The 70590-nt window shown below is 45.1% G+C and overlaps 4 protein-coding genes and 3 pseudogenes across 5 annotated transcripts; 5 read left to right on the plus strand and 2 right to left on the minus strand.

Annotated features, from left to right (window-relative positions):
• Positions 1 to 1603: 1603 nt before the first annotated feature.
• Positions 1604 to 11335, minus strand: LOC136527097 (probable isoprenylcysteine alpha-carbonyl methylesterase ICMEL1; annotated as a pseudogene).
• A 1348-nt stretch (positions 11336 to 12683) lies between these two features.
• LOC136528639 (uncharacterized) lies at positions 12684 to 16002 on the minus strand. The gene is made up of 4 exons (XM_066521596.1): positions 15773 to 16002; positions 15375 to 15465; positions 15011 to 15278; positions 12684 to 13249 (listed from the first exon to the last, which is right to left on the minus strand). Exons 2-4 carry the CDS (start codon positions 15456 to 15458, stop codon positions 13062 to 13064), a joined length of 540 nt encoding a protein of 179 aa, XP_066377693.1. The 5' UTR covers positions 15459 to 15465; positions 15773 to 16002; the 3' UTR covers positions 12684 to 13061.
• Positions 16003 to 16195: 193 nt separating this feature from the next.
• Positions 16196 to 23099, plus strand: LOC136529502 (type 2 DNA topoisomerase 6 subunit B-like). Of its 2 annotated transcripts, none has more exons than XM_066522573.1 (12): positions 16196 to 16346; positions 16428 to 16539; positions 16651 to 16734; positions 17293 to 17319; positions 17927 to 18035; positions 18111 to 18192; positions 19230 to 19250; positions 20280 to 20473; positions 20795 to 20936; positions 21232 to 21425; positions 21561 to 21684; positions 22433 to 23099. In XM_066522573.1, exons 1-12 carry the CDS (start codon positions 16305 to 16307, stop codon positions 22679 to 22681), a joined length of 1380 nt encoding a protein of 459 aa, XP_066378670.1. In that variant the 5' UTR covers positions 16196 to 16304; the 3' UTR covers positions 22682 to 23099. The 2 variants fall into 2 exon arrangements, with proteins under 2 accessions (XP_066378670.1, XP_066378671.1); XM_066522574.1 differs by having other exon boundaries at positions 20795 to 20915.
• A 616-nt stretch (positions 23100 to 23715) lies between these two features.
• On the plus strand, positions 23716 to 26401 carry LOC136528320 (protein RER1A-like). The gene is made up of 3 exons (XM_066521268.1): positions 23716 to 24159; positions 25341 to 25521; positions 26037 to 26401. The coding sequence occupies exons 1-3, from the start codon at positions 23816 to 23818 to the stop codon at positions 26082 to 26084; spliced, it is 573 nt and encodes a 190-aa protein (XP_066377365.1). The 5' UTR covers positions 23716 to 23815; the 3' UTR covers positions 26085 to 26401.
• A 1061-nt stretch (positions 26402 to 27462) lies between these two features.
• Positions 27463 to 29450, plus strand: LOC136528170 (peptidyl-prolyl cis-trans isomerase CYP19-4-like). Its single transcript, XM_066521096.1, has 7 exons — positions 27463 to 27789; positions 27967 to 28051; positions 28197 to 28244; positions 28324 to 28347; positions 28599 to 28784; positions 28861 to 28936; positions 29093 to 29450. The coding sequence occupies exons 1-7, from the start codon at positions 27706 to 27708 to the stop codon at positions 29253 to 29255; spliced, it is 666 nt and encodes a 221-aa protein (XP_066377193.1). The 5' UTR covers positions 27463 to 27705; the 3' UTR covers positions 29256 to 29450.
• Positions 29451 to 31218: 1768 nt separating this feature from the next.
• Positions 31219 to 32928, plus strand: LOC136526590 (peptidyl-prolyl cis-trans isomerase CYP19-4-like; annotated as a pseudogene).
• A 7170-nt stretch (positions 32929 to 40098) lies between these two features.
• Positions 40099 to 41445, plus strand: LOC136526591 (peptidyl-prolyl cis-trans isomerase CYP19-4-like; annotated as a pseudogene).
• Positions 41446 to 70590: the final 29145 nt, after the last annotated feature.

Below are 70590 nucleotides of genomic sequence, written 5' to 3' on the forward strand. Positions count from 1 at the left end.
TTGCTCAAGGTGGTGTCTAATTCTTAGGATAGAAGACCAGAAAGTAGATTTTGGAGAATAGGAAGGAGAAGTCCAAAGAGAGCGATAAGGGAAATATTTTGCTTTAATGATTTTGGACACACTTGAATTAGGATGATGGGCTAGCCTCCATGCCGTATTGATAAGCATACCTGGTTGACTAATTCCAACTTTATTTCTAATTCCCAAACCACCCTCATTTTTTGGCTTGCAAATTGTCTCCCTCTGTAGTGGATGGGCTTCCTTTGTTGCTCTTTCTGTACCCTTTGCCACCAAAAGTTGCTGTGAGCTTGGCTAAAAAAATCTTAGAGAACAAGATATTAGCCATATAAAAATTGGAATAGAAGCAAAAGCTGATTGTATCAAAGTTAAACGCCCAGCATAGCTCAAAGTGTTTACTTAAGAAGCGTGTTTACTTTAGTTTGCTAGGAAGGTCCAGTCAAACTGTAAGACCTCCTAGGGCGCTCATTAGAAGCGTGTCGTGTGTATAATTAAACCCCTCTTCTTCTTAATTACAATGATACGCAAATATTTTGCGTATTCGAGAAAAAAATGTTTACTTTAGTGAGAGTGAGCCTAGATCTGAAATTTTGATAAATAAAATCATAGACTTTGTTTGTCTCATGGCTAATAAGCAAAGGATGTCCTAGGTGCATAGTATTGTGGTTGAAATAAGCACCAGGAAAAAAAAACAACCTTGATCTGAGCTCTAACAGTGTGACTCACCTTTTGCTAACAAGAATAGATGATTTGGACCAGTTTGGAGTTTGCCCTGACATAGCACAAAGTTCTAAAGGATACTATTTATTTCATGTATTTCCTGCAAATCAGCCTTGCCACAAATGATGAGATCGTCAACAAAGAGAACAGAGTGGATAGGGGGCATCCTGGTCCTAACGTGACAACTGTAAGATTCGCATTGTCCAATGCTTCCTGCGAAACAAGTATGGTGACAGTGGGCAACCCTATCTAATTCCTCTTGCCGCTTTGAAATTCCCATACGTTTCTCCATTGACATTGACTGAAAAGCAAGTGGAAGAGATGCATGCATGTACAAATTTGATGAAGTGACCATGAAAATATTTTTATGAAATGAATTGCGAGTAGCCCTCTCGTTACTCAGTTCGGCACGTATTAATCGTACCATGTGAGCTCCGGAACCTTCGGCTAGTTATCTGTATTATCTCGAGGAACTGCGTGAATATAAATAGTTGGGCAAAATTGTTACACAAGCTTCCTTTTGCACGGAATGGAAAATAGAGGTTCGAAATATATTTTTTGAATCCCACAAAAAATGAAGGAAAACATTTTGGATGACAGAAGATAACATCGGTAAACATTCCTTTTGCACAGAAAGGAAAACGGAGGTTCAAAATATTTTTTTGAATCCCACAAAAATGAGGAAAACATTTTGAATGATAGAAGAGAACGTTGGTAAACAAAAAGAACAAGTGTCACCATAGACTTCTTTACATCGAATCCTGCTAAACATACTTATAAGGCAAACAGTTAAACTAAACATGAGCCAGACAGAAGCTATCAGCGCAAGCCAGGTAACTGTTGCAGTAGCTGTAGCGGCGACGAGGAGGCTGCGGCTACAACAGCGAAGGTGAAGCCACCCTCTTAGAACTTCAGTAGACTGCTGAGGCTTGTGGAGTGGGGATGACCGGTGCTTCTAGAGCGGCAACCACCGATGTTTCCGGAGTAGGGACGATCGGTGGTGCAGCGACCACCGGGTGATAGGGGCCAGTTTATACCCAAGAAAGTCAGGGCCTCGCGATGAGCTTCAGGAAATGTAAAAGACAAAATCATTTGAGCAGTACTCTTGTCATCAATTCAGCTTTACGATTGAGAGAGTACCAACATCAATAGAGTCATAGTTCATGTTAATTTAAAAAAGATAAACAATACTCAACTCAATAGCTCATATATACTTAAAATAGATAAAACTACTGGAACCGTAATTATAAGAAAAAAAAATTTACCCTAAACGCATCGAACTTGGTCAACAACGATACAAACATCACACATGTATTGCTCTCGAACACGAAAAAGGAAATGAGAGGTAATACTAATGACTAGATCCCGTACAATATATATGGCTTTGTACCTATCTACCGATGTGAATAACTAAAGACTAGGGTACTAAAGACCGGGTCCGTATAGGAAAAAGGAAATGGGATGAGATACTAAAGACTAGGGTTTGAAGAATGAGAGGAACCCCTTGTTCCTTGGGCTTTATAAAGAGGGGAGGTGGGAGGAGGCAATTATTTTCCTACCCCATCGGTTTACAAATTACATGGAGATCCATGGACCTCTTGGGCCTTGGGCCTTTTTACATGGAAGGGGGTAAGGCGTAGCCGCACCTACCCCCAATAGTAGCCCCTTAGCCACTGGGCTTTGGCAGGTATAACAAAACCTAGTTACTACAATAAAAGGAAAAAAAGGCCCAAGAGTACAATTCCGATGTCTGTCTCAAGCTTCGGTAGGTGCAGTAGGAAGTGTTTTGGCGGTGAAGGTCGGAGGCCATGATATGATGATGACGACTTTTCGTTTGTGAAGGTCGACACCTATCTCAGCTGCTGTGAGGGTCTACACCTCTCTAGGGGTAGCTCTCTGTAGCCAAAGTAGTCATAGTAGTGGAAGCATTAAGGATGAAAGGGAGCATCTCTTAGTGAAGGAGGATGAGATCCAACATCGATGGCAAAAGTATCTTGACAAATTATTCAATGGTGAGAATACGGACACAACCTTTCAGTTGGATGACTCTTTTGATGACACCAATAGGCGCTTTGTGCGAAGAATCCAATAATCTGAGGTCAGAGAGGCGTTGAAAAGGATGAAAGGAGGTAAGGCGATGGGACCGGATGGTATCCCAATCGAGGTGTGGAGATGCCTTGGGGACATAGCTATAGTATGGCTAACCAAGCTGTTTTACCATATTTTTCGATCGAACAAGATGTCTGACGAGTGGAGGAGAAGTATATTGGTACTGATATACAAGAATAAAGGGGATATTCAAAGTTGTACTAATTACCGGAGAATTAAGTTGATGAGCCATACTATGAAGCTATGGGAGAGAGTTATCGAGCATCGCTTGAGAGCAATAACGTGGGTCTCTATGAACCAATTTGGTTTCATGCCCGGAAGGTCAACCATGGAAGCCATTTCCTTAATAAGACAAGTTATGGAGCGATATAGAGAGAAGAAGAAGGACCTACACATGATTTTTATTGACTTGGAGAAGGCTTATGATAAAATACCAATGAATGTTATGTGGTGGGCTTTGGACAAACATAAAGTCCCAACGAAGTACGTCGGGCTCATTAAGGACATGTACAACAATGTTGTGACTAGTGTTCGAACAAGTAATGAAGACACGAATGACTTTTTGATTAGGATAGGACTACATCAAGGGTCAGCTTTGAGCCATTATTTGTTTGCCTTAGTGATGAATGAGGTCATAAGGGACATACAAGGGGACATCCCTTGGTGTATGCTTTTCGCGGACGATGTAGTGCTAGTTGATGAAAGTCGGACAGGAGTAAATCAGAAACTGAAGTTATGGCGGGAGACTTTGGAGTCTAAAGGTTTTAGACTCAGTAGAACTAAAACTGAGTATATGAGATGTGACTTCGGCACTACTACTCGGGAGGAGGAGGATATTAGTTTGGAAGGTCAAGTAGTGCCTAGGAAGGATACCTTTCGATATTTAGGATCAATGCTACAGAGAGACGGGGATATTGATGAAGATGTTAGCCATAGAATCAAAGCAGGGTGGATGAAGTGGCACCAAGCATCTGGTGTCCTATGTGACAAAAGGTATCACAGAAGCTAAAAGGCAAGTTTTATAGGACGGCGATTAGACCTACTATGTTGTATGGTGCAGAATGTTGGCCTACGAAAAGACGACATGTTCAACAGATAAGTGTCGCGAAAATGCGTATGTTGCGTTGGATTTGCGGTCATACAAGAAGGGATCGAGTTCGGAACGATGATATACGTGATAGATTAGGGGTAGCACCAATTGAAGAAAAGCTTGTCCAACACCAGTTGAGATGGTTTGGACATGTCCAACGGAGACCTCCAGAGGCACCGGTGCATAGTAGAATCCTAAACCAGGATAGTAACGTGAAGAGAGGTAGAGGAAGACCAAAGTTGACTTGGGTAGAGGCAATAAAAAGAGACTTGAAAGGATGGAATATACCCAAAGACTTAGCCTTAGATAGGAGCGCTTGAAAAATACTATTCACATGCCTGAACCTTGATTGCTTCTGCTGGGTTTCAACTCTAGCCTACCCCAACTTGTTTGGGACTTAAAGACTTTGTTGTTGTTGTTGTATAGTCGTCAAACGTAGACAGATGTTGGACTTGTCACCGAAGGTTGATGATGACACATTTGTCAAGGTGGGAATAGATGGAGTAGTTTTGTAGCTGTCAGGGCTTTGCTTCCTTCGGCTCATGAGCACCGGGCAAGACATGTCCTCTAGGTTGAATTGGGTCTCCGATGCACCCCTAGCCCCTCTTAACTGGTTCTTATGAGCTGACGAAGGTCTTGTGCCTAGTTGACATAGTGATAATGAACTTGGGATGAGGTTCTTCTGGTTTGTAGATGTTGCTAAAGTTGGAGGTACATCCGGGAAAAGTCATAGGCATCACCAAAGTGGTCGATGTACCACTCGAGCCAAAGGTAATGGCAGGGCAAAGTTGAAGTCATCGTTGAAGATGGTTGTGAGCCCTGGGAGAAGGTTTGGTTAAGCAAAGCTATAGTGAATGCTAGTGATGACGACGAGCCCCAAGGACAAAGGTAGCCGAGGAAAGCTGAAGTTGATGCCAAAGTAGACGGGCAAGTCGGTGATGATGCCGATGGTGCTGAAGCTGTCGGTGAATTCTCGAGCAAAAAGTGATGTTGAGGCATTGACGGAGTCACCACCAAAGTAGACAGGTGAGCCCCTTGCACCGAGCAAGATGGTGAGGCAGTGTGTTGATGGTGCCAAAGCGACAATGAATCCTCGATTTGAACATGATGTCGAGGTGATGGTGAAGTCTCGACGAAGTAGACCGGTGAGCCCCTTGCGTCAAGCGAGATGGTGACGCAATGTTGTCGATGATGCCGGAGGCAACTATGGACCTTTTGATCCGAACGTGAGGTCAAGGCATTGATGAAGTCACCGATGAAGTAGATCAACGAGCCCCTTGCGTGCAAGTAAGATTGTGACACGATGTTGTCGATGATGCTAGAGGCGACTACGAACCCTCGATCCGAACATGAGGACGAGGCATTGATGAAGTCATGGCCGAAGTACACTGGTGAGCCCCTTGCGTCGAGCGAGATGGTGATGCGATGTTGTCAACAATACCAAAGGTGCTGGCAAATCCTCGACCGAGTGTGATGTTAAGGCGTTGACATAGTCATCACCACAGTAGACTGGCGAGCCCCTTGCACCGAGCAAGATGACGAGGCAGTGATGTCGATGTCGCTAACATCGATGGCAGCTCACCGAAGTGTTGGCGAAGGTGAAGTTGATGTCGCCGAGGTCGGTGGCGGAGGCCCTAGTTGAAGGGTTGGCGAAGGTGAAGTTGATGTCGCCGAGGTCAGTAGCAAAGCCCCTCGCCGAAGTGTTGGCGGAGGTGAAGTTGATGTTGCTGAGGTCGATGGAGGAGCCCCTCGCCGAAGTGATGGCAAAGGTGAGGTTGATGTCGCCGAGGTCGGTGGCGAAGCCCCTTGCCGAAGTGTTGACGAAAGTGAAGTCAATGTCGCCGAGGTCAATGGTGGAGCCCCTTGGAAAAGTGTTGGCAAAGGTGAAGTCGATGTCGCCGAGGTCGGTGGTGATTGGTGAAGCCTCTCGCTGAAGTGTTGGCGAAGGTGAAATAGATGTCACCAAGGTCGGTGGCGAAGTCCCGCACCGAAGTGTTGGCGAAGATGAAGTCGATGTCGTCGAGGTCGATGGTGGAGCCCCTTGCCGAAGTGTTGGTGAAGGTGAAGTTGACGCATTGGGCAAGCCCCTTGAGCCGAAAGTGATGGTGGTGTTACGGATGTAGTTGAAGCTTGTGTTTTCTTTTGTTTTCGCTAGGCGAGGAGTTTCCCTTGTAGTCGTGGCGAAGACCTACAAGGGAATCTTATATTGTGGTGATGAACCATTCTGAAGTGGTGAAAGGTCCTTGTTTAGTTTTGGTAATTGAGTGACAACCTAGGTAGACTAATAAGTGTTTATGTGAGATACACATGTGATTAGTCCATAGGTACATTAGTGTGAGCAACCTATGCCATGGAGGTGAAAATGGCTTGGATATGTTGCAATGCTCACACATATGATAAAAGAGCTCTTGCATATGAGACATAACATGGAGTCATGTGACTCGGTGGAGAAGATCAAGACAAACCTTAGCGTCGATGGACCGGTTGCAAGTGTGAAGCACAAGTCAGAGGCTTTGGAGCGACACACCGCACGTGGTGGAGAAGCTTGGACAATGATTTGGCACCAATGGACAAGGGCAACGGTGAAGAGTAAGTGATGTTGAGATCGATGGACAATGTCACATGATGATATGAAGTAGATCATATCATTCAGGGCATGTTTGGATTGGGATAGGGATTGGGAAATAGATTGGGATAGCAGGAAGGGGTATGAAATGGGTATGCTACTCTTTATTTCCCTATCCCATTCACCCAACTGGCCTCTCCCACCGCCCCGCGGGTGGTGCTCAGCAGCCCCGCCCTCCGCCTTCGTCTTGACCACCGCCGCCGCTGGTCTTGCATCCTCTCCAGAAGCTTCCTTCTAAGCCAAACCTGAAACCCCAAACGCTAACGGTGCAACCTTCTCTTGCAGCGGCGATAGTAGGTGAGTTCGTCTGCAATTTTTTTGGCTTCTAGTGCATGCACGCCGAAACGTCTCCGCACAAGCACAAGCGTGCGGAAAGAAGCATTTGGGTAGATATGATTCAATGGACGAGGGGTTATAAAATTACGAGTGGATGAGAAAGATGGCTGAAGAATTTAATAAACCTGCAATAACATGGTAATTATATACTCGCAATCAAAGGTGTTAGTGCATAGATGTCATAAGCTAAATTTGGCTTATGCTTATGCTTATGCTAATTTGTTGTGAGAAGAAAACACTGTTCGTTCGCTGACAAGTTTTTAAAAGCAGTGAGTGTAAACAAGGGTCCCAAGGTGTTTAAAACCTGTAGACAAGTGAACGACCTGAGTAGCTAATCAGGGAGCGACACAATTTCCATGACCCTTTTCTCAGAAGAAAGAATACTCCCGATCGCAGGATCCATTTAGCGTCAGATTCCATTCCCCTAATGTACATAATCTTACAGTTCCATCTGGTTACTATCGCAATCAAACTAGCAGCTTCAGAAAGGGCTTACTTTCCCAGCAAGCTTCAGCATGAACTCAGGAACAAGACGCCTTGCAACAGCCACGTCGAGGTGCTGGGCAGATACGTCTGGATCTTCACTGTGTATCACACCGGCGATCTCTTCGAGCATTTTATCTCTGCCACCCCGAAGAGGATCCTGTGCATAAAATTAATTAGTTACTGAAAAACAATTTTATGTTTGATGAATTGATTTATCACTTGGGATAAGAAAAAGGAGGGGTCTTCCACAAGACTGAGCTTTGTTCAAAATTGTTATTGAGTCAGAAAATAAAGAAAACCCGAATAGCACTTTTGGTACAATGACTACCTGAAGGAACAAATCAGTATGTGTCTTCCCTTCATACAGAAATAAATCTGCTTTTGCACCTTGCTGTTGTAAAGCATCAGTGAACGCTTGGCTGCATTTTTAGATTAGTCATCAAATAAGTATAGTGTTTCTACAACCTTGTGAAGAAGGTTTACATATTAAAGTAATTCCAAACAATAAATTGAAAAGCACATTAAAGTGGGCCAAACATAACAAGAGGTAACCAGTAAATTGTCCTCTGTATCTACTGCTCGAGCACACAGATATTGTCTTTTTTATTTTCTTTAATATCCTAACAGTACCGGGAATCATATAAAACAGCAAGAATATGGATTTACAATGCACCCTATGTTAAATATAAAATTTGTGACGCACCTTTCAACTGAAGGTATTGAATAATCACTTGTCCCATGGAAAAGGATGATACGAGGCAATAAAGAAACTGCAGACCTAGCAGATGATTGCATAATCATCACTTGTGGAGAGAATTTCTGGAGTGATTCTTCACCTTCCATAATACTGGAAAAATATTATCAAAATAAAGTCACAATACACTCACAGGATCACGATTTTATATAGAAGACATGAATAAACACTAACAGTGAACCTGAGAAAGATGGACCGGTAAAGGCCACGTCTATGGAAATGATCAACCAAGTTAAGGAGGTTGTACCTGTAGAGATCATACACAAAAGTTCAAGCCCATCCCAATCGATCCATTTCCCCCACAAATAAATGCTAAAGTACAGTGCAACTCCCTCTGTCCCCTTTTAACTGTCGTTCTTATTTCCCGACAAGTCAAACGTACTCGACTTTGACCAAATATACACAATAAAATATTAATATTTATGGTACATAATTAGTATCATTAGATAGATCGTTGGATATATTTTCATAATAAACTTATTTAGAGATACAAATGTTGCTAAGCTTTTCTACAAACCTAGTCAAACTTAAGAAAGTTTGATCAGCACGAATACCATAGCGACACTTAAAAAAGGGACAGATGGTGTAAAAGGGTCCATAATTTATGCTATCTTTGGAAACTTGATTGATACCTAAACATAGTATAGAAGGTTCTTATAAGTTGCCATCCCACTCACTACTGCAAAGGCTAAATTCATCAATTGAATCTAGAATAGTCATATAATCTCTCCACTCGGCAACGACATATATATTGCAGCCAGAAACCTACTCTCAGGAAAAGGCGATGACGTGGCTGCGTAGGAGAAGAGAAAATGGTGTACAGAAATAAGGGTAATGGTCCCCTAAAAAAAAAAGGAAATAAGGGTAATGGTAGATTGGCAGAGCTGCGAATATTAGAGAAAAAAAAAGTAGTGACACTATGCATAAATTCAAATAGAAAACCATATAGTTTATTTTTCTGTAATATATATACTATTCAAAGAGACATGAATGTTTTACCCGCCAGAAATACCAAAGTAGGCTTTTAGCTGTGATACACTCCAAGAGGAAGTATCTCCTTCACCACATTCTCTAATGGCCTGATTTAAGAGAGCACAAGCAGCAATATGTGCACCAGCTGATTGTCCAACAAGATATATCCTGCATATGTAAGAACAGAAGTACTTCAAATATGTCATCTCAGGACAGAGGTCTATACTTTTTCATTCAGTTTTTTCAATACACTGCACATTTTTTTTTAGGAAGATAAATACTTTGGAAAAAAACAAGTAAGAACTATTTCATTTTTGTGATAGTAAGCAAATATGTACACAAGGGTAGGTTATAAACCTGCTAGGTTCACCTCCATAACTTGTTATATTCTTGCAGACAAAAGCTATTCCTTGAGAAGCATCTTCTACCATGTCACCAATAGTCCCCTGAGGAAAGTTTCTGAAAACAAAGCATTTACATCCTCAGTGACTATGGCCTGAATGATTATGCTGCTTTGCATAGGAAATACATTCAGAGTACCTGTAATCAATGCATGCAACTATGATGCCTCTTTCTGCTAAGCGTCTGCCTAAAAGGGCTCCCCACCCTTTGTACCTGAGAAATATATAATTTGATATGCAGTCATTGAATCAAGACAGAATCAAAGTTTGCAATAGCAAGAATATCAAAAAATGGTTTGGGGGGTTCAAGATAGTACATACTTCCACTCACCCTATGATCCACGCTCCACCAGTCACAAATGCCACAACTGGCTTTAACCCTGTCGTACTAGTGGGCATATACAGGTCCAGTCTGCAATGAAACTTACCAAATGATTTATCAAGTAGAAATATTAGTTACATGGTAGTAGAATCAAATGAAGTACCTGTTTCTTGGCTGATCTCCATATACAACACTTCTATGGACTTGGCTAGAGAAGAAATAATAATATACAACTGGAGTAGAGCAAAATCCATTAAGGTAGTAGCACAGTCAGTTGCATTGTGTGAGTTCAATTGAACAAGCTATATCACCCACGCTTTTTCAAGAACAAAAATGAACCAGATACACAGATAATAAAACAATGACAAATCTCGAGCAACACCAACCTTGAATAAAACCTGGCATCAGCAAGAGGGTATAACAGCAGAGGGCTAGGAACTGCCGGATCCATCTGTAGTCTATCCTGCATAAACTTAACATGTTATTAACCGAACAAAAGTATGTAGTCTCTCTCATAAAAGGCCGTCTGAACACACTTCCAATCAAATTATCTAGAAAATATCACTTAAATTGATGCTAAATATGGCATGTCACACAAATTGTCCATTTTTCCAACAAAGACATTCTTTCCGCGCAGACAAATTTGCAAATGTCATCGAGCACGTAGGTGTACCAGGAGAGAGCAAAGCACAAGTGAAACTGTGCAAGTCCAACTAGAGGTCGCAGTAAACAAGCAAATGGCACATCGCACAACAAAGCAAAGCGCAATTAGCAGCCAGAGAAGCGGAGTTCATGCCTACCCGAGGTAGCGGAGGAGGATCAGGGTGAGCCTCGTGAGGAGGAAGGTCTCGGCGGCGGCCCGGCCGACTTCGCGGCGGAAGGAGCCGCTTCGCTCCGCGAACCGCCCGCACGCCGGCCGGCGCCGCACGCCCGCATCGGGGAGGAGCGGCGCATCCTCCACCGGGGGCGACGCAGCAGCGGCTGACGGAGACGGCGGCGGGGTATCCTCCCCCGCCTTTCTCGTCTGAGAGGTCCGCGCGGCGAGCTCCACCTTCATCGCGGCGACGAGAGACTCCTGAGGCGGGGGCTCCTTCGTGGTGCGGATATTCTGATCGGAACCGGTACAAAGCTGGGAGAGCGACGGCTTCTTGTGGCCAGGGAGCAGCTCCGCCGGCCACCGAGGTGGAACCGCGCTGCGGCCCGTGGCAACGCCTCCGCGAGCGAGGGCACGGAGGCTTACGACGGTTCCGGTGCGGCGGTGCTCCGGCGGACGGCGGACAGCGGACAGGAAGAGGCGATTCTGCGACCAGAACGCTGACACGTGGGCCCTGCATGTCCTACACCCACATGTCAGGGAGATAAATCTTTTTCCGAAAGATACCTCCCAGTAAGTCGACCTGGTCGGTACTTTTTGATTCACCGGCCCATATGACGTCCGGCCTTGCATCCTTGCACTATTTGGGGAGTTGGACCTGCTATGGCATCTCTGTAACTTTGTTTTCAATTTCTAGTGAAATTTCTATACGGCTCCTGTAAAAATACTGTTGGGCCTGCTATTTCATATCTTAACTAGCAATATGATTTTTTTTAATTCCTGCAAATTTCCATACAATGATTCCTATAACAGTAATGCTCTCTGCTGAACGTCCTGCCGACCGGACGCGTGCCTTCATTGGGTCGGCGGACCAGGTCTGACCAGCCCATTATTATTAAAAAAATAAAGATGCTTTCCACCCGGATGGAACCGCCTCATGCCGCGTGCCCCTGTGCCTAGTGCCAGACCCGCATTCCGCCGCGCACCATGTGCCTCACGGTAGACCCGCCTCGTGCCGTGCACCCCCGCCCCGTGCCTTGCGCCACGCACCGTGCGCCGCTTGCGCCTCATGCCTTGTGCCTCGCGTCGCGCGCGCCTCGTGATGCGCGCACCCACTTCAACCTTCGTTAGACGACAACAAGTAGATGAGCACATATTGCAACCGTATGTTTCATGCGTTTCAGATGTATGTTGCATATGTTTTCATCTAGACGTTGCAAAAGTAGATCTGGTGTTACATATGTTGCAATAGCTATACACTTATGTTGCAAGTGTATGTTTCAAATGTTTTAGCTATTTCAAACGTATGTTGTAAGTGTTTCATCTGGATGTTGCATATGTTGCAGTGGCTATACACGTATGTTGCAAGTGTGTTTTTCAAATGTTTCACCTGGATGTTGCATGTTTTCATCTTAGATGTTGCATATATTGCAGTGGCTATACACGTATGTTGCAGGTGTATGTTCCAAATGTTTCACCTATTTTCAGACGTATGTTGTAAGTGTGTTTATCTATATGTTGCATATGTTGCAGTGGTTATACACATACGTTGCAAACGTATGTTTGCATTGTTTCACCTGATTTCAGTATGTTGCGGCACGTGCAGCTCCCCACGCGCTCTTACTGTGCACCACCAGGCTTGGTCTCTCACGGTGGAGCATGTAGCCGAGGTCACAGGGTATGCATGCTGTGCTCCCAATTGACCACCAGGCTTGGTCTCCCACGATGGAGCATGTAACCGGGGTCACACGGGTACACGTGCTGTGCTCCCACCCTCTCTCGCGCATGCGGCTGGGAGCGTGGGGCACGAAGCACGTGGGTAGGCGCAGCAGCACACGAGCATCCAGACGCTAACATGGCCCTTCCTGTAAAATTACTATGTTCCAAACAAGCCCTAGACGAACACTCCCGCGGAGACATGCTGCATTTCTATTTCTACGATTTTCAGTGAATGGATAAATTTGCACCCACTAAGACTCAAATTGCAAGATTTTTTTATCAGATAGACATTGAAGAAGGCTTGCCTCGGTTTTTTCCTTCCCTAGGCCCCACTCATGTAGGAGCCTCCGGCACTAGGTCTGTCTTTTTTTAGATAGACATTGAAGTCTTGCCTACACCCAGCCCATCATTAAGGATTCCCCATCAGGAGCTACACACTGACTGCGCTACAATCTCACAGCAAATAAGAATACACAACCCAACATCAATTCGGAACAAATTTTCTCTAGTGCTAACAACCATGCAAAATTTTGTTTCACACAAAAGCAAAGAAAATATATACATATAGCCTTGTTCAGTTCGGTGTGGACTGAAGATAATTGAGTCAGAACACCCCCAATCCCTTTTGGGGAGGGGATTAACTGAACAAACACCGGATATCCAAGAAAGCTATCGTGGTTGAACAATTGACGACTCAACCCAACTGGTACTTCACCTCCCCTCCCTCCCGTGTCGATTTAGTTGTGTCCGTAAGGCTGACCAAAGATTTCACGGTGTCAACACCGAATTTGCCTGCTAGGGCACCTTTTTCGGCAATCACAAGTGATTTCTCCTTGACAAAGCTTTGCAGTTTCTTGGTATCCAGATCCAGGCGTTCTTGGTCTACACCAATCACAAAATGAAATATGCAATTGTTAGGTAGTCATCTGTATTATCTTGAGGAACTGCTTGAATATAAATGGGGCTATTGCGTTCTTGCCCCTATTTTGAACTCCAATTGTGATTTTACCCCCATTTTCTTCCACTTTGTGTTTTTACCCCTACTCCGTGAACAGCAGGTAACGGTGTTAAAAAAGTTGAAAGATGACGAGTTTGCCCTTCCGACTATTGTGTTTTTGCCCCTATTTCAAACCCCAATTGTGATTTTACCCCACTTTCTTTCACTTTGTGTTTTTACCCCTACTTTTCCAAAACGAAGGCTCCGTTTACCCCAATTCTTAACTCAGTTATCTACATCCGGATCAAAGCAATTAAAAATTAACAAAAGCCTTGTGAAAAAACAAACTTACCCCTTATCTCTCGGTCGTCTCTCTCAGGGTCGTCCCTCTCAACGCTAGCAGGCAGCGGGCGGCTGGGTGCGGCGGCGGTGGCGGCGGAAGAGCAGCGTCGGGCCGTCAGGCGGGCGCGTGCGGCCAGGCGGAGGAAGCGGCGCGGGCGCGCGTGGCTTAGCCTGACGTGGGCGCGCAGCCAAGCATGCGGCTCTGCTTGGCGCGGGGGCGCGTGGCTTGACCGACGTCGCGAGCGCGTGTCTCGTGAAAGCAGACGACCATGGAGTGTGCTGAGTGATAGAGGCTCTCGCGAGCGACGGGACGACCTCGGCGATGGACCAGAGCAGCTAGAGGCTCTCGCCCACAAATGGGAGGCCCATGTGGCCCAGCAGGAGCCTCGCACGACGGCGCCAACGCTTCAGCGCGAAGAAGGCGCAGTGGCAGACGTCGTTGCTGTGCCACACAGCGAGCGCGAGCAGCGGAACGGCGCCGAGGAGGAGGCTGATCCACCACACTCAGTCCACTGCCGTCACCTGTGCGTGCATCGACATTAAGTGGACTCTATCACTCAGCACACTCCATGGTCGGCTACTTTCACGAGACGCGAGCTCGCGACGCCGGGCAAGCCGCGCGCGCCCGCGCCAAGCAGAGCCGCGTGCCTGGCTACGCGCCCACGTCAGGCTAAGCCGCGCGCGCCCGCGCCGCTTCCTCCGCCTAGCCGCATGCGCCCGCTCGCCGTGCCCGCCCGACGGCCCGACGCTGCTCTTCCGCCGCCACCGCCGCCGCACCCAGCCGCCCGTTGCCTGCTAGCGTTGAGAGGGACGACCCTGAGAGAGACGTCCGAGAGATAAGGGGTAAGTTTGTCTTTTTCACAGGGCTTTTGTTAATTTTTAATTGCTTTGATCCGGATGTAGATAACTGAGTTAAGAATTGGGCTAAACGGAGCCTTCGTTTTGGAAAAGTAGGGGTAAAAACACAAAGTGGAAGAAAGTGGGGGTAAAATCACAATTGGGGTTTGAAATAGGGGCAAAAACGCAATATTCGGAAGGGCAAACTCGTCATCTTTCAATTTTTTTAACACCGTTACCTGCTGTTTACGGAGTATGGGTAAACTGAACCTTCGTTTTGGAAAAGCAGGGATAAAAACACAAAGTGTAAGAAAATGAGGGTAAAATCACAATTGGGGTTCAAAATAGGGGCAAGAACGCAATAGCCTCAATATAAATAGTTGGGCGAAATTGCTAGCTTCCTTTTGCCGAGAAAGGAAAACAGAGGTTTCAACAGATTTTTGTTGGAATCTTACAAAAATGAAGGACTCTACATCACTAATAATTTGAAATGCACTGATTATTACGGGCACGGTTCTGGAGCATACCTTTTTCCACAACAGTGTGTGCGACATGAAATGGAACACGGGCAAAAATATCTGATCCAGGAAACATTAGCCAAGTATGTTCCTTGGGGTCATGATCTCCACAACTTGGGCATATCTCCTTTATCAGCTGCTTGGCAGAGCTTCTTTCCATCTCTTTCATTATGACCTCAAAGGGAGATGGCACACTAGTCTTGGTTGTCCTAGCTTGTTTCCGGAGGGCCGTCAGCGCCTCCCTGTTACCATTTCTTATCTTATCATTTTCCACCAACTGATAGTAACAGAGATCAACAAATCAGAAGAGTAATATTGAGACTGCCATCTGGTATGAACAAGGCAAGCCAATAGCAAATTAGCACATATGAACCTGATGCCTAGCCAGAAGAACTTTTTCTGCATCAGTCTCAATATCAACCAGAGCCTCTTGAAGCTGCTTCATGTTGGGATCCATTATAGAGCTGAAAAAATAATGTCAATCTTCTTTTTATTATGCCCGTAAATTACTTTAGAAGAACACAACTATCCTCATATTGTACACTAGTAGTATATTTATATATCTTAAATAAAGTAGCATACAAAATCTTCAGTCTCAAGTGCAGCTATCCGTCTGCTATGATCGAAGGTACACAGTTCTGAAACCTGACACAGTAAGTAAAGAAAATTGCTTGCACAAAAGTAGAACACCAGGTGAGGCAGGTAGTATCAGAATTATCCTTGTTACAATACATTGACTACATCGCTCCTGCCTCCTGGAGGGACACGTACCAGTTGTTCACCAGCTCGTCTTCCTTTTGCCAGTCCAATCCACCTGGCTCCGGCTCACCAGGAAACGAACGCCGCCACCCCAAGAAGGATGCGCGGCGGCCCAACCGCGTGGAGCGCCGCCGGCAGGCTCCGGCAGACCGGCACCCCGTCCACTGGGAGCGAATCTAGGGTTTCAGTTTCAGGTCACCAAGACTAGCAGAGGGAGCGGAAATTTGCATTGGGCTCTACACGCAGCTCTCAGTTGGATTGGAGCAGCAGATCCCCCTCGACCTGCCGAGCTCGCCAGCGCCAAATGGACTGGGCCGACCTTCCCTGGGCTTTACCATCGGCCTATCTACCGCAATTCGTTCAGACGTTGACGGCCCATCCTGATTGTCCGTCCCCTCGGTCGGGCGGAGCGGCGAGGTTGGGGCGCGCCGAGACGACGGTTTGAGAGCGGCGGGATTCCGGCGACCGGCTCAACGATCCGCAGCTTCCTGTTCGGAATCTGCTCCGCCAGCCGAAGCACCCGGTGTTCTCCTTCAACTTCGCCATGTCGTCCACCTCCTCTCCCCACCGGAAGTTGCTCCACTCCGTAAACCTCTCTCTCCCCCGCTAAACCCCTCCCATTTCCAGACTACACGTCCTAACAAAATTTTCCGCGCCTCTATTTCAGCTGGCATACTGGGCGGTGCAGCGCTGCCGGATGTCGGAGTCGCCGTGCCGGCTCACGGTCTCCCTCAAGCGCCCCGCCGAACCTGCCAGCTCTTCGACGCTGCGCGTCTCCGGTAATGTAGCCTGCGGCGGCGTTCCGTCCTTAATTCCGATTATTACGTCCCGAGGAGCGTCGCGCCCTCAAGAATTAGTTCACCGCTTAAACATTTGGTGGGCTGTTGCAGTTTCGGACACTGGGGTGGGCAGCAAACTGGAGGAGTTCCTGGAGCTAGACGCCCTGGCTCGTGAGACTCCCACAGAGAAATGGGGTATGTGATCAATGTGATGCCCACCTGCTCTTGCAGATTGCATTAAAAAGTTCGGTTCCGATGTTTGGAACACTCTCTCTAGTTACTAGTAGGAAGTTGGGTTTATGGTGTGGATGTATGTCCAAACCACCCAGGTTAAGTCCTTGTTGAGGCAAATTTGGTCGCCCCGTTTTCTTCTTAATATAAAGACACCAGTTCCTCCTAGATTGGTCTAGTTTTTTTTTTTAATGAATAAGTAATATCACCATTAAGTTTTCTCCACAATCAACATCTCTGTTACAGTATGCTAGAGAATGGAGACCGCCTAAGAGACGTGGATGTGATTAGTGATTTTGTCATTGGCATTTGTTTGTAATAATACATCTGGAAGTAAATATTGTCCGATGGTAAGGTGGTCAAATGTTCTTCACTGACACTTTCCTTCACGGTCATAGTTTTAAGTGAGTCTTCAGATGGAGTACCAACTTTGGTGTGACAATCACTTGGGAAACAGAAATGGAATAGTTCTTGTTTTTTGTTCATCTTCCTCTGTCTTATGTGGTTTCTATCTGCTTGCAGATGGCACACTCTTAATCACAACTACTGGTATGTTCTCTGTTTCACTGCATGATATAGTTTAGTGTTCTGTTTGTGTTATGAATATCAGTTGATGTGAAGAACTGTACTAGGAGTTCGTTAATTTTAGCTATTCTAAATTGCTCGGTTGGTTGTGAAAACTGTGGAACTTGATAGCAATGGTAACAAACAGATATATGGGAATCCTACAAAGATGGGAGCATTCTATGATCAGACTCTCATCATTATTCTTTGAAATTCGCTCTTACCTTGATTTCCTCACTACTTTCATTTGTTGTTCATGCTTCCTTTTTCTCTTAATCTGTTTTCTTCCTTGGCGATGTAGTTTCCTTTACAGTTTCTCTTAATTTGCAAGTGCTAAACCCCAAAACAAAGAATTATACAGTAGAAGAGTACATCAAAGTTTTCTGCTACCTACTTATATCTATTTAGATGACTGAGCTATTAGCAGTTTAGCGCGCTTTTCTTGGGTGTACAAGTTGGTACCATAATCTCTATCAATTGCATATACAATGCATGCAAAAGGCAAAATATATCTGAGAAGGTTGTTTTTATTTCATTTGTGATATTATGAATACAGTCATTGATAATTTCTTGCCTATATACTATTCTGTAGGAATCAATGATGAAGCCATTTATCGTTATCGAATTAACTTTCAAGAAGAGATATCAAGTGCAAGATTCAGCAAGCTGGCTACCACATACAAAAATCATGCACGATTCAGGTACCTGTCTGTTAGTTTGATTTCACCAAATGAATACCTTGATTGATTAAATCATGGATATGTTTCTCAACACAGTGGAACTGAAGTCTGCCTTTGTCTCTCAAATGATGCTGACGTTGATGATCTTATATTATGGTTGGTTGGCTTCTTCAGAAAGGTTTCATTTTGCCATATTTATTTACCTGCTTAACCTTAGCAAAAAGGCCAAAAGCATGGTCAGAATTTCTAATGTTAGCTATTGAAACCAGCTTTTCTACAACTTGTGTCATCTTCCATCAGGATTTGTTTGCCAAACATCTGGAAGTATCACATTGTTTCATCTTTTTGATGTGCTAATACTTAGACTAGAAATTGCATGTCTAGAGTCTAAGTAAAGTTTGTTCATTACAAAATCATCTGTTAACATTAGCTGAAAGAGGGAAAATAGTTTGATGCCTGTTTTCAAATTATGAGATGTTAGTTTTCCACTGCAAAATAATCTGTTTGCATCACCTTTCACCTAGAAGAAAAGGTACTTAAAAAAAGGGCGTACCCAGTGCAGAGAGCTCCCGCTCTGTGCGGGGTCTGGGGAAGGGTGTCAGTGGCAAGCCTTACCCTCGCCTGTGCAATGCGAGGAGACCGCGACTCGAACCCGGGACCTTCCGGTCACAGGCGGTAAGACTCTACCGCTTGCACCAGGCCCGCCCTTCATTAGAAGAAAAGGTACTTATTGTTTCTAAATTGGCACTACAAAAATAAATGGTGAATCTAGAGAATTTTAAGTTGATTAAAAATGTGTGATGATACCATCAAGATCAACTGACACCATGAGTGCTCTCTCCCTTCTTCCAAATAGATCATCCAACAGTTTTTTAAACCCATGTTAAATCTTAGTTAATAACTCTTCGTACATATCCTTATCCTTCATTCCATCTACCCAGGAACAATGCTTTATATGAACTAATTTAGTTTTTAACCTTTAATCAATGAGCAGCTATCTCCAGACACGGGGAATCAATGAAAACTATATCAACATGTGTCTCAACATATCAGTATTAGAATCCTATTAATGATCTTATGGTAGAGATCTGTGGCATTTATTGGCAAATACGGTAGAATTAAGTGTCAATCTCACACAGTTAAGCATGTTCCTTTTGTGTTGTTGGCTCCAATATTGTCTGAGTTGATTTTTTTTTTGTTTCTTAACCTATGCAGATACAAGCGATAAGAGCAGCAGTAAGTATATCTGAACTATTATCTTTCCTCAAGTTGGAAGTGTAGTATTTCGCATTCTTTTATTTTCAATGCTCCTTTGCAGCTTAAATGGCTCATTGTCTACTCTAATGTGATCTCAGATTTTTCTTATTCTTAATCCCTTCAGTCTTTAGTTGTTGCATCTTAGACTCACATACTTTTCTGCTAAAAAAAGACTAATACATTAGCATTAACAGTGCTGTTTTATGGATGTGTATTATCTTATGTTTTTCTTTCTTATTCAAAGGGCTAAGTTAGTTTAGTTGCCTTCTAGCATATTCATCTTACTTTGCCTTTGTATTGGTTGATCAAACAATAGTAAATTTAATGCCATCCAGACCTTAAAAATATCAAAAGCACAGATTTCCGTATACCTATTCACTTTGTGAGGCTTAGTTTTATTACAGTTCTTTATGCGTTTCTACTTTTAGGTATGGTTCATTATTTTTTGGTAGTAAGTAGGATATGAAGCATAAGCTTTAATGTATTTGTACGGGTATGTCTCATTGTCTACTCTAATGTGATTTCAGATTTTACTTATTATTTTTTGTTAGTCAGTGTTTATGCTGCAATGGCAAAACAACATGATCCTAGAAGTTGAAACCTCCTAGATATGAAAGAACATGAATACATTTAGACTACAACATATGTTTGATATTGTCGATGGCTGGAGATAGTTGATCAGAAGTTCATTGGCCATGAATATATTAGTAACAAGTGTCTTGGAAAAAAAAATGGTTAGTAATAGACTAATAGGTGTATATATGTCCTTGAGCTGATTAACTGAAACAAAAAACATAATAACAGGTCTAAAAGTGATTATCATTTTTCAGCAGTCGGTCACATTACGTTTAGTGTGAGTGTGACATTTAACTTGAATTGGTTGTGGCATATTTTCAGTTTTTCTTGTTGAGTATCAAGGACGCATGTAACTTGATAATCTCTGTTTTGCCTCCTTTTTTCTTAGGCTGACAACTTAAGTTCCTGTTTGGCTGTTTATTTTGTACTTAGAATTTAGCATGTGAGCTCTTTGTTGAGCAAACAGGCAACGCTGATTCCAGAAATGTCTGTCTAACACAAGATTCTGATGATGTGCATCATTCTGTTACGGCATCAAGTATTGACCAGCTAGTTTCTGGTCTTAAAGACTACACACTCTTCCATGGAAACACTTGCGACAAGTGTGGTGCGTGCTCATTGAATAGGTAAAATAACGTTTCCATCATGGTTGTCTTACATTTTTTTCTCATACTACTACGCTGCTAAGATAATTTTACTGAAATTGCTAATATATGCTCCAAAATATTCATCCTAATCGCCCAACCCCATTCTCTCTGGCATGTGTGTGCTAAGCTCCTATGTCCAAACTTTTATGTAGTCTGGTCTGTTGTCGTTATATTCACCCATTGGCATGCTAATAAGCAGTTGTGTATCATCTAATTATGGTCTTATGCATCCTCACGACAGGTTGTTGTGCTGCCATAACATGATTAGTAAGTTTTACTTTTTCTTCCTTCTTACTTCAGAGATCTTCTAAAGATTGGAACTGGAGCAGCAAAACATGTAGACAGAAGAAAATCTAAAGGACTGCATGTTGAAGTAGTCATAGTGATTGCACAGACTGCATCTGATTCGACTTGTTGTATGGTAAATTGCCCGTTCACACAGGTTTGAACCACAAAGTTTTCAGCTATACATTTTCATTTCCTCAATAGTTGTTCTTCTAGGGTCTAGCGCATGGCTGGGTACCAAATTCAGGTTGAAGGCGGCACATTCCCCATGCCAAGACAATCTTATTATGCTTTGACAATGGAAAATGACTTGTTCATTTGACTTATAACTTGCTTACTAACAATATAATAACTCATGAGACATTCTTTCTCGTGTCCAGTGATATTAGAGGAGTTAAGCACGATTCTACTGAGCTGATAGTTTATGCCATTGTTGGTTGCAACAATTGCAGGTTTTGTACTTTGAAGATTTTGTACCTTGTCAGATATCGCAGTCCTCTTTTGATGTGTTGATGAGCACAGATTGGCAAAGCTATGGTTTCAAGTTAAAAGGAGGTTTGATGGGTGATGAAGGAAATGCTGTTCTTGAGTGGGATAACATGACATTTGCTCGTATTGATATTGCCATTCACACTTACCATGAATGATATCCAGTTTCCACACTGTGCACTGCATACTCTTTTTGTTTTTGGACATTCACAAGATGTTTTTGTTTCAATGGAAGCCTCAATGTATATATAGAAGGTGGATTTTCTGTCTATCCTTGACTTTCTCTAACCACTGCTATGCAAGAACGGCAGGGATCTCAACAAGACAGATACCTTGTGAGGAAGGCACTCAAATCTGCTCTATCTCACTTGAAAGCAGATCATGCAGGAGATTTTCTTAGTTGCCATGGCCAGAGGGTATGAGCCTTCTACTTACGTTTTAGTTTTTCACTACTATTAACTAACTTATTCAGTATGTTTTTTTGGACTGAAGAAATCGCGTTGCTATTTGGGTAGAAGCTAAGGCTAAAATGCCTCCTATTTATTAACTCCGGACAGTTTGTCTTATTCTATCAACTACGCTGCAAATGGACTCCTATTTATTAGAGTTAGTAGATAGAAACATAAGCTAAGCATGACATGATAATAAGCACCTTATGTTCTATCATGAAAAGAGTACCATAAGGTGTAGTACATGTTCAGATGTACAACTTTCAGCAGTTTTCCTACACCTTTCCACGTTTGCAACTTTGCATATCATAGTCTTTAATAAGAGGTTTTAAGCTTTGAAATTTCTCAGCGGACACTTGCACCCCATTAATTCCTAACTTTGTTGTGAATTCTGTCAGACTGTCACTTTCATTCAAAACTGCCAAGCGTGAATTCCAGTTCTGTGCATTTTGGGCTGCTTGAGCCCTGTATTATTATAGAGCTGCAGCTTCCTAGGCTCAAACTACACTCTTGAGTATTCTCTATCGCTAGGTCACATGAATTTCTGGTTGGTTTTCAACTGGTCATGACTCATGATCTTAAACATGTCTATTGAGCTCAATGTTTGTAGCTGTTTGTTTAGGGCCATATATGGGATTGTTAGGTGCATTTTTTTTCTTGTTGATCCTATTCTTATGATGGCAACTAACGCATCCTGTTCATTATGTCATTTCAGGTTCGTGAATTTGTTCCTGACCTTGCAGAATCAATTGCTGGGCTGATCTTGTCGTCCACCGATGAAGAGTTCCAAGACGAATGCATTGTGCTTCTTGGGCTAGGCTCGGAACAGGATATCTCGGAAGGAGCAGTTCAATCGTCAATCTCTGAGAAGATGATCCGTATCATAGAGATGAATGACACCAAGGAGAATGCAGAGGACAACGTGCCTTATCTGTTCGAGTGCGAGAAGCTGGATGGAGAATAGCGAGCTGGACGAAGAAGATGGAGATGAAGATATGGCTTTCGATTTCTAGCGTTGTTTCACCTGTCTTGTAGCCCAGGCTCCAGTAAATCCGCTCGCTGAACTAAGGGGAATCTAAGCAGCGTTAACGTTGCTGCTATGGCTCCGTTCGGCTCGCTGAATCTTGGCTGAAACTGGCTGAAAAATACTGTTCTGGCCAAATTACTGTGAAAGAAAAACACTGTTCCAGCCGAAAAAAATAAGCCGAACATGGGATAAGCCGAACGGGGCTATGTCAATATTTAGAAAATGTAAGCATCAAAAAAATATTTAGATAATGTAATTGCAGAAATTGGATAGTTAAACGGAATATAATTGCAGCATTTCGAGAATTTATGTATTTTAATTAAATTAATCTTGGTGATTTTTAGGTAAGTAGAGATCACGGCCTGAGTAAAATTTTTGTAAGATCATATTTTCACTAGTAGAGATCTTTATGTTTTGAGTAAGCATATTATTTAGTTATCTTGTACTCCCTCCATCCCAAATTGTAAGTCATTACAAGAATCTTGGAGAGTCAAAGCATCTCAAGTTTGACTAAGTTTATATAATAAGATAATAACATTTATGATACCAACTAAGTACCAATAGATTCTTTGTTAATTATATTTTTATAGTATATCTATTTGATGTCATAAATCTTTATAAATTTTTTTATAATTTTGGTCAAACTTGAGAAGCTTTGACTCTCCAAGATTCTTGAAATGACTTATAATTTGGGATGGAAGGAGTAATATCTTTTCACAAACCCATTTTTATCAGACTAGTGCGGTTTTCTTTTTTATTTGTTTGTGAAAAGCAAAAGTGTGGTTTTCGTGAAATGGGGAAAAATAATTCTAACACTTTATAAATACTCCTATAAAAGATGTTTGTTGTTGAGGAATAGACAAAATGTTGTATATGAGTTTTTCTTTTTCTTTTAAAAAACGTTTTTGTGATATTTACTCTTTTATATAGCACGTGAGCTCCGGAACCGTTGGCATGTGAAAACCCTCTTCCTCTGCAGTCTGCTCGCTCGCGATTGCGATTCCCACCAGTCCCCCAGGCCCCAGCCCCAGACACGAAACCCACCCAGCCGGGGATCCCAAAGCGGCGGCCATGGAGCCCTCCCCCGTCGGCGACGGCGGCTCGGCGGAGCGGTGGCGCGCGGAGGCGGCGCAGGCGTTCCAGCACTACCTGGACCGCGCGGCGCCGCACATGGCGGGGCGGTGGGCGGGCACGCTCGTGGCCGCGGCGGTGTACGCGCTGCGGGTCTACTATGTGCGGGGCTTCTACGTCGTCACCTACGGGCTGGGCATCTACCTGCTCAACCTCCTCATCGGCTTCCTCTCCCCCATGGTCGACCCGGAGCTCGAGGCGCTCGAGGCCGGGCCCGGGCTCCCCACCCGCGGCTCAGACGAGTTTAAGCCCTTCATCCGCCGCCTCCCCGAGTTCAAGTTCTGGTATGCCGCTGCGTTTCTGCCCTTACCTCATTTTGGACTATGCTTAGTCCAAAGGCACCGCACTGGCCGAGCTGATTGCTAGTAACTACGTACTAACTAGGGATCCAATTCTATAAGGCAACCGTAGCAATTTGCTGTTTTTGTGCTAGATTTCGATTGAACCAGCTATGCTGGCTAGCTAATCTTCGCCATTCAGGCATTCACCAACCAACCAGATAGCCAATGTTGCTCACAGATTGTACGGTCCACCTCATCAATTGTCTGTCCGTCCGATATGATAGTATTCCATAGTAGTGCTTGATACTATCCAATTTAGGTGCAATTTTTACCAGTGATTATAAGATATGCCGAGTTTGTGTCAGTTTTCCGTTGGACCGGGTGACCAACTATACTTGGCTTGGACTGTTGGTGCTTAATTAGCTCGTCCTTCACTAACCAACCAGCTAAGTTTGTCTCATGATCTGCATCGCATCTGAAATCATTGTTTCCTGTTATGTATTTGTTTATCAATAATTGTTCAGCTGCTGGAAAACAGTCACGGGCATCCCTCATCTTTAGTGGTAGTATTTTGTATAGTTTTAGGCTTAGAGCTTTTCGTTAACTGATGTTATGTGTGTGCTACTGAGAAATATATCCTAGTGAATGCCTATGCACAGCTTATTCCTTCGAAACAACATAGTACATTCTTTTTATCACTCCAGAATTCTTATTAGTTACTGCTGTACATTGTAATGCATTTTCTGAGAAATATAGGCTGCATTTCCTTGTGGAACTGATGTACTTTTGTGCAAGTTTCATTAGAATTGTTTTTACTTTCATATTGAATATTAATTCACCTTAGTGCAATACATTTTCACCCCTTCGAAGTTATATTGTGATGTTCGTTCTTTTTGCCAGCAGTCATCTACTTTCTGTATGATTCGCATGGAATGATGGAATTGAACAATCTATCACCAATTAATGCCTTTGTGGCACTGCTCTCCCCTGGGATCTGGCAAGCTCAATTTTGCTGTTTCATGTGAACAATTTGTTATCTTTACTATATTAGTTGCATCATGTTACTAGCCTACTCAATGTCTCAATCAAGCTTTGGTGTTTCAGTGGCTTGTAGTTTTCTGTCTTTTTTTTCTCAGTGGTAGTGTACAGCTGAAAGTATATTAACCAACTGCTTCTTGTTTCAGGTATGCCACCACAAAAGCCTTTTGCATTGCTTTTGTCATGACCTTCTTCTCTGTATTCGATGTTCCTGTCTTCTGGCCAATACTTCTCTGCTATTGGATTGTGCTCTTTGTCCTGACAATGAAGCGGCAGATTGTGCATATGATCAAGTACAAGTATGTCCCGTTCAGCATTGGAAAGCAGGTGAGACCTCTATGTTTCTGAGCTGTTATGTTTCATTTTACTTCTTGAAAGTTACACAGATCATGCTTTGTGACAGAGTTTCTCAAAAGTTAATAACAAATGGTTTTATGCCATGTGGTTTCTACTGCGAATTGTGTTTACTGTCTACGTCTAGTCAATAATAACTAGTTCAAGATCCTGCATTGCTGCTTGGTAGCATGATTCCTTGGAAGCAATCAGAATTCATAACTGAGTTAGAGCCTTTGCATTTCATCCTTAGTGTGTTTCTGAGTTATTGGTATCGAAATATAGGAACTTGTATAGGAGCTTCGAAAATATTTTATTTTATTTATTTATCTGCTTGGTACTGTACAGTCTTGGCAAGCCTTTTTCTATTTTGGGGCTAATGATTTTACATCATGTCTATTGACAATACATTCTCCCTAGAATTTACTGAAATTTGGAAGTGTTGATCCTGCATCTGCAATTGGTCATCATACGTCGCTTGCTAAACTCTGCTTGCAATTCCAATGCAGAGGTATGGCGGAAAGAAAGGCCCTGCAGCCAGTGCATCTAAAGACTAAAGACGGTGTGGGACCTCGAGAGCAAAATGCCCGTTTATCTGTGAGGCATCCTGCTGGCATGGTGGTATTTTGAGTACCAGCTACTGATAGGGAATGTACACCATATATTCGCTGGTGGAGACCGCAGAGAAGCTAACCAGACTTTTGCATTGGTTGATGATTCCTGTTTCACATATCAGTAGTTTATGTACAATGACATGGAACATAGCTAGTAGATCAAATTTCCAGTTCCTCTGTTGTACTGTGCTTTTGTGGACAAGTTGTGGACCTGTTGAATCATTTCCAACGCAATACAAGCAGAGACCGAGAGGACAAAATGGAATTGTGGTGCCTGGGGCCACATGGCGGTGAAACATAGCTGTTATTTTTTAATGATCTTTCCAACATTGTTACTTGGATCTCGCAAGCGATTTACCGTGCCTGGATCAACCACTCGGTTTGCTGCGTGTAGCTGCGGCCGTTGCCTGCGTACCAATACCAGCGATTAGTAGCTCCTGTTTAGGGGTGAAAACAGGACAGGAAAGTTCCCGCACCGACCGACACCGTTTCCCATATTTCCTACCCGTTCCTGTTTTAGTCGGAAAAATCCGAAATCTGATCGGAAACAGGAGCAAGGTCACGGCAACAGGAACGGGATCACCCATCCTTTTTTTTCAGATCCCGCTTGTTACTCAGGAATTGCTGGATTTTCCCAGTTTCCTTCCCGTCAGCAAAAAACTGTAGACAAGTACGCTGGCCCTCAGTCCTCCTTATATCTCACCAGTGTTTGCAGTAGTGAATGGATGGGCGAGGTGAGACTAAACTCTGGAGCTTTGCTAGTGCACTGCGGTGCTGCCGGCCTGCTAGTTGTGGGTCAAGGCCTGCTACTTTCCTGCGCGTGCATGCATGCACGTGGTCCACAGCCCGCTAGCGGTATCCCAGAAATCCACCGGAGTAGCTTAGGCCATTCTTTTCATTTTCTTTTTTCCTTTGCAGTCTCTCCATTCTGTTGTTCTGTTCCTTTGCATTAGTTATTTACATTACTATTGCCTGTGTATTATGTATGTTCCGATGAGTTGCACATTTAATGTGGTTATTTGCATTGATCTTCCCGATTTGAATTATTGATTCCCGCCCGTTATCGACACGTTCCCGATCGAATAGTTTCGTTTCCGACATCCCGTATATCCGATTTCGTTTTCCCGACTGGTGTTTCCGCTCCCGTTCCTGTTTCCGAGAAAAAAATACAGTAACAAAAATGGTTAGGGTGTTTTCCCGACCGTTCCCGATCGCTTTCATCCCTACTCCTGTTGCTCCCCCCCCCCCCCCCCCCCCCCCCCCACACCCCACACACACACACCCAAAGCCACCGATCTTAACCGCATGACCTGCTCATCCTTGCTGTGACTACTAACAAACGTTTTAGCCATTGTCTATTTGTAGCTAACAGGCAGTTGCTGGAGCCCAACGTGCGGTCCACGACGATCAGCTCTCACAGACCCTCAGTTTTGACAGTGGCTCACCAGCCAGCCCTCCTTGTAAGGACCGTGGACGCTGCAGAATTTGGACCAAGAAAAGCTCAGGCTCATCGGCACCCAGTGACCGACGACGAGGAGGAACCGGGGGCAAGAGGCAAGCTGCAATGGCGACGAGGAGCACGGCGGTGAGGGCTGTCCCTCTGTGCCTGTGGCTCGCGCTCGGCGTGGCCACCCTGACGCTGCCCCAGGTGCGCCTCCATCTCCATCTCCATCTGTTTGCATATGCCTCCCATTTGCCACGGCTCATCACTGGCATAGTGGCATTGTTGTCCTGAGATCCCTTCGTCTATGCTGTGCATCCTATTGCTGTTGCCACCACCACCGTCACTGGCATTGCTCTTCGTTTATGCCTTGGCTGTTCACAGGCACATGCAGCAGAGGCAGACGCGGACCTCACCAAGATCACCAGCAAGGTCTTCTTTGACATCCAAATCGACGGCAAGCCCGCAGGTTTGTTTGTGCGTGCAAATACGTGGCGGCCCTTCTGAGGCTAAGATTTGCCAGCCCTAGTTGTATCATTAGTCGTGCGTGTTGATTCCTGAATCTTTTGATGCTCCAACCTGACTAACATTGGAGTGATCATGGATTTTCATAGGCCGGATTGTCATTGGACTCTTTGGGAAGACTGTTCCCAAGACAGCAGGTATCATCAACTAAATTGTTGTTTAGTGTATGTGGGTCTCAAAAAATGTTAACTGTATTTGTGCATCTTTTTTTTTCAGAGAACTTCAGAGCACTTAGCACAGGTATGCTTCCTAACTACCACTATCATGTCCCAACCCCTTACTTACCATGCAGTACTGAAACATATTCCTACCCAGTCTAGAAATGGCAGGCTACTTATGATGTCTAAATGGGAAACATTAGGTTCCAGTCATTTCTTTTATGAGATTTCTTACTGGAGAGAGAGATCCCTCCACAGTAACGGTTTGGCAGTACACCGCTCTCTGATTCCTGTCATGTATTGTAAAGCACCCTCAACTTCCATGTTACACAGGGGAGAAAGGAATGGGTGCGTATGGCGAACCTCTGTGGTACAAGGGATCCACATTCCACAGGATCATCCCAGGCTTCATGATTCAAGGAGGCGATTTCGTAAACCACAACGGAACAGGCTGCGATACCATCTATGGCAAAGACGTCTTCCCTGACGAGAACTTCAAGCTCAACCACGCCGAACCTGGTGACTGACTGTGCTACTTGAAATTAACCTGCTTGAAACACTGGACAGTGCTCATTTCTGATCAGCTGCATTGCAGGTACCATATCCATGGCCAATTACGGGAAAGATACAAACGGATGCCAGTTTGCCATCACCGCCGTAGAAGGAAGCAAGTAATCTTCTTCCCCAATGGTTCTTGAGCATCATCACTAGTCTTGAATTTGTAATCGCTGCAGCGCCATTTTAACTTCTATGAAAGAAAGATTTTCTTTGCTCCCTCTTGAGAATTAATGCTTGTCATTGACCGTTCTTTTCTTCTTCATGCTAAGGTTACCGAAGAAATTGGATGGGGTACATGTTGTGTTCGGCAAGGTGGTGAGTGGAATGGATGTGGTCCAGAAGATTGAAGCTCAAGGCCAGCCGAGTGGTGTGCCCAAGGCCAAAGTCCTCATAGCTGACAGCGGAGAGCTGCCCGGATCTGATGAGCTGTAACCATCCATTTTGAATGGAAACTAACATGTGTTAGCAAGCGCGGTTGTTTTTCAGCGTGGAATTGTGACCACCGTGGTCTTGTTTGATTTGGTTGGAGTCAGTTTATGTTGAATACAATGTCTGGTTCATATATGTACTTATTGAGGAATTAGAATGGTGAACAAACAAAAGCGTAATGATCTCTTCTTTAATTTATATGTTGAGAGTTTAAGAGAAGATACATGTTAAACTGCTGGTTTATATGTGTTAACAACCAAGGAGCTGACATGAAACTAAAAAACCCACTATCCACATGATTAGCAACCAATACGACAACTGTCACAAAAAAATAAAAGAGAAACATCTTGCTAATCATCCTTTATAGTTTACACCATGTAACCAAGAGCCATTCTGCATGCTGCAACAACTTCCACGAAAGGGAGAGAGGGATGGGTTCTCCTAGGCGATGCCTCAAACTAAAGCCACCCTGCACGTTGTAGCAGCTTCCGCGAGGGGTAACCAAGAGCCATCCTCGGTAGAACTTTCCACAAGAGAGAGAGGGGCTCTCCAAAGCGATGCCTCAAGAGCCACCCTGCACGTTAAAGCAACTTCTATGAGGGGGAGAGGTTCTTTGGAGTGATATCTTTAGAGACTATATGTAAATAACTTATTGGTAATTGGTATAGTTGAGAAGGTTATAGACCACGCCTTGAAGCCGGTTGGTCGCAAAAATGTGGGTATGTGATATGTGTTGAAATGGACTTAATAAGTTTAAGTGAAACATTTTTGTGTTAGTAAACTTAGCAAGACATAATCGGTAAACCTTAACAAGACACAGACGCTTTAAATTAAACACATATGTATATCTCATATATGTTAAAGTGTAACAAGCATGTCATATTTAAATTTAAATACTTAAGAAACACTTTCTTAGGTGCCAATCGCCAAGGAAAACCGGAAAACCCTCAAGGAAATGTCAAGTTTCTTTGGTGGCCTAGAGAAACAGCCAAGAAAATATCCAATTTCCTTGGAGGCCTAGTGAAACAGTCAAGGAAATACAAAAATTTGGGGGTTCTTGCTATCCGCCAAGGAATATACATTTCCTTGATGGTTTACTATCACAGCCAAGAAAACAGTATATTCCTTGACAGTTTGATTTGGCCCGTCAAGGAAATTTGCGGGCGCCAAGAAAATCTGTTTTGTGGTAGTTTACCTCCATGTGAACGAACAATTGCTTAGTGTTATTCCCCTTATTAAGATGAATCCAGGATCTATTGGGAAGCTTACTGTCAAACTGTTGTAAATGAGATGGCATGGACGGCATAGGGTTGAGTTCGTTTATACAAACATGAATGTGGTTTATTATTGGGTATGAAACCTTGTGGTTGCAGTAGATTTACGTGTGCAAAATTGGAAACTTGTGTAAATAAACTACCCTTAAATAAATTTGTCTATAAACTAGCAAAACAATGGCATCAAATATGAGTCTAACAAAAGTGAGGGTGCTCAACCGCTCATGTTGGTGAACATCACTAGTTATTTTTCACCTAGACTCGGATGAATTTTCTTCAATTTCCACCTTTCCTGCATGGTTTGTGCTAGAAAATTGGCATGTGTCGATGATTAACCATTCAAATATTTCCCTGTCACATACTATTCCCTTTTGTTCTAAACTATAAGTTGTTTTGACTTTTCTAAGTACACATAGTTTTTGCAAAACAAAACAAAAATTGCCTAATGGGAGTATGAAACAAAAATCATGTATCTATAGAACTGTCAAATTGACTTATACTTCGACAGGAGGGAGTACGACATTTGCATGAATCCAACATGTCGCCTATAAATTATAGGGCCCTCGCTATTTCTGTATGGCCCATCTGTCAGCCAACGCCAGCCATGTCTTTTTTTTTTTTTTTTTGAGGAGGGGATAGTTGCATGAATCTAACGTGCCGCCTATAAATTATAGGGCCCTCGTTATTTCTGTATGGCCCATCAGTCAGCCAACGCCAGCCCTCCTCCACATAAAGAAGGATCGAGGCGGGACGCTGCAGGAGAAGCAGAGAGAGCCGCAGGTCAGGCTCGCCGGTGCCTATGGCTCGCGCTCGGCGTGGCCACCCTGACGCTGCCCCAGGTGCGCCTCCATCTCCGTCTCCCATTGCCACTGCTCATCACTGGCATTGTTGTCTCCTGAGATCATATCCCTTCGTTTATGCTATGCATCCTATTGCTGCTGCCACCATCCGTCACTCTGGCATTGCTCATCGTTTATGCATTGGCTGTTCACAGGCACATGCAGCAGAGGCAGACGCGGACCTCACCAAGATCACCAGCAAGGTCTTCTTCGACATCCAGATCGACGGCAAGCCCGAAGGTTTGTTTGTGCATGCAAATACGTGGCGGCCCTTCTGAGGCTGAGATTTGCCAGCCCTAGTTGTATCATTAGCCGTGCGTGTTGATTCCTGAATCTTTTGATGCTCCAACCTGACTAACATTGGAGTGATCATGGATTTTCATAGGCCGGATTGTCATTGGACTCTTTGGGAAGACTGTTCCCAAGACAGCAGGTATATCGTCAACTTAATTGATGTTCGGTTCAGCAAATGTGGTATTGTTTTTCGTGCGAACAAATGTTGGGTCTCAACTCTCAAATGTTAACTGTACTTGTGCATCTTTTTTTCAGAGAACTTCAGAGCACTTAGCACAGGTATGCTTCCTAACTACCACTATCATGTCCCAACCCCTTACTTACCAGGCAGTACTGAAACATATTCCTACCCAGTCTAGAAATGGCAGGCTACTTATGATGTCTAAATGGGAAACATTAGGTTCCAGTCATTTCTTTTATGAAATTTCTTACTGGAGAGAGAGATCCCTCCACAGTAACGGTTTGGCAGTACACCGCTCTCTGATTCCTGTCTTGTAAAGCACCCTCAACTTCCATGTTACACAGGGGAGAAAGGAATGGGTGCGTATGGCGAACCTCTGTGGTACAAGGGATCCACATTCCACAGGATCATCCCAGGCTTCATGATTCAAGGAGGCGATTTCGTAAACCACAACGGAACGGGCGTTGATTCCGTCTATGGCAAAGACGTCTGGCCTGACGAGAACTTCATGCTCAACCACGCCGAAGCTGGTGACTAACTGTGCTAACGTGAAATTAACCTGCTTGAAACACTGGTCGTCAGTGCTCATGTCTGATCAGCTACTGCATTGCAGGTACCGTATCCATGGCCAATTACGGGAAAGATACAAACGCAGGCCAGTTTGCCATCACCACACTGTAGAAGGAAGCCGGTAATCTTCTTCTTCTTCTTCAATGGTTCTTGAGCATCATCAGTAGTCTTTATTTTGTAATCGTCGCAGCGCCATTTTAACTTCTACAAAAGAAAGATTTTCTTTGCTCTCTCTTGAGAATTAATGCTTGTCACTGATCGTGCTTTACTTCTTCGTGCAAAGGTTACCGAAGAAATTGGATGGGGTACATGTTGTGTTCGGCAAGGTGGTGAGTGGAATGGATGTGGTCAAGAAGATTGAAGCTCAAGGCCAGCCGAGTGGTGTGCCCAAGGCCAAAGTCCTCATAGCTGACAGCGGAGAGCTGCCCGGATCTGATGAGCTGTAACCATCCATTTCGATGTAACATCTGTCAGCAAACGAGTTGTTTTTCAGCGTGGAATTGTGACCACCGTGGTCTTGTTTGATTTGGTTAGAGCCATTTTATGTTGATGTTTACAATGTCTAGTTCATATATGTGCTTATTATTGGGGAATTAGAATGGTGAACAAACAAATGCGTTAAGCGTAGTGATCTCTTCTTTAATTTATATGTTGAGAACTCCCTTTGTTTAAGAGAAGATGCAGGTTAAACTGCTGGTTTATATGTGTTAACAACGAAGGAGCTGACATGAAACTAGAAGGAAACGTCTAGGTGACATCCGGTTACTTTTGGGCCCTCTTGACAACTGGATTTTGCCCATGTATTTACAGTCTTTTAGCTATTTTTACACTGTATTTACAATGATTTTTTAGTGTAATTTATTGGATAGGGTGATGTAATTTAGGGATAACACAACTTAAATTATTCCAAAAAATTATAAATTATTTCTATAAATTGCAGATATTAGAGAAATATATTTTAAATTGTTCACAAATGTTAGAGCCAAACATATACCAAAAAGAAGATCCATATATGCCAAATTCTTGATGGTTTGCATGAGCCGCCTGTCTCCTACGAGTCATAGGCCCCACGCCATGCAAACCGGTCCCCTCCTCTGTAGACGCCCTTCCCTTCTCTCTCTCTGCGTGCAGACCAGACCGCGCGGCAGACAGCAGCAGCAACTGGCGTGATCGGACGGCAGACCGCGCAACACATGGCAAATCCGACGGCTACAAATCCGTGCGCCAGAGGGAGGGAAAATAACGGTTGTTGTATAGCAATCCTGAACTAGAAAACCCACTATCTACGTGATTAGCAACCAACATGACAACCATCACAAAAAATAAGAGAAACAACCAGCTAATCATCCTATACACCATGGTCACCAGGGTCATCCTGCATGAACTTCCGCAAGCAGGAGAGTTCTCTAGAGCGATGCCTCAAGAGCCGCCCTGCACGTTGCAACAACTTCCGTGAGAGATAATCGAAAGGCATCTTCTGCAGCAACTTCCACAAGAGGGAGAGGGGTTCTTCGGAGCAATTCCTCAAGAGCCACCCCAACTTCTGCGAGGGGTAACGAAGAGCCATCCTCTGCAACAACTTTCATAAGAGGGAGAGGGGTTCTCTAGAGCGATGCCTCAAGAGCCACCCTGCACATTGGAGCAACTTTTGCGAGGGGGAGAGAGGGAGGGGTTCTCCACAACGATGCCTTTAGAGACTATTTGTAAATAACTTATTGGTATAGTCGAGAAGGCTATACACCATGTCTCGAACCTGGTTGACTGCGAAAATGTGGGTACGTGATATGTGTTGAAATGGACCTAATAAGTTTAAGTGAAATTGTCGGGTTCATAAACCCGGGGTCTCTAATGGACCTGCTTCCTAGCAAAAGCTCGGCCCAGCAGATGATGTTGCGAACGACACGCAACTCCTGGACCAGCCCAAATACCTAACGGCTAGCCAAAGAAGGAACGACGCCTCGCTCCTGACTCCGGCCCGCCTCTCCGACCGGAAGGCCTGGCTAAGGAGAGGACGACGCTCGCTTCTGATTTTGGCCCGCCTCTCCGACCGAAAGGCCTGGCCAAGGAGGAACGACGCTCGCTTTCAACTCCGACCCGCCTCTCCGACCGGAAGGCCTGGCCAAGGAGAGGACGACGCACGCTTCTGACTCCAGCCCGCCTCTCTAACCGGAAGGCCTGGCCAAAGAATAAATTTCGACTCCGGCCCGCTTCTCCGACCGGAATGCCTGGCCAAAGAAGGAACGACGCTCGCTTTCGACTTCGGCCCGCCTCTTCGACCAGAAGGCCTAGCCAAGGAGAGGACGATGCTCGCTTCCGACTCTGGCCCGCCTCTCTAACCGGAAGGCCTAGCCAAAGAAGGAACAACACTCGCTTCCGACTCCAACTGGCTTCTCTGACCAGGAGTACACTGAACCTCTGCTTACAGCTTTTCTCCGACCGGCGCGGTCGAAGCCGACTGGGAAACAATCGAACGGGGACGCCTGCTCGGTAAGGACCCAAAGAATCAGGTGGAGCAAGTAAGGCAAGGCGCTGAAGTCAAACCGCAATACCAAGGACCGTACCCTGCACGCCTGTAGGACAATACCATCAGGTCATGTCAGAAGGGTGCTCTGCAACCTTCTAGACATGTCAGAACATGAACAGTGTTATGGGCGCCGACGTTTGTCCTACAGTATGGTAGGCGCCGACATTTGCCATACCAGAAGAACACGGTGGAACCAACCACATGCATCCAACCATCAACGGTATTGTGGGCGCCGACAAACCACCTTGTACCCGATGTCATGGGCAACAAAACTAGGTAGCACACACACTCTCTTTCTCTCACACTCTCTCTCTCTTGTAAAGCCATCCCCTTCATCTATAAAAGGGGATGCGCTCTCTCCAAAAGGAGGACTATTCCGATGATTCGAACAACCAACGAACATTAGACGGATCATTCCGATTCTCTCTGCTTGGCTCTAGAACTCTAAAGCCAAACAGAGCATATGTTCAAACACTTAGCTCACGTTGGAGCTCCCGTCACTCTCGGCCCTTTGGTCTGGAGTCCGACCGGTCCTCTGACACCCCCATCTTACTCCCTCTCGTTTGTAACCCCACAACAAACTTCGAGCACTTGAGCTCAGGAATAAAGTCACTGACCGACTCAAACTGGACGTAGGGCACGTTGCCTGAACCAGTATAAACCCTATGTCATTGAGTGCTAGGCCACATCCGATCACAACGTACGACAAAACTTTTCGCACCGACAGAAATATTTTTGTGTTAGTGAACTTAACAAGACATAATCAGTAAACCTTAGCAAGACACAAACACTTAAAACACATACATATATATCTCATATATGTTTAAGCATAACAAGCATGTCAAACTTAAATTTTAAATACTTAAGAAACATTTTCTTAGGTGCCAACCGCCAAGGAAACCGGAAAGTCCTCAAGGAAATGTCAAATTCCTTGGTGGCCTAGAGAAATGGCCAAGGAAATGTGGAGGCTTGGTGAAAGAGTCAAGGAAATACACAATTTCCTTGGAGGTTCTCACTACCCGCCAAGGAATATACATTTCCTTGATGGTTTTACTATCACCACCAAGGAAATAGTGTATTCCTTGGCTGTTTGAATTTGGCCCCTCAAGGAAATTCACAATCACCAAGAAAAATCTATTTTGCGGTAGTGTGCCTCCTTGAGAACGACCAGTTGCTTAGTATTATTCCCCTTGTTAATTAATACAAATATATGATCTATTTTGGGAAGCTTACCATCAAACGATTGTAAATGAGATGGCATGGATGGCATAGGGTTGAGGTCGTTTATATATACAAACATATGAAATGTGGTTATTGCTGGGTATGAAACCTTGTGATTGTAGTAGATTCACATGCTACCATTGAAAATTTGTGTAAACTTCCCTTAAAAATTTGTCTATAAACTGGCAAAGCAATGACATCAAATATGAGGCTAAGAAAAGTGAGGGCCCACATGTTGGTGGAACATCATTAGTTGTTTTTTCACCTCAATTTAGATGCATTTTCTTCAATTTCTGCCTTTCCTGCATCAGAAATGATTGGACGCAGGCGTCCGTCTGTCCTGACGCCATGCACCCACTCCATCTCGTAGTTGCCGCATTTCCCCTGCCACTTGCTCCTCGCCCCGCCATCGCGCGCCCCACCGCACCACTCAGTACTTGCTCCGGCCACGCCGTTGCTCCCTCTGGTGCGCACCCCCGACCGAGTAGCAATTCCTCGCTCTGGCCATGCCCCTGCTCCCTCTGGTGTGTGCTCCCTCGACTGGGCAACCCACGCTATGTGCTAGGCTGGTCGGGCCACACCACGCCTATGCCGACATAGATGGCCGCTGCTGCCACCTTCTTCTCCACTGTGACCCACATAGCTGGATCTCGTTGTGCAATGCTCCGTTCGCCCAACCACCTACCAGGGTTTGTAGAAAAGCGCAGATCATAAATGCCTGTTTCAAGTGTTTCAGATGTTTTAGAGGTATGTGTAACACCTCTGGTGTTACGAGCTAGCTTAGCACCTAGGTTAATGCCTAAGAGAAATTAGCATAACAAGTTTTCCGGTTTAAAAGTTTAAAACACACATGGAATGACGAGTGAGTCTTAGGTGGCTCACTTTGATGGACTAAACCAAATATCCGAGTTAATTCACTTAGTGCGTAAAAGTATTTAAAAATGTCCGATAACGATTCTGGCAAGTAAATGGCGAATGGCTTGTTCTGCTGGATTAAGCATGAAAACAATTTTTATAAACAAAAATAAAATATAACTTGTAATTAGAACTTAAATAAAAATTTAAAGTGCAAGTTAGTAGTTAAAAATACAACTGTTGGTTTAGTGAATGGATGTTGTTCCATGGTATTTTTGATAGATCAAAAATCGAATTGGAAATTAAAATTTGCCCTTTTCGTTGAATCGGCAAAAAAATTTAAAGTTGTGTTGAAAGTACACTTTTTGGCTATTTATAAAATGAAAAATAGTTAAATAACACCCTGATGTTTTGGTTCTATTGTTTGATAGATGGTAGTGTGGACTTCAGATTGGAGGACTTGCTTGGGCCTCAATCATGATCAATCGCAGCACTTGCTTAGCTTTTAAATTCGTGCGCATCACTACTCACCGTCGAACGGCGTGGCCTGCGGTCGCCTCGTGCACTGCCTGCCAGCCGTCTGGCCGACGTGGTGCTCCGCCCACTGCACGAACCACCTACCAAGACATCTCACTACCGTCCTGACCACTTGATGACGGTGGTGCGTCCCCCCCTGCTCAGAATCAATCATCCGAGTTATTCATGTCGCACCGTGTTGTCGGGCCCCGTCGCCGTGTACGCGGGCTTGCTTGACATCACCGACCGAAGCCGTGCCACTGCTGCCTCGCTCACCTCGCGCTACCCCTTCCACTCCCCTCGCCCTCCCTCTGCTTGCCCCGCGCCAAACCGCCTGGCTGCCCTGGCCAGCGCTGGGCCACGGCCACCACCACCCACCTCCTCGCCGCGTCCAAAGCATAGCACCGTGACCATTGCCGCGTTGTTGACCCCATGCTGCACTGCTCTTCTCTGAGCCACGCCGTCGCCTATGCCACATCGTCCACCTATACAACGGGCTAGAGGCGTTGACCCCATGTTGAGCCACCTTGCCTTCGCACTATGGACGCCATGGACGCCGCAGCCTCACCATCGTGTCATCACCGTCGCCCAAGCCGCCACATCGCCGTGTAAGCCCATCCTTCCCATCGCTGAAGATCCACGTCGTGCTGCCAACCCTGACGCGCCCTGCTCCAGGTCTACGACACCGTCGCTACGCCTTCCGCCGTTCGTCGCCCGGCCCTCACGAGCGTGCGAACCTCCACGGCACTGCCCTAGCCTTGCCTCGCTGCACCGCCACGCGGAAGACCACGCCGAGGATCGACTCGTGGCCGGCCCTCCCTCGCGAGCGTGTGCGTGCCCTGTGGCCTCGCACCGATCCACAGCTCCCCCGCACTGCCTTCCTATACGCGACTCCACCCTGCTCCTCCACCGCTGCGTAGCCGCCCGAGCCCGCGTTGCCTGCGTCGCTCCACCTCCGTCGTCGCTGTCCCTCTGCTGGTGCTCTACTTTTGGGGAGGGAGAGAAGGTGAGAAAGTATGAATAGAAACTAATACAGGGTTCTTATTGCAAAAATACGTGACTAATATGAATAGTATCGCATAGTGTTGTTTACCTCGGGTTAAATAAGGAAAAGCGCGGGGTCCTTTTTGCATAGTTGCGTGCCCTCTCTAGGCCTTAGCCACTTGGGTCGCCATGTTGGCCCGCTCGCCCTACACCTCCGCAGCCATGGCCTGCTCGGCGCCCCTCCTAGGCCTGGTGCCGCGCCCCTCTGGGCCTTGGCCGCGTGGGCCGCAGTCGGCCATGGGTAGCTGCCGTGTGCACGCCGGTGGGTCGCCTGCCTGGCTGGCTGGGCCACATGTGCCTAGGTCTCTTGGCCACCTAGTGTGGGCCACGCTGGCCGAAGCCGGCCCAGGTGCCCTTTTCTTTTTCTAGTTTTTGTTTAAAATGGCTAAAACTTATAAAATTCATAATAAATCAAATAAAAAGCGTAAAATGACAAATCCAATTTTGTTGAACTCTACACAGATTGTACTACACTGTGAACACATAAAATCATATGCTTTAGTGCAAAATAATTGTCTTAAAAATTACTCTAGGGTTTGTTGTAATTAATTAAAATAGTTCTTATGCTCCAAATGCTATGAAATTTTTATAGTAGCATAACTTTGCTTTGTTCGTACTCTAGTAAAATTTTTATGTTCATTAGGTACTGGATGACTGGAGTATTAATTTAGGTTGTGAATACTAGTTTAGTGCTTGAAATAAAATTAAAAGAAAATAGAAATATAAAATGTATGTCCTTAGAATATTATTACTACAATAGTACTTTAGGACACTTATTAACACCTTGGAAGACACTTGTTGGAAAATGTCACCTTTCTTGACGATGTTGATGCGTAGATTAGAACGTTAGTCATTAGAGCTGGCTTGTTAGTTCGTAGTATGTACTCTGTGTTAAGAGTTGTTGTTGCCTTGTTAATTAACTATTGCATCATCTCTGCATCGCATTGCATACCATAATAGGAACGTCGATGGATTGTGGAGTCATCGGGAGTTACTGGTGAAATGGTACGTTTGGAGATCGTGTCGCCAAGATAGAATGCTAACTTTTGGTTATATTTTACCCAGACAAGCCCCGGTGCATAACCTCTACTTTTCTGTACTTTAAATTATATTTGTGCATTAAGTTTTAAGGAGTTGAATGAAACCCACTTGTATATATATATCTTTATCCTATGAGTCTTACTAGTATGACATGATCGTGTAGATTGCAATGCTATAGGACTCCGGTAGAAGTCGAGTGATTGCCTGTCACTCGTGAGAGATAGAAAATATATTATTGTATTATTATCACTTGGAATATATAAATGGTGAAAGAAAAAATGGAGATCGGGCAAGGATATGATTTGGGTATTGGTGGGTGTAAGAGGTTGTGTCCTACGGCCAACATGGCATAGCTTGGTTACACTGTTTTCCATGTCTGTGTCGATTAAGGACCGACCGTTACATTAGACTCTAGGCAAGTCACAGACTTACTATCCCGAGCATATACTTGGGTATGGGCGCAGGGAAGACTTGTTACTCTTTTGTCATGGGTTCCGACTTTTTCCGGATCGACTTTCAAGGTGGTTTTTTGGGTGGAGGTCCTTGCACCGGTTTGAGTCCGGGACTCAGGTGCGGGGCTTAGAGTCCAAGTTTGGACGGGGACCTGGACCCCGTGACAGGAGGGTAGTGGATTGGTCCTGTTTGTGCCTGGGGTACAAGCAGGACGTGTGTTTCGCACACAGGTCGGATCGTGCTGGGACTTTTTGGGGACACTGTTCCTAAAACAACAGGTACTATATATAAGCATATATCATCTCAATTTGCTAACGCTAGGTCACAGACCAACAAATGTTGTGTTACCTGTTTTTCCTCATGATGAGTTCGTTGTTGATAGGAAGAACACTAACTACCGTCCATGTGTACCTTTTCGTTTTTTACAGAGAATTTCCGAGCTCTTTGCACAGGTACGCTTCCTAATCCTAACCACCTCTCATGCCATTTTGCCTTAATGAAAAACATGCTCAACCACGTTTGTGCACGGAGAAAAAAAAACATTACGCCAAAAAGTTTACTCGAACACAAATACATTATACTTGTTTCGTGAAAAATTTAAAAAACTTATTCAGTGTTCAGGGACGACACTGTACAAATCCATTTCATGTAATTATATATATGCAGGGGAGAAAGGAATGGCCAAGTCTGGCAAGCCTCTGTGCTACAAGGGATCCACATTCCACAGGATCATCCCGGGCTTCATGATCCAAGGAGGCGATTTCACAAATGGCAACGGAACGGGACTGAATCCATCTATGGTAGCATGATCTTCCCTGACGAGAACTTCAAGCTCAACCACACTGAAGCCGGTACTATACTGACAACACTTCTCCGTTGCATGGAATGGAGCTTCAGGGAGTTTTGCATTGCTCACCTCTGATGGTCAAGAACTGAAATGTGTGGGATCTGATCTGCAGGCACGCTGTCGTCCATGGCCAACTACGGGCCAGACTCCAACGGCTCCCAGTTCTTCGTCACCACTGTAGAAGAAAACAAGTAATAATCAATCCCTTACCCCTACAGATCTCTCTCTCTCTCAAAAAAAAAAATCAATCCCTTGAATGTTCTTGAGCACAGCTAGTTTACATGCATTTCAGTTTTGACTTTTGAGAATGTTTATTGTCGTTGATATATGGTGCCTACTACCTGCTACTGAATTGGTTAAATTTGTGCGTGCAAATTGAAGGTTGCCGAAGAAGCTGGACGGGAAACATGTTGTGTTTGGCAAGGTGGTGGAAGGGATGGACGTCGTCCGCAAAATCGAAGCTGAAGGCCAAGCGACTGGCGTGCCCAAGGCCAAGCTAAGGTCGTCATAGTCAACAGCGGGCAGCTCACCTGATGCTGCCCATCATGATCTCTGATCTGATGATGAACTCATGATCCATCCATCTTGTTAAGAAACCAAACATGGTTGTGTTTTTCAGTGTGCCGTCCCATGTTGTCACGGTGCGGAGGCTAGACGCCGTTGTATCGCAGCTCTCACTTCTCTCTTAATGAAACACATGCAAAAAAAAATGTTGTCACAATGGCACTTGTTGGATAAGAAATCACACCAGTATCAAAGTTTGTACACAAAACAAAGCTATATTCATTTTATTATCGTACTGTACATGTCAGAGGGGGTATTTATAGGGTCCCAGTCTTTGTATTTTACATAAAATGACCATTTTACCCCTAACTTAAATAATTACAACCCTTTTCAACTATGAGGACGAAGTGGTCTTTTTCCCCTTCTGAGCCTTCATTCTCCAACTTTTGGTCGCCAATCTTCTCGTTGTCTTCGTCTTTTGGACTTGGTCGTTTTTCGCTCTGTCTTTTTCAGCCTTCAAACTTTTAGGCGAAGCCAAATCCTTGTCTTCACCTGATCTTGTTTTCTTCTTTTCTCCGGCGAAGACAAAATCTCTTTAGCAAAGACGGAATCTTTTGAGCAAAGTCAGATTTCCATCTTCGCTTCGTTTCTTTCTCCTGCAAGTAAACTTTGTTATAGAAATCACAATTTCGACTCCGAAGTTTCAGGGTTGAGTTTTCTTGGCGAAGTTAAATCCCCAACCCACGCTGTGTGCCGGGCCGGTCGTGCCACACCACGCCTGTGCCAACATAGATGGCCGCTACTGCGACCTTCTTCTCCACTGCGACCCACATAGCCGGATCTTGCTGTGCAATGCTTCGTTTGCCCACCCACCTGCCAGGGTTTGTTGAAAAGCGCAGATCGTAAACGTCTGTTTTAAGTGTTTCAGATGTTTTAGAGGTATGTTGCAAGTATTTCATATAGATGTTGCAAAAGTAAATCATGATGTTGCGTATGTTGCAATGATTGTACACGTATGTAGTAAGAGTCTGTTTTGAATGTTTCATCTGTTTTTTCAGATGTACGTTGCAAGTGTGTTTATCTGGATGTTGCATATGTTTCACACATGTGTTGCAAGTGTTTTATCCGGATATTACGTATGATTGCAATGGTTTTCAAGTGTTTTTGAGGTGTCTCTGCAAGTGTTTCAGACACATGTTTCAAGTATTTCATATATTTTCAGACGTATGTTGCAATGGCACCGGTGGCTGGCGGACAGCGGCCTGCTGTAGGGCTTTGGCTCCTTCCTCACGCGGCGTGCATCGCCCTCTCCTCTCCTGTCCCTCCCCTCACTTCCATTCCATCCATCTCGACGCCCGCAACTCGAGCTCGTTGAGCGCCTTCCCTTCCCTCCATCTCGACGCCTGACAAGCGCGGTACGTGCGGAGATGGTGGCCCGACGAGCGTGCAAAGGTGGTGGCCCTAGGTAAGCCGACGGCGGCGCGATGCCCGCCTGATGGCCCCGCAACAAGCTGAGATCTGCGCCGTCCGCTCGCTACCTGCATGAAACAGAGCCACCGCGGGCATCCATCCGGACGTCCGGGCAAGAGTCCTACCTTCCTGCATGGTTTGTGCTTTAAATTTGGCATGTGTCGATGGTTAACACTTCAAATATTTTGCAATTGCTGATGCCCTTTATTACCGGCAAACCGTAATATTATTTAAATATAAAATTGCAGATCTAAATGTTGTAATAGAAAAATTGCAAATCTAGGTACCTGTCGGCACTTCAAGAGCCGACAGACAACTAATCGGCCGCCCAAAGGCCGATGCGATCTTATCGGCAATTAGACCGCCGACAGATGATACCACGAGTCCGCAGCTGTATCCCCTCCCCTGATGATCGACTCCTGCTAATGACATAAGGTGGGCCATGCCCTTTTTCTTTTCTTTTGTTTATTTCATTTCACATAGCTGCTGTTTCTTTTCACCTGGCGGAAGGTTGACAATGTCCTTTTTCTTTCTTTTTTTCTATTTCATTTCACATAGCTAAATGTTACCAATATTTTTTATAGATCTAGTTAAACTTAAATTATTTTGGGATGGAGGAAATAGGCATTTCAAGTTCGAGCGCTCAGGTTGCATACAATTCTTATGAATGTATGCACGCACATCTTGACCTTGCAAGCATTTGCGAGGAGTGACAAGCTAGATCAACAAATCTCAAGACACCTCGCTATCGACGAGACATCGTCTGTGTCGTGGGTTCATAACTATGGCTTTGTATGAAACTTTCCAGATTACTCAAGACACGATAGGGTTCATCCTGGTTCAGACGTGCTTGCAGCCTTTCTAGATGATAGGAGCTGGCTGACAATCTAAGAGCTCAAAGTTTTACCACTAAAATAATAGCACCATTAATAATTTCAGAAAATTACAAACACTTGGTCTAAATCGAGGACTTGCTCGGGTGAGTAGATTTCACCGTAAGAGATCTAACTTGCTCGGGTGAGTAGATTTCACCATAAGCAAAATGGGTTGCGCTTATTTTTTGACATCTACTTAAAAATGCCTTCGTGACGTGGACATTGCAATTGCATGTGCCAGTAGATTTTAATTGTATGTGATAGTGCATTGCCTAGTTAGACAGCTTGCATGTTGAGATAAACAGCCAGTGAGGTTTTGCTTAGTGGATTTTAATTCTATGTGATGGTGCGTTGTCTAATTGGACCGTCTGCATGTCTAGATAAATAGCTAAGGGTTTGCTTTATAAGAGTATAAGATAGGATAAGTAAATGGGAAAATTGGTTCTATAGCACCGAAAGAACTCCACTTCCGTAAAATACCACTGAAAGACGTTCGTCACGTAAAATACCATCAAAAGACAGTGCCGTTACCTCTATCTAGCATTCCGTCACGGTGGCAAACCAACGTCGTGAAATCCACGTTCAAACGTCTGAAAGGAAAAAAAGAACGGGCCCTGGTCCTCCCCTCGTTTGCTGCCTGTTCGTGACGACACGGAGGCGAGCTGAGTCGGGGCACGCAAGGCGGCGCCCAGCGCGCAGGCAAGGTCGGCCGGGGCGCGGCCACGGCCACACCACGCAGGCGAGCTCCGCCATGGCGCGTGATGCGGCGGTCGCGCCACGCAGGCGAGCTCAGCCGCGGCGCATGAGGCGGCGACTGCGGCGCGCAGGTGAGCTTGGCCGGAGCACGGAAGATGGCGGCCGCGGCGTGCAGCCGATGAGGCGAGCTTGCCCGGGCACACGAGGCGGCGGCCACCGCCGAGCGGAGCCACCGCAACGACCTCGTACTCCTGCCGCGGCAGGCCCTCGCGCGGTGTCAGCGCGGACGCGGTCACCGACAGCCTCGCCGCGCTTGTACCCAGCATGCGCGCGGCGGCGCGCACGGCGCCCTCCAGGGACGTGGCGCAGGTCTTGCGCTCGCCGGCGAGCGGCGGCGCCTGGCACGCGCTTATGGTCGTGCGCACATTTGACTCACTGGAGGAGCCCGACGCGATGGAGAACGTGGCCAGCACGTCGCTGACGTTGGCGAAGGGGGCCTTCTCAGCGTCGGCCCGCGGGGGATGGCGGGAAGTGCACCGTCATGACGCTGTCGAGGGCCACGTTCTCCTGGCGGAAGAAGACGCCCGTCGCCGCTACGGCCGCGCTCGGGCTGCAGGTGATCCGGTAGCTGTAGCCGAGGCACGCGTCGGGCTGGTACACTTGTGGGGAGGACGACGGCTGCTTGAGCGGCGAGTGGTCGGTGCCTTTCTGGACGAGTTCCGCGATGGTCGGCGGCATTGGCGTGCTCGGGAGGTTCTCCTCCCAGAACCTCGCCGCCGGAGTGGTAACGACGGTGGTGGCGCAGGCTGGGGCGGCGATGGCGGCCACCATGATAAGAAGAAGCGCTGACGGGTGCATAATGCGTGATGCGTCGTTGACCTCGGCGGCTCGACGTGGTGACCAGAGCAGAGCGTGGGAGGAGAAGCGAGCTCGAGCTCATGCAAGGAATGAAAAGGAAGCTGTGGGCGCTAGACGGCTGCTACCTCTTGCTTGAGGAAAATGGCTCCCGCACGTCCACAATATATAGGCTTCGAGCCTCCGACGAGCTAGTACACGAGCCCCTCCTGAACAAAGCGCACATGTTTGCCCTGCAGCTAGTTCGCGAAGCCGTGGCTTTTCTTCGCGAAGCGGCCGCCGCCTCGTGTGCCTGGGCAAGCTCGCCTCATCGGCTGCACGCCGCGGCCGCCATCTTCCGTGCTCCGGCCAAGCTCACCTGCGCGCCGCAGTCGCCGCCTCACGCACCGCAGCCGAGCTCGCCTACGTGGTGCGACCGCCGCATCACGCGCCATGGCGGAGCTCGCCTGCGCGGTGTGGCCGTGGCCGCGCCCCGGCCGACCTTGCCTACGCGCTGGGTGCCGCCTTGTGTGCCCCGACTCAGCTCGCCTCCGCGTCGTCACGAACAGGCAGCAAACGAGGGGAGGGCCAGGGCCCGTTCTTTTTTTTTCCTTTCAGACGTTTGAACGTGGATTTCACGACGTTGGTTTGCCACTGTGACGGAATGCTAGATAGAGGTAACGGCACTGTCTTTTGATGGTATTTTACGTGACGAACGTCTTTCAGTGGTATTTTACGGAAGTGGAGTTCTTTCGGTGCTATAGAACCAATTTTCTCTAGGAAGAACACTAACTACCGTCCATGTGTACCTTTTCGTTTTTTACAGAGAATTTCCGAGCTCTTTGCACAGGTACGCTTCCTAATCCTAACCATCTCTCATGCCATTTTGCCTTAATGAAAAACATGCTCAACCACGTTTGTGCGCGGAGAAAAAAAACATTACGTCAAAAAGTTTACTCGAACACAAATACATTATACTTGTTTCGTGAAAATTTAAAAAACTTATTCAGAGTTCAGGGACGACACTGTACAAATCCGTTTCCTGTAATTATATATATGCAGGGGAGAAAGGAATGGCCAAGTCCGGTAAGCCTCTGTGCTACAAGGGAGCCACATTCCACAGGATCATCTCGGGCTTCATGATCCAAGGAGGCGATTTCACAAACGGCAACGGAACAGGGACCGAATCCATCTATGGCAGCACGATCTTCCCTGACGAGAACTTCAAGCTCAACCACACTGAAGCTGGTACTATACTAACAAACACTTCTCCATGCATGTATCCAACATGCCATCTATAATTTATAGGGTCGTCGCTATTTCTGTCTGGCCCACCTGTCAGCCAGAGCCAGCCCTCCTCCTTATAAGGAAGGATCAAGGACGACCGACGACACGACGCTGCAGGAAGCTAGAAGAGAGCCGCAGGTCAGGCTCGCCAGTGACGGGGACGAAGGAAGGAATCAGAGGCAGGAGACCTGGCCGCGATGGCTCTGCGTAGCTCAGCGGCGATGTGCCTGTGGCTCGCTCTCGCCGCGGCCACCACCACTACAGGTATTATTTGTAGGGGTGGCTCAAGACTATTTGTAGAGACGGTTTGGTCAGCCACTTCTACCAAACCGTCTCTACAAATTATGTATTTATAGGGGCGTTTCCTAGACCGCCCCTACAAATTGATTTGTAGAGATAGTTGGTACTACAGCCGCCCCTACAAATAGGTATTATAGGGGCGACTGGTACTATAGCCACCCTATAATACCTATTTGTAGGGGTGGTTTAGTCTAGAACCGCTCCTACAGTATATTTTTCCACAAAAAAGTCAAATTTACAATTTAATTTCGACCAGAACACTATTTGTTTCCGCGTATTCCATCCAGTATTCGCGTTGCCGAACGCCCCGCGATCAATGTTTCGCCGAATGCCCCGCGACCAACGTGAGCGAGGAAAGCGAGATAATCCCACCGAACGCCCCGCGACCAACGTTTCGAACCGCGTTCGCTCAAGAGTATTATATAAACTACAAGCACAAGAGTATTATATAAACTATAATTACAAGTCTAATTCACAAAAATATATACAATCTATCATTAAATAGACATAATTCACAAGGTTAAACCAATGTCAAATTCCATACACATTATTATTAACGTCCTAGAGCTAGCCTTTCAGTCTCACAAAGATGTTGGTACTGAGGATTTCTACCTAAGTCAGACTCTTGGTCATGGTAGGTGCCTTTGACATGTATAATCTTTGACATGTATAAGTCAGACTCTAAGAGTTGATCATTCTTGTATGTGTCTCTTTTCATTTCTTTCTCTTTTTTTCACTACAAGAGAACAAGTTTCGGTTTAATATTTCATACAATGTATGAAGTTTTTATACTACGGATGAAGATGTTCAAACTTACCCTTAAGGGGTGTCTCCTGTAGGCACCGATGTTACTCATCATAGAACATACATAGTATCCACAATGTACACTCCCAGAGGCTTCTGCTTGGGGCACTGTGTGTTTTGCATATGGAAATGTTAAGTAATGCTTTTGACAGTCATGTAATGGAGTACTGAAGAAGTAAGTTATACTTACTGCACATAGTGTCTTTATAGCTAGCTTTTCCATCCTTGCTGGATATCATGCCTTCCGTGATGTTTAGTGACATATATCTAAATGTCCTGTTCGAATTATTTTAGCAAATACAACTTGTTAGTATCCAAAAGTGAACGTTACAAGTATGCATACAAACATATAAGTTAATGAGGATTGTCGATATGTATACGTTTTGAGAATCGATATGAAGTCTTTGTATGTCACTGGGTCCCTATCTATTGAATCAAAGACTCATGTCATGCTCCTCCCAACATCGACGTCTATACAAATCTAGTGGTTGCTGCATGGATTTAATCATAGAACTAGATAAGCTCTTTTGCATCGAATAAAATATATCGAACAAAGCTTTAAGTATAGAGTTGAATTTACTCGAAGTTGTATAGTAGCCATATAGTAGAGTGATCTTGGAGAATTTTGAAAGCCAGGGCAATGTATGCCGCAACCTTAAGGGACTCTTCCCTTAGTTTCGCCGTATGAATGTGCTCTTTCTCCCAAAGGGTCTTTCCAGCAGCTAGCTCTTTGGCATCTAGTTTCCACTATTTAGGGTAATTAAAATTTGTTTGTGCTATAGCTTGAGGGTCTATATATCCGGCTTTCACACTTGACATTTATTTGACAATGTGCACTTGTATTCTACAAATCACGACATGGGTTAGTTAAAATAAAATTCAAAGATTACATTCATATCATATCGGGAGGACAAGGACTTATAGGCACCACGTGCGAATTAGATTCATCTCCATTGCTCCAAGGTGAAAGCATGTCTGCATGTCATTGAAGTCAAAGACAATTTTCCCGACTAGGCTTCCAAATGTGCCAGTGGGGAAGCATGCTTGTACGAGGTCTAAGCTCATTGGGAGAACATGCAAGTACCAATCATGGAACCTTCTTATTCCAAGTGGTAGGCGCTGGATGTCCCGGTTTGGTAGGAAGGGCTTGCCTCTTTCATATGTTTTCGGGCAATCCTTTGACCATTTGATGGCATCAACATTTGGATACTGCTTTGCTGTTTGGTGGAGTTTGCTAGTGACGGCCTCCTCAGAACCCGTGATGTGACTTTTTTTAACTTGGTTCTCAGGCTTGAACTGGTCATGGAAATACCACTTGTGCACCGACGAGACATCTTTCATCGGAAACATAAAATGGTCTTATGGTGATTGGATGCTTCTTTCGAAGTTCCCATTCAGGCATGTCCTCATCTTCTTGTGCATCACCTTCTTCAGGAGGCACTCGTTATTCATGTATCGGCTGTGCTTGTTGAGAAGACTATGGCATCTCATCATGCACTTGCTTGGTATGAGTTGAAGAAGGCACATGCTCGCTAGGAGGCGGGGAAGAATGTGGCATCTCAGGAATGTGGTGGTCGCGAGACGGTGAAAATATCTCCCCGACCTCAACAACTCACTCCAAATTTGGGAGAGGGGGAGGCGGCGAAGAAGCAGTCAATATAATGTCCCATTTGTGCTAGAGGATAAACTGCCCCATTACGTCTCCGAGTAACACCAACCCCTCGGGAGTTGCGTAGTCTATCCTCCACTGCATGAACTCGGGCTTCATAGTATGCACCTCGACCCTAGTGTAGTCCGGCGGTATCTTATTATTGTGGTGTAAGCTACTAGGAGGATGTGCCACACCCGTTGCCACCTCCATCACAATGTTTTGCCAGCCGCTGAGAAACACCGAGGTGCAACTAGTTGGTTCCCGTATGATGTAGTGGAACCTTGGCTGCTAGGAACTTTTGGAGGACTGCCAACTAATGCCAGTTCTCCTGGTGGCGTCATTAATGTTCGTGGCTCCGTAGACAGTCCTTGCTCCTCCAACGCCTTCGCAACTAGAGCCTTTACTTGGAGCTCAAGATTAGTCTCCCAGTCTCTGCTATGTTTCTTGTACATGTGCCTGTCCTCTTCGAATTTGTGCTTCCAGGTTGTCCTTTTCCCTAGCCCCCTGGTGCGGCCTGTGTGCTTCTTGTTTCCCAAGCCAAGGCTAAGCTCGTCCCTCTCTCTAAAATAATTGAATGAGCCCTTCTCCTTGTCTTCAGCATATTTTAGTATCCTTGATACTGCCTCTTGGGTCTTTGGCTTATCAAACTTAAGTTTACCGCCGGATGATTCTGTAATCCTCGCATATATCCAATTCCTTGAGCGTACCTTTAAATTCGTCACATCGATATTCCCAGCAGTTGCAGCCTCTTCATCCATCTTCCTAAACTTCTCTTCCTTGGCATAGTAGCCACCAGGGCCTAGATGATGGTGGTGTTTTGAAAGGATCAAGATGCCCAAGAGGGGGGGGGTGAATTGGGCTAATTCTAAATTTTCTTGTAATAATCAAATCCTACGGATAGTCCAATTAACCCCTTGTGCCTAGAAAAGTGTTTCTATCAAACTAACGCACAAAGGACTTGCAACCTATGTTCCAAACTTACTCTAGCATGGCAATTCTATGAATGTAAAGACAAGTATTGAATTGCTCAAAGTAAATACTCAAAGTAAATGCTCAAAGTAAAGAGAGAGAGAGAGAGGAACACGGTGATATTTTGCTGAGGTATCGGAGAGTCGCCACTCCCCACTAGTCCTCGTTGGAGCACCCGCGCAAGGGTGTAGCTCCCCCTTGATCCGCGCAAGGATCAAGTGCTCTCTATGGGTTGATTCTTTGACACTCCGTCGCGGTGAATCACCCAAAGCCTCTCATAACTTGAGTTGGGTCACCCACAAGCTCCGCCGGGTGATCACTAAGCTCCCAATCACCACCAAGCCATCTAGGTGATGGCGATCACCAAGAGTAATAAGCACGAACTCTCACTTGACCACGCGAAGCCTAATGAAAAGATGGATGCACACTTGACTACTCTTGATTCACTAATGAGGCTACTCTCTTGGATTCTCAAATCTCAATCACATCCCTAGGACCTTGCTCTTCTTGGCACTCACAAACATGTTTCTCAGCTGTTGGAATGAGCAAAAGTGACTCCACACACGAGTGGAGCTTCTATTTATAAGGCAGCCTGAAAAACAAACCGTTATGAGCTTCTATGGGGTGACCGGACGCTCCGGTCATGTTGACTAGACGCTTCAGTCAGTTCAACCCGCGAACCAGTAATAATGAGTTGACCGGATGCTGGCAGGGTCCGGTCAGCACTGACCGGACGCATCTGGTCGCATAAAACCCTTACTGGAACCTTACTGGACTCGACCGGACGCTGAACCCTCAGGGTCCGATCAGTACTGACCGGACGCGTCTGGTCGCAGATTCCCTTCTCTAGAACCTTACTGGAGTCGACCGGACGCTGCCTTTTAGCGTTCGGTCACTTGACCTCTTCAGCGTCCGATCGCACCGAACGCAGACAGCTGATCAAATGAACTGACCGGACCCTGCGGCCAGCGTCCGATCGCACCGGGGCCAGCGTCTGGTCAGCATTTGACCATCCATTCACTTCCAACTCTCAATCATATGTGAATGAAGTTTGCTCCAAAGGATCTTAGGCATTCATAGGAGCTACCTAGAGCTTGTTTTAACAAGTGTGCACCACACCTAACTCACTAGACTCAACTAGGTCAAGCTACCCATCCATACCCCCCTTAATAGTATGGCCAAAGGAAAAACAAAGTCCTAAACTACTCTAAGTGTCTCTCCAACTCCAATCGACACTTAGAACTAGTCATCCTTGACCTTATCGTCCATCCTTTGAAAACCGAAGCGATTTCCATCGTAGGGGCATGACAGCTTTGATTTCCCAATTGATCTCTATTACCATGACCTAACTTAGTTGCATTTGCAAAACACACGTTAGTCATAGTAATCTTGTATTGTCATTAATCACCAAAACCTAACTAGGGGCTTAGATGCTTTCAATCTCCCCCTTTTTGGTGATTGATGACAATACCACCTCGAGTATGTGAAAGAGTGAGGTTTTTGATGGGCTTGGTTCATATAAGCTTTTGTCGATAAGAACAAAAGTGTTAGTCAAGCTTATATGACCTAAGCCAACACAATGTACTCAAAGAATATGAATTAAGCATGAGTACAAATAACAAAGCTCATTTGCATCGGAGTATAAGCGCGGAAGCAAAGGCAAATGAGCATAACACAAGTGATATGACATATACATAATGTAAAGTAGAGAGCACACATGTCATATATTACAATCACGTAGATAGCACTATCACATATATATAATAGTATGCATGAAAGTAACACACGATGCATAATAGTAATAGTGTATCACACAGAGAAAACTCCAAATGTATATAATAAGCTAATACTAGATAACTAGCTCCCCCTAAAACTCGCTCCCCTGAGTCTACATACTCGAACCCTCTCCCCCTTTGGCGTCAAACACCAAAACCTAAGGGTCGATCGGCGGGGCTGCAATGGATGAGTCGGACGCTGAAGTACGTGGAGCAAGCTGGAACTGGGCACCATCATCATCTGACCCTGAGCTTTGTACTGACTGACCCTCTATGGCAGGAAGTGGCGCTAAAGCGGTCTGGGTTTGAGCTGGGGCTGGTGCTGCCTGTGAAGCTGCTAGTACGTCTGTCGTAGGATCTGAAGAGGCGACAGACGAGGGGAGCCTCTGAGTAGTCACTGCGACTGGAGCTGCTGTAGAAGGACCGGCAGTATGCATATGAGGCGGTGTAGGCATGCCGGTCAACTCGCTGAAAGATGCTCCGAGACTCCTAGAGACTGATGTGTCAGGCACAAATAGCGAGGGTGACTGCTCTAGTGAGAAACCCGTGTGATATGGAGTAAACTACGGGGCAACCACCGGTGAGGACAACCACTAGGACACCTAAACTGTAGGTGAGGCAAACTAAGCTGGAGGCTGTCCCTGACTCTGAAGCCCACTGGACTGTATAGCTGGAGTCGTCGAAGTGGTGGCAGGCTGAGCAAGCTGGGGCGAAGGCTGTGGCAGTGGGGCCCCAAGTGCTATCACTACATGCTGCATAAATCCCATAAGCTACTGCTACATGAGTAACTGCTGCTGATGCATCTGCTACTGCTGCTGCTAGAGAAGCTACTGCTGCCTCTGGAACTCGTCCTGACGAGCCTAGAACTGTGCGAAGTTGGCTGTAGTCTCCTATGCCTGTCGTGCCTAATCCTGCTGCATCTGCTCAAGAATGGCAATCAATGCGGGGTCCGTCTACGGTGCTGGTGGAGCTGAGCTAGAACTGCCAGCCTCTGCATCATGTCTGCATGGAGGCATCTGAGGAATCGGCAGATAGTCATCGTCTGAGCTATCACTGGACTCGGTCATCCCCTGCTGGGCCTCAAGCTGCTCCTCCTCTGTAGCGGCTATGCCTCTAATGATCTCGTCCTACTGAGCTGCTGACTCGGGAACATCTGGACGATGACTGGGCTGAGCGGGTGGCTATGGAGTGCTATGCCTGATCCTCTGTGCCATGTTATATGCGGGAAACTCTATAGTGGCACCCATGTACTATGCAACCAACTCAAGGGTCCTGACGTGCACACACTGGAGCATCAAGAATGTGACCCAATGTGCATAAGGAAGCTGTCTGCGACCCTTGAAGCCCTCAGCAATAGTATCCTCCATCTCTGATAGAAGGAGGTCCCAAATGTCAAACACGGTCTGCTGCATCAGGGCATTAAGGAGCTAGAGTTGTAAGCGAGTCAGACCCTCCCTATATCCCAACCTGGGAAGCAGTGTCCTCTTGATAATGGCCTCTAACACTCGCGCTGTAGGAGTCAGGTCACTGGGGTTCCTGCTCGACCCCTCACCAAAGGGCTCCTTGAAACAATGTCGCACCAGATCTGTAGGGGGCACCAACCCTCCATGAGGACACCTGGGAGGCTCCTGCTGTCCATAACATACCTCATGCAATTTGATAGGCTGATCCTGTAACCTCAGTATCTCCTGGGCCCTAAAACTCATCACCTAGTAATCTCTGCCGTTGAATGCAAAGTGAATGAAGTTGTGATGCGGATCAACGTAGAGTGAAGCATAAAACTACCGAACCCAAGATGGTACATATACTCCTGTCCGGCCAATCAGATCTGCGAGCCCCGACAAATATGACAAGTAGGGGCGAATGTGCTCTCCGGCTGCTTCCACAATAGACTCTAGACTACAGACCCTCTAAGATCTGAACACTACCCCACTGTTCAGATATGTGTTATAGAAATCCTCCTGCAGTGGCGTGTAGAACCCCTCTGCTGCTCTCTCATCCCTCCTCGGAGGAAACCACACATCGAACTCAGCAAACCTCAACTGACGAACCTGTCTGGCTATGGTGGCCCTCAAGTCGAGGTGTACCACTGGAGGCGGACCCTATGGTCTAGGCGGTGGGCGTGAACCCCTACGCTGTGTAGCTGGCCTTGGTGGAACTGTGGCACTGGTCCGACCAGAGCGGCGTAGCTAGGGTGCCGACACGGTCTCCTCGGCCTGCTGGCCTTCCTAAGTCTCCTGAGCTGGCTGAGGCTCTGCTGGTGGCGGCTGCTGTTGTGCCTCCTGCTGGGACTCCCCCTGAGGTCAAGCCTCCTCAATAGCCAGTCGACGTCCTACCATCATGATAGTCCCAGGTGGACCACCATGACGACGCTCAGCCTCCTCGACTGCTGCCCTCTATGCTGGTGTGAGCTGTGGATCTGCTATGACAACACCACTGCATGCGCCTCCTCTCTCGGCACGCTCTGCGGCCTCTGCAACAACTGCTGCTCTCGCTGTCTCTACGTCGGGGTACTTGCGCTTCTTGGATGTCACCTGCTTTGTTCCCTTGCCTTTCGATCCTGCAGGCTGGTGAGGCGGAGGCCTCGGTCATCATCACCTAGGCCACCACCAACGTTCTTGGTGCGAGCCATTTGATCTGACAAGAAGATGAACTATCGCCGATGAAGATCAACTGTCAAACTGGCACTCCCGAGGCTTGGCCTCGATCCTTACTCGTGAGCTTGGCTCCGAGTTGACTGCTAACTGCCACAAGAACCTCAATGGCACCGACTCGTTGCATGATAGAATAGATGGATATACGAATAAATACAATATATCTAATAGATGCGAAAGACCTAGGAAGCAAGCAATGTAGGTGCAAAATTGAGATGATGGGTAAACTACCTGACGATCAGTGATCTGGGAAAAGAAAAGACGTCACGCGGGGGAACCTCGGAACCGACTAGGGTTGATTGAAAGCCCTGAATGCGATTGACAATCAGTACAATGCAATTGATCTAGATTCACAGGCAAATCAAATTTGGAGCAACGATCTAGCCTTACCAAGGAGGAAACAGGGCTAGGGTGCAAGAACTGCTGTTGTGATGGTACTAGGAGGCTAGACGGAGCACTGCGACCGATTGGCATAGTGGAGGTGGCACGCTGGCTGGCGGCGCTGCAAGCGCGGAAGGCGCACGGTCGTGGCTGCGGTAGCGCAAAGGTTGCGGGAGGTGCTCGGCCACGGAGCAGGGGCGAGCGTGGGCAAACTCTGGCGACAAGGAAACTCGATGGCGTGGATTAGATGAGGTGGCGCGGTGGCTAGGGCACGGCTGCTGGCGGCGTAGGCACGGGAGGTCACGGCTAGCTGCGGCGGTGCGGTAGACTCGGAGGCGGCGGCTATGGTGATTAGGGTAAAGAAAAATGTGATGACTTCGGTTAAATGAGGTCCCCAAGCGCAACAGATAAGGAAACGGAAAAGAGTCCTGAAGCCGCGCGAGATCCACTAACCGGACGCTCTAGTGGTAGCGACTAGACGCTATCACCCAGTGTCTGGTTAATTCCAGAGAGGTCCAATCCCTCTGGAATCAGGACCGGACACGTCCGGTGGTCCATGACCGGACGCAGGCAAGGTTCGGTCAGTATAGCCTATTCCTTCTTCAATCGACCGGACGCTGGATTCCTTCCTGACCGGACGCACAAACATAGCGTCCGGTCACTCCTTCACCAGCAGTTCACCTCCTGTGAACTGACCGGACGCTGGACAACAGCGTCCGGTGCAGCGTCCGATGCACCTTTTCCAGCAAATCTTCAAAGTTCCTTCGCGCTGCCTGTTCCCAATCAAGTCCCAACTTGAATAAGATCCAAATAAACACCAATTGGGACTGATGTGAGTGACCTCTCTCAAACTCTCATATTTTTCAAAAATATTTTGCCTTAGGCTATAATTCTTTTTAAGAAAATAGGTAATAAAAGGGCAAATGGAACAAAACGACGAAACAACATCCATGTATATGCAATACTATGTAAGTAAATCTAGTTGCTTGTCAAGTTTGATCCAAGGTTAAGCTTTTTCACACGCTTTTCAGCGGTTATCTTAACCATGTTAGACAAGCCCTATATGCATTGCCAAAAATTAAACATGTTGTATATTACAATGAATGCAAGGGACAACACAAGCTCAATTTTTAGTGAAGTTACTAAAATCAAGTACATTGAGCTCATTTCGCAATCTACAAAAAGTAGCCTCATCTAGCGGTTTAGTGAAGATATCCGCTAATTGATCTTCGGTTCTTACACCTTCTAGTGATATATCATTTTTAGCCACATGATCTCTTAGAAAGTGATGGCGGATATCTATGTGCTTGGTGCGAGAGTGTTGAACCGGATTATTTGCAAGTTTTACTGCACTTTCATTGTCGCACAAAAGATGTACCTTTTCTAGAACTACACCATAGTCTAGCAAAGTTTGTTTCATGTATAATATTTGTGCACAACAAGCACCCGCGGCAATGTATTCCGCTTCGGCGGTGGACAAAGCCACACTATTTTGTTTCTTGGAGGACCAAGACACAAGTGATCTACCAAGCAAATGGCACCCTCTGGATGTGCTTTTTCTATCCACTTTGCATCCGGTATAATCCGAATCAGAATAGCCAACTAGCTCAAATATAGCTCCTTTGGGATACCAAAGGCCAATGCTTGGTGTGTGCTTAAGATACCTAAGGATTCTTTTTACAGCAATTAAATGTGTTTCCTTAGGACTAGCTTGAAATCTAGCACACATACACACACTAAACATGATGTCGGGCCTAGATGCGGTTAAATATAACAAGCTACCAATCATAGAACGGTAGAGAGTTTGATCAACCGGGTTACCTCCCTCATCTAGGTCGAGATGTCCATTGGTAGGCATTGGTATTTTGATTGGCTTACATTCATCCATCTTGAATCTCTTGAGAAGATCTTTTGTGTATTTCTCTTGAGAGATGAAGATGTCTTCTTTCATTTGCTTGACTTGAAAACCAAGAAAGAATGTAAGCTCACCAATCATGGACATCTCGAACTCCTTCGACATCAATTCACCAAATTTTTGCATGAGTCTTCATTTGATGATCCAAAGATGATATCATCAACATATACTTGACAAATGAAGATATGCCCATCAAGCTTCTTGGTGAATAGTGTGGTGTCGACCTTCCCAATGGAGAAGCCCTTCTCAATGAGGAAGTCCCGAAGACGCTCATACCAAGCTCTTGGGGCTTGCTTAAGCCCATATAGTGCCTTGGACAACCTATAAACATGATTAGGATATCTAGGGTCTTCAAACCCAGGAGGTTGATCAACATAGACTAGTTCATTAATAAAGCCATTTAAGAATGCACTTTTCACATCCATTTGATATAGTTTCATTTCATGATGTGATGCATATGCAAGAAGGATACGGATGGCTTCTAATCTTGCAACCGATGCAAAGGTCTCTCCAAAATCCAAACCTTCAACTTGAGAGAACCCCTTTGCAACTAGTCTTGCCTTGTTCCTCACAACAACACCTTGATCATCTTGCTTGCTGCGGAACACCCATTTGTTCCAATGACTCTTGCACCTTTTGGTCGCTCTTCAAGAGTCTAAACTTCATTGTGAGTGAAGTTGTTCAACTCTTCATGCATGGTATTGATCCAATCAAGATATTTTAGAGCTTCTTCTACCTTGGTAGGCTCATAGCAAGAGACAAAAGAGTGACGAGCAATAAATGAAGTAAGTTTTTGAGATCGAGTCATTACTCCCTTTGATGGACTCCCTATGATGAGATCTTGTGGATGATTTTGTAGGAGAGGTGTATTTCTTCTATTGACCACTTGGGGAGGAGGTTGTGGAGTATCAACATCTTATGCTTGTACCACCATTTGCTCATGGGAGATATGAGTATCTTCATTTTCTACTCTCCCATCTTTTTCACCATCTTGTGGCACACTTGATGAAGAGGGTTGGTTAATGACTTGTACATCATCTTCATCATCTTTTGGCTTGATGTCTCCCAGCAGAATATTCTTCATGGCCTCCCTCAATGGTTCATCACCTACATCATCAAGATTCTCATGTGCTCCTTGGGAGCCATTAGATTCATCAAATTCCACATCATATGTTTCTTCAACCAAGCCGGTGGCATGATTAAATACTCTATATGCTTTGGACTTCGATGAGTAACCAACAAGAAAACCAATATCACAACGTCTTTGGAACTTCCCTAGGTGTTGCCGCTTCTTGTAGATGTAGCATTTGCAACCAAACACCCTAAAGAAGGAGACGTCCGGCTTCTTTCTATTGAGCAACTCATAAGGTGTCTTGCCAAGAAACTTTTGAAGGAATAGGCGGTTTGATGCATAGCATGCGGTGTTGATTGCTTCCGCCCATAGAGCTTCGGGGGTGTTGTACTCATCTAGCATTGTCCTTGCAAGAGTGATCAAAGTCTGGTTCTTCCTCTCAACTACACCATTTTGTTGAGGAGTATAGGTTGTGGATACTTCATGCTTGATCCCAACTTCATCACAATAGGCTTCAATGTTTGTGTTGTCAAATTCTTTCCCATTGTCACTTCTAATCTTTTTGAGCTTCACTTCAAATTCATTTTGAGCTCTCTTAGCAAACTTCTTGAAGCAAGATGCAACTTTGGATTTGTCATGAAGGAAGAACACCCATGTATACCTTGAATAGTCATCCACAATCACAAGACAATAGAGATTTCCTCCCAAACACTTGTATATTGTTGGTCCAAATAAATCCATGTGTAGAAGTTCTAGAACTCTTGTGGTTGAAATGAAAGCTTTGGTTGGATGAGTGTTTACAACTTGCTTGCCGGCTTGACATGCACTACAAAGCTTATCCTTTTCAAACTTCACATCCTTCAACCCTCTCACCAAATCATTCTTCATAAGCTTCTTGAGTGAGCTCATCCCAACATGAGCAAGTCTTCTATGCCATAGCCACCCAAGTGTTGTTTTGGTGAATAGACAAGTCTTCAAATTTGCATCTTCGGAGGTGAAGTCCACTAGATATAAGTTGTTGTATCTAAATCCATTGAATATCACTTGATTGTCATCTACCTTGGATACAACAACCTCTTTCTCAGTGAACAAGCATTGGAAGCCAAGATCACACAATTGCCCAACGGATAGCAAGTTGAAGCTCAATGAAGCAACACAGAGCACATTGGAGATGGAATGATCATTTGATATTGCCACTTTGCCCAATCCTTTAACCTTGCCCATTGAGTTATCTCCAAAAGTTATTTTCTCTTGTCCATCTACCTCTTCATCTAGTGAGGTGAACATACGAGGATCACCGGTCATATGTTGAGTGCAACCACTATCAATAACCCAATGACTTCCACCGGTCTTGTAGTTCACCTACACACATGAGATTCAAACTTTAGGAATCCAAACTTGTTGAGGGCCCTTCACCTTCTCAACAAGTGACTTAGCCACCCAAATCTTCTTAGGCCTACTCTTATTGGGGGGGTCCTAAGAACATGACTTTCATCTTTCCACTAGAATCTTTTCTAAGCATGTAGTGAGCATTGAAAGCAAAGGGTCTAGCATGCTTGGGCAAGGGTTGTGGTGGTGGAGTTTGACACTCATGAGCAAAGTGGCCTTCTTGTCCACACTCAAAACATCTCTTTGGCTTTGGCTTTGGCTTTGATTATTGTTATTGAGCTTGAGCCTTCTTCTTCTCTACACTTGCCACATATCCAATGCCACTTCTATCCATCTTCATGACGGTGTTCATGAGTAGCTCACTTTGGAGATGCTTGCCTCTAGCAAACTTGCTCAATCCAATCTTGAGATGCTCTTTCTCCAACTTGAGCTTCTTATTTTCTTCTTTTAGAGCATCATCTTTCTTTTCTTCCTTGAGCTTCTTGTTTTCTTCTTTGAGTTTTTCATTCTCAAGGATCAACTCTTTGTCATGATCAAGAGTTTCTAGTACAATGATGTTTTGGCTTTTCATCTCTTCAAGATCTTTCATGAGCTTCTCATTATCACTCTTGAGCTTGACATACTCATCATAGTCATTGCACTCAACCACTTGCTTGCCTTTGCTACTAGATCCATGCTCAATGCTCTCATCAATTAAATCATCACATGAAGTAGCTATATCAATCTTGACAACATGGTTAGTAGCATCATGTGGCTCATTTGGTAAAAATTCTTGAGCAATAACAAGAGTATCATGATTAATCTTAAGAGTAGTGTATTCATCTTTTAGCTTGTTGTGGCTAGTGATGAGTTCATTATGCACCCACTCAAGTTTATCATGTTTATCTTTAAGCTCTTTCTTGGAAGATTTGAGCTCCTTGAGTTTGGATGATATAGCATCATTAGTTTCTCTAAGCTCATCATTAGCCTTTTCCAATGTATCACACTTAGCTAAGACTAAATCATTTTTAGCATCAAGCTTTTCATTGGTAGCTCTACTCTTTCTAATGATCTTAGTGTATTTTCTTAGTATTTTGACAAGATCATCATATGTAGGTGAATCATCATCATTGCTATCGCTATCATTATCACTAGCATGCTCATCATCACTACTATCATCACTCTTAGTTACCTTGCATTCACCCTTAGACATAAGGCATAGGTGTGTAGAGGATGATGGCGATGGTGGCGGTGAAGATGCAAGATCAATAGCAATGGCGGCCACCTTTTCATTGTCACTATCATCATTGGATGATCCACTTGATGAATCAATGTCCGTGAGCCAATCACCGATAATGTAGGCCTTTCCACTCTTCTTCTTCTTGTGGAAGTCCCTCTTCTTGCCATCTCTCTTCTTGTATGGCTTGTTCTTTTTCTTCTCATCTTCATCTTCATTGGTTGAGTCATCTTTCTTGCCCTTGTTCTTGTTCTTGTTCTTGAACTTGTCTTTCTTGGGCTTTGTGTATTGATGAGCTAGATGGCCAAGTTCGCCACAATTGTAGCAATCCATCTCGGAGATTGGCTTTCTTCTTGAGCTAGTGAAGAACTTCTTCTTCTTGCCGTCAAACTTGATGCCACTCTTGTTTAGCTTCTTTAGCATCTTGGCGGTCTTCTTCACCATGAGAGCAAGACTTTCTTCATCATCTTCATCACTTGAGCTCTCATACTCAAGTCTTGCTTTGCCCTTATCTTGGCTAGCTTTGAATGCTAAGTCCTTCTCTTTCTTCTTTGTAGAGGATGAGCCATCTTGTGGCATGATGTGCATGTACATCTCATGAGCATTGATCTTTCCCAAGATTTGTGTCGGTGTAGCGGCGAAAAGATCACCTTGATGTAGCACGGTCACAATGTGTAACACCTCGGGTGTTAGCCTTGCATAACTTGACTTGCATAACATGATCATGAGCATCAAGCATTCATAAACAAGCATTTACAATTGAAACATTGGATTGAAACATCTGCAACATTTGCTTGTTATCGTAGGTTTCCTTGAACATATGCAACTTTTCTCATTATTTCATGTCTCCATGTGTATATGCATATGATCATGAGTGTATACATGTAGATGGTTGATATGAGTCACAAAAATATATTGGCAATACATAGGTTAGCAAATGGAACATGGTTCATGAATGTCACTTCCCATGATCAAGCCTTAAGTCATGTTTCATGTGATTACTTTAAATAGCTCTATGAGTGACTAATACATGAAATGATTGAATGACCTTACAAATTGCTTAAACATGTTTAGAGTATCATTATGAACAACTTTGATATTCATGGTTAGGGGTAAATAGGTCATTAAGCCATAGTTTGAAGTGTATCAACATTTAAATGTGACATGTTTGACCAAATTTGAACTAGGTGTTAGAGACCTTGCATGGAGGAGATCACTAAAGCAAAGTTGTAGTATTTGCTATAAGGAACAACTTTTATTTTTGGGTCATTAACTGATTCAGCTCCTAACATGTGTGAAATTGGATCACAAAAATCAGTAAAATCAACATTTCAAGACTTATACAAAATTTTCTAAGTCCTATCAACTGATAGCCTGACAAACCAATCTTTGGGATGATATAACTTCATTTCGATTGTGAATTAGCACGAGTTCACTGAACAAGAATTGTAGATGGTACTTAGGACTACAAATTTTGTTTTGGAATCATTCACTGGATTACTTTGCATCGGGAGATATTTCAACTGAGAAACTCGCTGTCAGGCTGATCGTCGCGTTCACTGACGAACTGACCGAACCGTTTCGGTGGCCGACCATCGCCAGGACAGAGCCGCCGCGTGGACGTCACGATGGCCGCGCGTCATTGTTGCCCTGACCGCGCAGGCCACGACGCGCCTGAGCCGGCCATTACCACCCCAGCTATCGCCCGCTCCTGCCTGTGCCTCCATTTCGCATTTCCTGGCTCTCCTTCGTCGCTCGCAGCGCCCACAGCAGCAGCGCCGCTCGCCTCCATCGCCGTGCCAGTCACCGGCTTGCCTAGCCACTTCTCCATCACCACAACAGCACCACCGTCATCCCAGCGACTCCCTGCGCCAGCCCATGCCCACTAATTGAGCTCGGTAAGCTCCAGCCCCGCGCACAGCCTCACCGAAGCTCCGCCGCCACCTCCGTCGCCGTGGTCAGACCTAATCCGACCATCGCTAGCAGTGTTAGTGAGTGCATTAGCTTCGTCGTAGTGTGTCGATGCTCGGCGTAGCGTTTAATTGAGTCGTCGTGGCTTCCACCGGCATCTCACTGTCGACCCGCACCTCCGCCCCGCCATTGATGCCGCCGTAGTCGCTAGCTCCGATGGGAGGTCCCACCAAGTAATGCAATGTGTGCGCAAGGTTGAGTAGATCACCGTGTGAAGATGTCACCGTCGGCAGGTTCGCCGTCGGCGAGCTCTGGCCACGCCAGTAGAGTAGCACTGCCTGCTCTGTTCTTGTCTCGATGACATGTGGGGTCTTCTGTCAGCGGGTCCCACCGGTCAGCGACAGCAGTATTGAAAGCTAGTTCATTTTGAATTCAGATTTGAGTGTGTTTTGTAATTTTTAGATCTCCAGTTTGGTAGCTTAAAAAATTGGGCAATAAATTTGGTAGTGTTCCTTAGGAAGTGTAGTATTTAAGAAAAATATATTCTTGACATTTACAGTAGAAATTTTGGGAGATTTAAATGGAGATTTGAAATGTGTTTTTGAATGCATGCAAACTTGTTTATTTTATATCTAGAGTTCCTATGCTCCAAAAATTATGAAATTTTTGTGGTAAGCTAGTCTTAACATATATGAGCTCTGGTAAAAATTTGAGGATCAGTGCATGTGTAGATTTGTAGTTATAGATTTTTCTATTATAAATAGTGAATCCTTGTATGAATTTTTATAAATTATTTATGAATCCATTATTCATGAAATTTGTTGGGGGATATCCTAGTACCATAAGGATGCTAAGAAAAATAGGAAATCTGTTGCTTGACACTTTTCACTAGGGTTTTCTATTTTTGCTATTGTAAGCCTTTCTGCCTTGTCCTTTTTGTATAGAATGTTTTACTATATAAAATGGCATGAAACTTTTGTAGTAGTCTTTTGGTAGCATTAGTAAGGCACTGTAAATTTTTAAGAATTTTTGATGCACATTTGATATACATTTATTATTTAACCTATGTATCCAAATAAAATAATAAAGGCATATAAAGAAATAGTTTGGGCTTCACCATTATATTTTCTTGGATGTATTTTGTATGCTTAAACTGTTGGTAGACTTTGTGTTGTCAAACTTTGAATGATTACATGAAGTAGAAGTATTGTTACTGTGTAATGCAAATTGGAAGGGTTCCGGACAGATTCTGGAGTTGGATAAGTTGCATGTTAAAAATGATGTTTGCTGTAAAAATAGTTAATAACAAAGTTGTAGGTAATTTTATAAGCTTTCCAGAAAGTCCAGGATCACTGCATTTGGATAATTAGAACTCCAGTTATGAGTAAAATAAGTAGCTGCTATTTGTGAAGTAGTAGATGCATTGTCGAAGTAATTAGTTACATAATCAAGAAGAGATATGCACCTACTCAGTAGAACATGATGCACTTGTTAACATATATGCATTCATGATATCTTATGCCATATTCATGCATCTAGGATCGGAGGAAGAAATAACGTTGCTGGAATTCGACGAAGTAGAGGAAGGGGACCAGCAGGAGAATCCTCAAGTCATAGCTCCCGAAGGCGTGGAGCAGAATCCTGAAGAGCTTTCCGGAGTGTCCTGACCACCGCCCCACTTCCTTTCTATGAGGCAAGCCCCGAAGCATTCTAAGTCTCCCAGTATTTTACAAATGATTACTTGAGTATTTATGATTGATGCATTAGGTTATAAGAGTTGAATGGAACCACTTGATGCATATAAATTCCTTGTCCAGATATTACACCTTTAACCGGTATAGGTCCAGGATCGAATATATGCTTAGCCATGCTTAGACCGGTAGAAGTCGGGTGATGTCCTAGTCACCTGCGAGATATAGGTGGATACCGGAGCACGGTTGGCTATATTTGCTATCGTGGAACAGAACCATGGGGTAAAAGAAAATCGAGACCGGGCGGGATGTCGATAGAGAAGCAACAAGACATGGAGGTCTTGGGTGTGGATCTATCCCCGTCTGTGTCGATTAAGGACCAGTACCATTGTTGGCGCTTCTGACAAGATTGAACGCATGCCTCTCACTTAGCTGGCCGGATAACTCGTTCCGACCGCGAAGCCGAGTAATTCAACTCAGGCCGGGACCCTGTTCTGTTGTGCGCTCCTTCCGGGGGACGATCAGACTGAGCCAAGGGCAGGCTAGGCCTGAACGTCCTGGCATCTGGTGTCCCTAGATTGTGCGGCGTGGTATAGACCCACGAAATGTGGACCTGAGTTGTACCAAAGGTGACCTAAGGCTGCCTTCGCGTGGTATGCCTAGGTTTGTGTTAGGAATAAATTCCCAGCTGGTTGAAATCGATTCGAATCGCCGTCTCTCCCAGATAGTGAGAAACTTGGCTAGTCCCAACATCATAGTAACTGTGTTATGGAACATGATGGTTCGAATGAATATGGAAGTACAATACCTGCTATGGTTACTATTGTATGCTTTTAAATGATATACCACATGTTTGGCACAGGATAGTTGCTAATCTAGAAATGGATAGTTATAATTAACTTGTTAAAGGAATCCGAATTGTACAACTAAGTTAATTTCCTTTATGCAAAATGTTGTCAAGCTATCTCCACTTATACAGCCTTGCATAATCCTTGGAGTCATTTTATTTCTGGTTTATGACGGGTAAGTCTAGCTGAGTACCTTCTCGTACTCAGGGTTTTATTTCCCATTGTTGCAGATGGCACTGTGTATCATGGTTATTGCAAGAGTTGCTTCTATCCCACCGTGGATGAGGAGTAAGCCTTGGGCAGGCTTCTTTATTAATCCCTATCTTTGCTTTTGTGGACCGTGATCCTACTTGGCACTGTATCAAACTATGTTGGAAACTTTATTTTCGAACTTATTTGCTTCCGCTTTATCTATCAAACTCGGTTTGTAATAACTTTTATTCGTACTCTGATGATGAAATGTATCTGTGAACTTTATGTAATATGTGGCATGTATGTTGAATCATGTACGATCTTGGTTGTTGTAAATCGTTTATCGAGACCCGTCGTGGTACTCGACGGACTACCGGGTTTATATGGGTTCAAGTATGACAGTGCGACCGCTTGCGGGCTGCCATCGTACTTGTACTCTTATAAATTGGTCGGTTCTGCGACAGCTGGCATCAGAGCAAGATTTAACGTTAATTGTCACATGTGTATTTAAAACAAAAGTTTTTGTTTCCAAAAACCCTTCTCTAGCAACTAATAGTTATATAATAGGTATTTGAAATCTAAAGTGTGCCAATGATCACTTTCCTTATGCCCAAATTAAGGACTATTAGGTGGCTATTTAAGTACTAACATGGGGGTTTTTACTTCGTCGTCCATACGGCGTGCTATTGTATGGATGCCATTCACTTGAGTGGTAATGTATGGATCAATTGCCTCTACGCCAAGGTAAGATGATAAGTGACATGACCGCAAGATGTGAGCATGCGGTCGGGGAGAGATAGTTTTGGTACGGCTATGTATGCATGCTTGCATGTGTATATGGTACGTATTTAATTGTGGGTTTAAATTATTAGTCGGGTAGATTGATACAGAAGTATATGTATGGGTATACATATATGGAAGTATTTACAATTACATTCTGCATATTTCATTATGGGTTTAGGGCTGAAATGAAATCTTATGCAGGTACACTAACAACGAAACATATAGCTCGACTAGTTACGTTATACATGAGAGAACGTATGTATGCCACCGTGTCTACCGTTAGAAACAATTTTTTTCCTAAGTTTGTGAGGACGTACGGAACGTGCATGCATCATGATAATAGATAATTACATTGTTCCTCCCCTTATAAATTTCTTACTCGGATATGTAACTCTTCTCCATTATGGCCTAGTCTCTCACCAAGTGGTACATGTTAATGGTGCAGATGGCACGCACAAAGCAGACCGCTCGCAAGTCCACCGAAGGCAGAGCTCCCCGCCGTCAGCTTGCTCCACATACCCATCAATGCCACACATTTCTTGGAGAGTTTGGGATGCCTACACTCTTGTGGAGAGTGCTCAGCTATGTAGGCTATCCTGATGGAATGGAGCCCCGCTACTTCTGGGCTGAATGAGCAGTTGGGGGAGGGTCTCTTGGTTACTGTGGAGGCCATTGTTCATCCCCGAGGTGATGGTTCTGAGTGGATAGGTTGGTGTTATGAGTCAACGGGCAGGACTGCTGAAGAAGCAGCTGGCAGGGCAGCCTTTGGGATACTGAGGGATATCATGGATCGTTTTCCTCAGGAGCTGGCAGCCGCTTTGGTTGGAGTCTTTCCGAGGGGCAACCCCTCCACTGACTCATGGCAGCAGGCAAGAGGAAGATCCTTGGAGATTGGTGCAGCAGAAGGGCAGAACAGTGATAACCCTAGCCATGAGCGCCATGTTCGCAGTGATGAAGGTGTTAGATGGAGTAGAAGGTAGCCTAAGATGTGTGTCTGGTGCTCTTAGTCATGCCCGCGAGGACCGACGTCAGCTTCAGAGGGAGCACGACGCCGAGATTGAGAGGCTCAATGCAGAGATGGCTCAGTTAACTCACCAGAGGAATGAAGCCTGGTCCACAGAAGATGTTCTGAGAGCTCGACAGTTTGAGCTAGGAGCAGCAGCTGGCCAATGCGGAAGAGTACAACGACAACCTACATGAGGAGGTTCATCAGCTGAATAACCAGCTCCACCCTTATGTTCCGCCTGGAGCCGCAGAGATGGATCTAGAGGAGGATGAGGAAGAGGTAGAAGTGGAGCCTGAGGGAGGAGAGGATCCTATCTCTGACCTCGATAGTGATCATGATGAGGATTAGATCACTTAGTACTTAGTGGAAGGGCTAATGTATCACCTTTATTCATGTAATGGACCTATAGTTCGAATTTGGTATTGGTAATCCGACTATCATGTAATATTGTTAATCGCATGACTATCGCACGTTTGGTTAAACATCAATGCAATTCCAGTCCTTTGTTGGTGATCACGATTTAAATTTGCATGCGATATGAGCGCGATAAGTGGTCAAATTGGTGGTAGTCATGTTGCGAGAATGAATGATTATGCCTTTGTTTTGTATGAAATTAAGATTCTCCCTAGTAATTTTAGTTTGGCATGAGTACATAATTCATCTGCAATCTCTTGACATCAACCAATAATCGCTTATTGTTGCAACTTCGCAGATGACGCGCACCCATGCTGGAGCTGGTGGCAGCCAGGATGGCAATAATGATGACTTGCCACCCCCACCGCCTGCCGTCCGCTCAGGAGTTCTTTACCCAGTTCTTGGGGAGCCAAAGGACAATGGAAGAAGCTTTGCGCCTCATCGCGCAAAACACCGCTCGTGGCCACCCACATCAACCAGGGGCTGAGCCAAATCAGCACAGTACATTCAAGGAATTTCTGGATACGAAGCCTCCAATCTTCAAGGTGGCTGAGGAACCACTGTAGGCTGACGAGTGGCTCAACACCATTGAGCAGAAATTTCATCTGCTGAGGGTCACTAGAGCATCTGAAAGCTGAGTATGCTTCTCATCAGCTGCAAGGACCAGCAGGGATCTGGTGGACACATTTCTTGTCGTCTCTGCCTGCTAATGCGCGAGTGACCTGGGAATAGTTCAAACTAGCTTTTAGGGGACATCATATTCCCCCGGGCCTAATGCGCATGAAAGCAGCTGAATTTATGAGGCTCACTCAAGGAACGAAGACCCTCACAGAATATATGCACGCATTCAACAACCTGTCCAGATATGCTCCTAGGTTTTGTGGATACTGAAGAGAAAAAGATAGAGAGCTTCAAACGGGGTCTAGGGTACCAAACTGATGAAGACCATGGCCAATTCTAGGTGTGCCACGTACAATGAGTTTATTAGTGATGCCTTGACCCAAGAAAACCACAATAACATGCATGCCGTTGCTAAGGGTCGCAAGAGGGCATATGAGGCAGGTGCCTCTGGATCTTCCCAGTCAAAAGCGCCTATCATAGCTAGGCCACAATTCCATCCACCTGCACCCAAGTTTAGGCCTCCACCACCTAAAGCTCAGAATAACAGGCCATAGAAACCATTCCGTAAGGCATTCACTATTGCCTTACCAAAAGGGACTGGCAGTCAGGGAAGCTCCACTAGGACCTAGGAATAATCAGCCATGTTTCAACTGCAACCAAATGGGTCATTGGGCCAAGGAATGCCCCCACCCCAAGAAGAATGGCAACCCAAATCAGAACAATCAGAGGCAGGCGAACGCAAGGGCACGTCCGGGATACGTGCATTATACCGCTGTTGAGGAAGTGCCCGCTGGAGAAGTTGTCACGGCTGGTATGTTTCTCGTCAACAAGCATCCCGCTGTTGTTTTATTTGATTCGGGAGCTTCTCATTCATTTATGAGTCAAGCATTTGCATCTAGACATGATCAAGAAATAATTGAAGTAAGCAAAGGGGGTTATAATATAAGTTCAGCAGGGGGTACTATTTCTACCAAAAAGATAGTAAAAATGTGCTCATCTCTATACAAGGGAGGGAGTACACAACGGATTTGATAGTATTGCCCGGGTTATCGATAAGTGTAATCTTAGGCATGAATTGGATGAAGGATCATGGTGTTCTTATTGACACTAGCACCCGTACTATTATGTTGAGAGAACCCACGGGAGGGAATGCTTTTCTAGTACCACTCTCCCGCAATTTTGAACTCCAACATTTAGCTTGTGCTATCCAAACCACCACACTTTGTGATATCCCAGTGGTTTGTGAGTTTCAGATGTATTTCTAGAGGAATTACCAGGTCTACCACCAGATAGGGATGTGGAATTTAAGATTGAGTTAGTGCCAGGTACTGGCACCCATATCAAGAAGGCCCTATAGAATGCCACCCAATGAGTTAGCGGAACTTAAGGTTCAATTGCAAGATCTATTGGACAAGGGTCTTATCCAACCTAGCTCATCTCCGTGGGGATGTCCAGCCTTGTTTGTGAAAAAGAAGGACAAGTCACTGAGAATGTGTGTAGATTACAGACCACTCAATGCTGTGACCATCAAGAACAAATATCCATTGCCTCGCATCGACATCTTGTTCGATCAGCTAGCGAAGGCAAAGGTATTCTCCAAAATTGACTTGAGATCAGGCTACCATCAGATAAAGATCAGACCAGGAGGATATACCTAAAACTGCTTTCTCTACTAGGTATGGCTTATACGAGTATTTGGTTATGTCTTTCGGACTAACAAATGCTCCAGCCTACTTCATGTACCTGATGAACTCGGTATTCATGCCTGAGCTTGACAAGTTCGTGGTCATGTTTATCGATGATATATTGATTTATTCAGAAAATGAGTCAGGATCATGAAGAACATCTGAGGATTGTTTTATCCAGATTGAGGGAGCATAAGCTATATGCGAAATTTAGCAAATGTGAATTTTGGTTGAGCAAAGTACCTTTCTTAGGTCACATCTTATCAAGAGATGGAATCTCTATAGACCCATCAAAAGTACAAGAGGTCATGGATTGGAAAGCCCCAACTTCGGTTCATGAAGTTCGGAGTTTTCTAGGGTTAGCAGGATATTATCGTCGTTTCATTCTAGATTTCTCAAAGATAGCTAAGCCTATGACCAGACTACTTCAGAAAGATGAGAAGTACAAATGGACACCAGAATGTGAAGCAGCTTTTCACACCCTCAGAACTTTGTTGACTACAGCACCTGTGCTAGCACAACCAGACATTGAAAAGCCTTTCGATGTATTTTGTGATGCATCGAGGAATAGGTTTGGGATGTGTGCTTATGCAAGAAGGAAGAGTTATTGCATATGCTTCTCGGCAATTGAGAAAGCATGAAGTCAACTACCCTACACATGATTTAGGAACTTGCAGCAGTGGTTCACGCATTAAAGATATGGAGACATTATTTGTTGGGCAATATATGTCATATA

The sequence above is a fragment of the Miscanthus floridulus genome, chromosome 19, assembly GCF_019320115.1.
Source record: "Miscanthus floridulus cultivar M001 chromosome 19, ASM1932011v1, whole genome shotgun sequence".
Taxonomy (NCBI): Eukaryota; Viridiplantae; Streptophyta; class Magnoliopsida; order Poales; family Poaceae; genus Miscanthus; species Miscanthus floridulus.

What these genes read in the sequence shown, in the direction of transcription:
- LOC136528639 (XM_066521596.1), bottom strand. Translation starts at nt 15,458, where the DNA reads ATGGATCCCAACATGAAGCAGCTTCAAGAGGCTCTGGTTGATATTGAG. An exon ending in TTCTTCTGGCTAGGCATCAG is followed by an intron (nt 15,279 to 15,374) that starts GTTCATATGTGC and finishes TGTTACTATCAG; the next exon opens with TTGGTGGAAAATGATAAGAT. An exon ending in ACACACTGTTGTGGAAAAAG is followed by an intron (nt 13,250 to 15,010) that starts GTATGCTCCAGA and finishes TGATTGGTGTAG; the next exon opens with ACCAAGAACGCCTGGATCTG.
- LOC136529502 (XM_066522573.1), top strand. Translation starts at nt 16,305, where the DNA reads ATGTCGTCCACCTCCTCTCCCCACCGGAAGTTGCTCCACTCC. An exon ending in TAAATTGCCCGTTCACACAG is followed by an intron (nt 20,937 to 21,231) that starts GTTTGAACCACA and finishes CAACAATTGCAG; the next exon opens with GTTTTGTACTTTGAAGATTT. An exon ending in TTAGTTGCCATGGCCAGAGG is followed by an intron (nt 21,685 to 22,432) that starts GTATGAGCCTTC and finishes ATGTCATTTCAG; the next exon opens with GTTCGTGAATTTGTTCCTGA.
- LOC136528320 (XM_066521268.1), top strand. Translation starts at nt 23,816, where the DNA reads ATGGAGCCCTCCCCCGTCGGCGACGGCGGCTCGGCGGAGCGGTGGCGC. An exon ending in CTCCCCGAGTTCAAGTTCTG is followed by an intron (nt 24,160 to 25,340) that starts GTATGCCGCTGC and finishes TTCTTGTTTCAG; the next exon opens with GTATGCCACCACAAAAGCCT. An exon ending in CGTTCAGCATTGGAAAGCAG is followed by an intron (nt 25,522 to 26,036) that starts GTGAGACCTCTA and finishes ATTCCAATGCAG; the next exon opens with AGGTATGGCGGAAAGAAAGG.
- LOC136528170 (XM_066521096.1), top strand. Translation starts at nt 27,706, where the DNA reads ATGGCGACGAGGAGCACGGCGGTGAGGGCTGTCCCTCTGTGCCTGTGG. An exon ending in GACTGTTCCCAAGACAGCAG is followed by an intron (nt 28,245 to 28,323) that starts GTATCATCAACT and finishes TTTTTTTTTCAG; the next exon opens with AGAACTTCAGAGCACTTAGC. An exon ending in CTTCAGAGCACTTAGCACAG is followed by an intron (nt 28,348 to 28,598) that starts GTATGCTTCCTA and finishes CATGTTACACAG; the next exon opens with GGGAGAAAGGAATGGGTGCG.